We start from the raw sequence: 72089 nt of genomic DNA, 5'->3' as shown, positions 1-72089 counted from the left end.
CAAGTATGACATAAATATATTGAGAGATGCCAATAGAAGTCTATAGGTCACAACAAAGTTGATCTGTCTTACAAAATAGTTTAACACTTTATTTTTTTTCCTTATGCATAATCCTAAGCATGTTGTTACCAACCAAGTCAAAAAAAATCTATATTTTTTTTGCCCCAGTTTATGTGACTAGGATTTTTAGATTTTTTCCTCGGTTGGACCGAACCTCACAATAAGGTTGCCTACGTATTTTGTTAAAACAAGAATCAGGTCTAACGTAGTTCTAAAATATAAGTAAAAATATATTTTCTTAAGGACAAATTGCCTTTTGATATATACACATATTATTTTAATTTTTAATTTTTAAATAATAATTAAGATATTTTTCAAATTTCTTAATTTTTAAATAAGGATAACCGAACCCAAGGAAGTTTGCCTATATATCTCATCAAGGTGAGAATCAGGTGTGCGTAGTTCGTTCAAATTGAACACTTAAATAATTTTTGTTATAAATTTGTTGACAAATGCAACTCTTTTCTTCGTTAAAGTGATATAAGAAAACTTTTAAAATTTCTTTTTGTGAACTTTGAATTGTAAAAGAAAAAACTTTTTTCTATTGTTATGATTTTAATTTTAAAATGGTAAATTGAGTTAGCTATCCTAGATAGATCCGATCATATGTAGAGTCTTTCATGTAAATGATTCATATAATGAAGTCTACTAGAAATAACCATATTTGGTTTCAGTTACCAAACTTAAACTCGTGGAAAAAGGTATCCAGACTGGCTTTAACACGAGCAGACAACTCGAGTTAGGGAGTAGCAACGTACCGGTAGCAGCGCTTTCCGGCTTTGTGCATGGGTGCTCCTTATCCTAAATATGTGTGACTAAAAATCTTTCACCATGGACCGAGGATCCACTAGCTATCTTGATAGAAGCGGGGTGCGCAGTCGCAATTCCCATATTATTATTATAGAAGACTCAGAATGGTTCGTGAGAGAAGACAGTTATAATTCAATTCAAATATTATCAAAACATTAAATAAATAAAATATTAGCATATTAAGTTAAATAAATATAATATCCAAAAGCGTAAATATATAAATCATAGTCATACATAAATCAATATTTAAAGCTCAAATTCTAGTTAATCACAGCGGAGTCGCCATCTGTCACGCCCCTTTTTTTTCTCTCAATATTTTTGATTTTATTTTTTTCAAAAGAAAAGTGTTTTTTCAATTAAAGTGACATTTTGAAAAGAGAAAATTATTATTCAGAGTCGCCACTTGGAATTGAGTTTTGGTGTTCTAAGTCACCTTATCTAAATCAATAATCAAAAGAAAATTTGACTCTATTTTTTATTGGTCTGCGAACTAGAAATTTAGGAAGGAATTCTGTTGACCGAGGGGAAGGTGTTAAGCGCCCCTCAAGTCCCGTGGTTCTAGCACGGTCGCTTTATTAACTTTGGTATCACTTGACATAATTTTTGATATTACAATATTTAACTTAATAATAAAAATATTATTTTCTCATTTTTTTGAAAGTTATTTGAAACTGTCTTATTTATTTTATTTTTTTTAAAATTAAATTATCTCATTTTTTGTGTGTGTCCATTATTCTGAAACTTAATTTATATATATGTTTGTATTTTTAGTTATAAATAGAATATATAAATATATTTAATTGTTAGGAATTATAATTTATGCAGGAATGAGAGTGTTAGAATTTTGATAATTTTAGGTTTATATTTTTAGTTAAATTAAAAATAGAATATTACTTTAGCAAAAATTCTAAGTAGATTAGGACTATTTTTAGAAAGATATATTTTTTTTCTATTTTTTTATTTCTCCTTCTTTTCTTTTCTTTTCTTTTTTTGTTTTTTTCTTAATTGTTTTTTTTTTCACGTTTTGATTTTATCAATATTATGTTTTATATTTTTTTCATTTTTTATTTTTCTTCTAATTGTTTTATTTTATTTTATTTTTTTAATACGTTTTTTTACTCTTATTTTTTTTTGTATGTTTTTCTATCTTTCTTTCTTTTTTTCTTTTATTTTTTTTAACTTTCTGTTTTATTAATTTTATATTTTTAGTTTACATTCTACTTGTTCTTCTTATCTTTTTTTTTTTTACGTTTTCCTATTTTTTTCACTATGATTCTTTCTCTTTTTATTTTTTATTTTTTATTTTTACATTCTCTTTTGTTTTCTAATTTTTGGTTATGTTTTTTTTTTCATTCTACTTCTCTCTCTCTCTTTTTTCCCCCCTTTTTTTTTCTTTTTTTTATTATTATTTTCTATTTTTATAAAAAAAAGATTCTGTTTTTTTTGTTGTTTTTTTGTTCTCTTTATACAATTTTCTCAAATTTTACTTTTTTTTAATTATAATTATTAATAGTCATTATCATTATTTTATCATGAATCTCTAGATGAAATTTACGATTCTACTTAGATAAAAAAAAATTACTAATTATTTATATATCCTAATCTAACAAGTTTATAAATTTATTTATTTATTTTTTAGTGAAAAACTAGGCTCCAAAAAACATTAACTATTCAATTAGAAAATCAAATTTAATATAAATTGCATCTATAAGTTTAGACAATAATAATAATAATAATACAAAAATGTATGATACATATTTTATTCATATTATTTTTTAGCAGGACACATTTTTGATTCCGTTTTCCTGAACATTCATAAATTCTAAAGAGCCGCAAGACCGAAATCGCGAACAAAACCTTAGATTATAACTCAATTTTTAAGATAAAACTCACTTTTTTCACTCTTTTCTCTTTGGTATCGTACTTTTTTTTTTGAAATATTCTCTGTGTTTTTTCAATTTCAATCTCTGTGTTCTTTATATCTCTCTCTGTATATTTTTTTTCAACTAAACGTGGGGTTATATAATAGTTTTTGGGTGAGAATCTGGTGCTAATTTAAAGGAACGTAGTGTAGTGGGATTAGGATTAAATATAAAAATTAGTTGAGAAAATTGGGGTTGAGATAAGAATAATAATAATAGCAAATTAAAATAAATAAATAAAATAAAATAAAATGTGTGAAGCTAAAAAAAAAGTCCAAAAGGGGAAAAATAAAAAAAAATAATAAATGGGATGAGATTTTTTTAGGAAAATAAGTTAGGAAGTTGTGAATAATTAGGATAAGGTAAAACAAATTTGAAATCTTTAGTACTCCTCTTTTCTTTTCTTTTTCTATAATTTTTCATAATATTTTCTATATTATTATTATTTGTAGACTAGATAATTAACAAATAACTTAAATTCCCAACTTCTATTTATTAAACTATAATTGATATTATAATTTTAATTCATTTACGATTTATTATTATTATTTTATTTTATTTTAAATAAAATCCTTTTTAAATTGGTGTAAAATATATTATATTTTGGTAAAAAATTAGGTGTTCACATAAAGATTTCGAATTATTCAAGAGGTATGTTCTTTCATCCACTTCAAAATTTTTTTATTTTTTTAACTTAAAAAATTACTGAATCTTTTACTTCCGGTCTCTTTATGGAAGAGAGGTGGAAAAATCTTGTTAATGCACATACTTCATCTTGGAGTGAATTTGAAATGGTTTCAAAAATTTCTAATGGCAGTCTTAATAGACTTCATTCCGTTGATTCGATCTTTTTGTTTTTGGGCTTACTTTCGATGTATATCACTTATTTTGATTCTTAAATTAGTCTTTTTCAGTGTTATCATTGCTAAAATAGTTTTTGTTTTATGAAATGTATCATGTTCATATTAAGGTATTAATACATAACTCTAATGTTGTTGAATCTTTGATTTATTTTTATCATGTTCAATATAAACGTACGTGATACATAAACTTTGTATTATTTATCACTGATAAACCGTGGTTTCACGGTATTATTAATACTTTTTCCTTAAGTTTAGTGTGTCCAAAAGCCTTTTTGTGCTAATTTTTATATAAGTTTCTCTTTGTTTTGCAGGAAATCTGTCTAAAGCTGAATGCGGAGATTTTGAACGAAGAATTGCAGAAGAGACCACCTACGGAGCTTATGACGGTCCGTCGTGCTTGTGATGGTCCGCGGGTGGCAGCGTAGTGCAGCTGCTGAAGGAAGATGGGGAAGTCTGACCAAGTGTGGGATTACGAAGCTTGTGACGGTCCGTCGTGGCTATGACGGTCCGTTCTGCAGGTTCGTCGTGAAGTTCAGAGAAGTGATCCCAGTACCCAGATTCCAAGAGTTAAAGTGTTTTCGAACGAGACCCTCGACGGACCGTTGTGCCTATGACAGTCCGTCATACTTGCCGTTGAGGGGAATGAAGATAGCAGCAGAAGAAATTGCACAAGTATCGGACGACGGAGTCCATGACGGTCCTTCGTGACCACGACGGTCCGTCGCGAGGTCCGTCGACCCAGTCACGTTTTTACAGATTTCCAGCAATTAGAATCCATGTTTAATTAGGTTTTTTTTTATAAATAGTTCGAAAAACCTCGTTTTTGAGGTTAGACTCTATGAGATTAGACATCAGATTTTTAGACTTTGTGTATTAGTGTTGGATTTTGAGATTCTTGCAAGTGATTTTTGGATATTAATCAAGCAAACTTTGGATTTTATTCTTTCTCATTGAAGTAAGTACATGAATTCGTATTTAATATATTTGAATATTGTGTTTATGACTATGAGTAACTAAAATCCATAACTAGGGTTGTGGGACCATAGGCAAATAATGAGATAAACCCAAACTAAAATAACAATTCTAGATTAGTGTCTTGCATGTATTAATAATTCTTTCGCTTAAAAGTCTTTTTAACGGATGGCCAACGTTAGAACTCGCCTTAATGCTACTTGCCGGACCAAGGAGGTAGATAATAGGAAAAGAATTATTAACATAGATTTAGTGTATACTATCTAATAGGCTAGTATTGATTGGTACGCGGTAATAACTTAGTCAAATATCGAATACGATGCTTAATATGAGGTAAGGATAAGGGTTAGGATAGCAACACACGTAGCCGGACCAAGGTACGGAGTGAGATTTTCTAGATGCCGGACCAAGGATTTAGAAATACATAACTTATCACTTTGCATGCAAGATACTAGGAAAGAATTGTTATAGTTGAAATTATCAAGTTATGAACCTGTGGGGAACACGTAAACCCTAGTTACTTTGATTAATTGATTAAAACCCAACATTCAAAAGCTGTTAAGTGTCTCTGTCAAGTTCGTTATTTATTTTCACTCAATTAGAAATAGAAACCCCCCCTTTATTGTTTTTACTTTCCAAGGAAGTCATTGACCAAACAATAGTAATAACAGGTTGAAGTTAAGTCTAGACTATTTTCCTCGTGGGAACGATCCCAACCTCACTAGTTGGGTTATTTACTTGACATGACCGCTTTACTTCTTATTTGAGAAGTAAGTTTGAGCGTATCAAATTTTGGCGCCGCTGCCGGGGATTTTAGCTTTTAGATTAACTTGAACCTATTACTATAGTTTAGTTGATATTTTCTTGATTTTACTTTGTTTTATTGTTTTTGATTTCTTTTAAGAACTATCCTCCTTGTATGCCAAATGCACGTAGAGGAAGAGAACCCTTGTTTCCCTACGATCACGAGCTAGAGCATACACTGCGCAATATGAATCGAAACTTGGGAATAAATGATGAGGATTCGAACAATAACATCCCAGCTCTGGTTGATGTTCATGGTCAGATGTTACCCGATGCTCCGGGTGAACATCAACAGAGGGGACAAAATCCCGTTCCACGGCCCGAAGCATACTACAGAGGGTATGATAATATAGCAGACTCAGATGGGCCACTTGTCTTGCCCCCTCTACCCACAGGCCACACTTTTATGGTAACTAGTAGCCTGATGCAAATGCTCACTGCCAGAGGTTTGTTTTCAGGGCTACCTTCTGAGGATCCACATGCCCATATAGCTAAGGTAAGGGCAGTATGTAAAAGTTGTGTGGGGAGGCCTGATTTGGATCTAGATGTAATAGGACTCAGAGTGTTTCCTCTCTCACTGATGGGAGAGGCTGCTACATGATTCACTGAGCTCCCACACAATTCAATCTGCACTTGGAACCAATTAAGAAATGTCTTCTTAGCACGCTACTATCCGGTGTCCAAGAAACTAAACCACAAAGACAGAGTGAACAACTTTGTGGCACTACCAGGAGAGTCAGTTAGTAGTTCTTGGGATAGATTCACCTCATTCTTGAGAAGTGTTCCAAATCACCGTATAGATGATGAGTCACTGAAGGAGTACTTCTATCGGGGACAAGATGATAACAACAAAGCGGTGTTGGACACTATAGCAGGTGGATCTTGTGGAGAATGCCCTTATGCTGAGATTGCTGAAAAATTAGAGAAAATCTCCCGAAATAACAAAGCTTGGAGTACTAGGAAGTCTGATACAGGGAGAAACACCTTCGCAGTGCAGTCCACTCACAACCCATCCACGGTTGAGATTCGGGAAGAAATGGCTCAGATGAGAACTGAGCTTGGTTTGGTACTAAAACATGTCACAGGGGGTGCAGAAAAGATAAATGCAGTCAACAACTTGGCTAAACCACCACATCCTAATGATGAGTGTTATTATGTGGAGGACACTTATGCAGTAAATGAGTAGACGGGGGGTTTCCAACAAGCGCCCAAGGCTCAAATCATGATGATTGGCGCCAAGGTCAAGGGAACCAAGGTCGGAACTATGGTAACTACAACCATGAGGGTCATTATGTCCGAGATGGAAACTACAACCGTGACAACAACTTTAACAGGGGTAACTATGCTAATAGAAACGACAGGAATGGGCCCTATGTCCCTCCTCAAAATCGTAAAGTTACTCCTAGGGATGGTGGAGATAGTATGGCGCGAGTTGAGGATATGTTGCACAAAAAGATGAGGAGGTTCGACACTAGTGATGTACACATTAAAGAGTTGAGGTGTGACTTAGCTAGTATTGGGAAAAAAGTGGATACACATGCAATTTCGATTAAACGGATCGAATTGCAAGTGGCCCAACTATCTGCGACAGTGAACACACGGCAACCGGGCACTCTTCCTAGCAACACTGTCAAAAATCCAAAGAATGATGCACACTGTATGGAAATCACTACTCGGGGTGGTAGGCAAACCATTGACCCACCTATGCCATCTACTGAGGAAAATGTGAGAAAGGATAATGATAATGTGGTGAAGGATAGTGGTGAAGCAGAGGGAAGTAATGGAAAAGATGTAGAAGTACCTATCAAGGTAATTCCAATGCCTAGGCCACCACCACCTTTCCCTTAGAGATTAGTGAAAAAGACCGAGGATGGTAAATACCGGCGCTTCATAACAATGTTGAAGCAGCTCCCTATCAATGTCCCTTTGGTAGAAGCTCTAGAACAAATGCCCGATTATGCAAAATTTATGAAAGATCTGGTCACCAAGAAAACATCGGTCACTTTTGAGGATGATGATAGACTGCAGCATTGTAGTGCTATTGCTACAAGATCCCTTGTACAAAAGAAAGAAGATCCTGGTGCATTCACTATTTCTTTTACAGTTGGGTCATTACATTTTGCGAAAGCATTATGTGATCTGGGGGCAAGCATAAATCTCATGCCCCTCTCAATCTACAAGAAGTTGGGTTTGGGGGATCCAAAACCCACTGCGATGCGGCTACTGATGGCTGATCGGACAGTGAAACGGCCTATAGGGATACTCCATGATGTGCTAGTAAAAGTGGAGTTATTCATCTTTCCGGCTGATTTTGTTATTCTTGATTGTGAGGTCGATTTTGAAGTGCCTATTATTCTTGGGAGGCCATTCCTTGCTACAGGTAGAGCATTAGTTGATATGGAGAAGGGACAGATGACATTTCGGCTGAATAATGAGGAAGCGACCTTCAACATTTGTAGGACCATGAGGCAGAGTGGTAAGCTCTAATCGGTATTTGTCGTATCCTACAAAGAAAAGATGAAGAAGGAGACTGAACTGAAAAATGCAAAACAAGAGTTTATGGTAGGGGATTTGGTGCTTGTAGACAGTTCTGGGGTGCCTTGTCTTCCGGGCAAGCTCAAGTCTAAATGGATTGGCCCCTACTTGATTACCCAAGTATTCCCTCATGGAGCAGTTGAGTTAAAAGCCAAGGAGGGAGTGCGGTTTAAGAGGAATAGAGATAGAATAAAACTCTATTTTGGGCATAAAGCATCGGGGAATAAAGTGATAGAGGCATACCATCTTGATGAAGTATGAGTAACCAAGGGTCCCCAGTCGCGCCGCGACATTAAATCAGGCGCTTGTTGGGAGGCAACCCAATACTTATAGTCTTTTTAGTAATGGTAGCATTTTTCTACTGATGGGTTTTAAATTTGCAGGCATATCACCAGGAAATTCTGCAGAAAATTACTCTGCAGCAGTCACTGATGGACACATCGACGGACCGTCGCACCTGCGACGGACCGTCATATGCATCCGTCGTACCAGGTACATTTTTTCTGTTATTTTGAAACTAGGGCACACGTGACGGAACAAACGACGGGTCGTCACAACTGCGACGGTCCGTCGTTGGGGAACCATCGCGTGATTAATGAGGTATACCCGACCCGACCCGACCCGGTGGAACCCTTTTTCAAAATCAGAATATTTAAACCCCCAACCCCTCATTTCACTCTCATTACTTCATTATTCCTCTCATCTCCCCTCTCTTTTCAACTTCCACACTCTCTCAACCACCAATCATTGCCCTCTCACAATTATCCAAAGCTCTAAAGTGTTATCTACTAGTGGAAACTGCTGCTGCGAGTGTCTACCTTGCCACCGAGTACGTGTGAATTTGTTTTTCTCCATTTCTAAGGTATGTGTCTCTAAATTTATACTCATTTATCTTGCCTTGTTGTTTACTAGTTAGTATTATGCTTAGTTCCTCATCGTATGTTGTTTACTTTAGACTATTCTCTCTAACCTAGTTCACAAATGTTCGAAATTGCCATGTTTACCACCCTAGACATCAGTGCTTTTGCTTTGCTAGTTTCCTAGGTAGTTGGGTTAGTCACATGTAAGTCCACAACACTACAAGGTTGAAGTGAGTTCATCGGGGATTCTTAGGGTACCCTTAGTTCTGTCACTGTTATTCAGAACGAGACCCCGATGATAGACCGTCGTACCTACGACGGACCGTCATAGGGTCCGTCATGCTAGACAGAGACCCTGTTTCTAAGGGTCTCTCATTTTTTTCCCAAGTGTTCCCCAATGGACACATGTGACGAACTGTCGTCTTCACAACGGTCCGTCCTGCACAACCGTTCTGGTTGTCAGAGACCCTGTTTCTAAGGGTCTCTCATTTTTTTCCAAGTGTCCTTCAACAGACACATGTGACGGACCGTCGTAGGTACGAAGGTCCGTCTTACATGACCGTCATAACGGTCAGAGACCCCTCTCCTAAGGGTCTCCATTTTTTCTCAATTGTCCTACGATGGACCGTCGTACCTGTGATGGTCCGTCCTGCACATACCGTCATGCTAGTCAGAGACTCTCCTTCAGGGTTCTCTATATATACATAGTCTAAGTAAAACACGACAGACCTCACGACGGTCCGTCATAGTCAGGACGAGCCGTCACCTGCACCGTCGTGTGTCACTGCTTCTACAGCAATGACATACTATTTTTAATGTTTTATTTCGTATGGTTTCACTTGTCTTGTTTGCCACTACTCGTACTAATATTGATCCTTTACAGGTACTATCTACTATGGCACCCAAGCAAGACCGAAGCTACATACGCGGGCGATCAAAGTCTGTCGCCCCGTCTGCACGCATGATCATCGGCTCTGATGATGAGCTGGACCCTGAGTATGTGCCCCCAGGCACTTCCACACCTTCCCGTGCTGCACGTGCTCCCAGAGCCACACCCAAAAAGGTGGCGTCCGGTGTAGTCACTGCCTCCCATTCTGATAAGGAGCGCACACTGACCGGCACAACCTCTGGGTCAGCCACAAATGAGGAGGAGCGTTTGGCTCCTTGGGAGTATCCTGGTCCGAGGAAGCCTCTGACTCTGCTGAGGTTCTTGCCCCCGCCACTGCTGCAGCGTCGGCCTCGTCTGATGAGGCTGACAGTTCAGACTCTACATCCATCTCACCAGCTCAGGTCCCCACTCCAGCCACTGACCAGCCCACCCGGTGGTGTGTCGATGGGCAGTTTCAAGTCTACTCCGATGCCAAGTTCCTGACTGATAAAGGAGTGATGACTCGAATACTCACCTTGGAGCGGCGGGTACTTACAGGGAGTCTCCCAACGATGCCAGAGATCCACAACCTCTTCACCAGCCATCGCTTAGAATGGACAGCACGTTCGTTGGGACGATACAGCGAGGAAATGGTCTGAGAGTTCTACGCATCCTACGTAGCGACTCTCCGATCACAGATCGATAGGAGGGCTGCCCCCGCTAAACAGGCCCCACTGAAGCAGGTTCGAGTCCGTGGTGTGCAGGTTGACATTTCCCTGCTAGCCATCCGCCGGTTTCTATACGGCGAGAGTGCAGATGCTACTCGGAACCCCATCACTGCCGAGTTTGGCTACCGCTGACAGATAGTAAAGGATGGACAGTTCTTGCGCGAGCCAGCACTGAGAGAGACCACCAAGAGGTGGATGGCCCTGCACCTGTCAGTAGATGGAGAGGGTGCCGATTGGGTGACTGAGCCGAAGGGGGCCATCAAGAAGGCCAACCTCACATTCACAGCAAAGTTCCTATGGCCGCTTGTCCATCACTGCCTTTCCTCCACAGCTGCTAATAACATAGTTACCTGGGATCGAGCAGTGTTGATGGCGGCGATGATAGCTGGATTCGAGGTGGACTTCACATGGCTTCTCCAGGCAGTCATGCACGAGAGGGCATTCAAGGTCACTACTACCTACCCTTTCCCGTGCATGATCTTTGCCCTTTGCAGGTCCGCGGGTGTGCCCATATGGCACTTAGATCATCTTAAGACCCCACAGGGCACTATAGACGTCGGCCTCATCAGAGACGAGGCCAATGAGATGGCTCCACATAGAGGGCCCTGTCCAGAGCTGCCCCTACTTGCTGATGATCTTGCTGATACGGTAGCCCAGGCCTGCACAACTACACAGGCGTCCACTGACACTACCTCGGTCGAGTCTATCCCGGGTAGTAGCACAGCCCCGAGCTTCTGTCGCACAGCCCCTCTACCGACACTGGTCCCGCTTGCAAGGGTCCAAAAACTAGAGGCATAAATGGACACTCTTCTGCATCATATCCAGTCGTGGATGCAGAGGTCGATTACCGAGTTCGAAGAGCATCTAGAGAGGAAAATTATGCAGTTTACAGAGCGGAAGATCGCTGAGGTTAACCAGCGTCTAGACGCCTTTGAGTTGAGAGTGCTAGCCCGACCAGCCCCTCCGGTGGATGTGTCGACTCTTCAGGCTGCAGTCGACAGTCTTCGTGCAAACATCGACACGATCTTAGAGGCTAGGGTGCCGGAGCCTGAGGCCCCTTCTGTCGAGCCTGCTGAGGACACCGTGTTGGCAGCCCTTTTTGCTACTTCAGAAGTTCCACCACCTCCCCCTCGAGAGAGTGCCAAGAGGCGTAGGGGTCGAGCAGAGGATGAGTCGCGAGAAAGGAAGAAGGAGCACCGAAAGATGGAGGCTGCGCGGAGAGCCTCCCTTGCTGAGGAGGAGGCGAACCGCATGAGAGCATCTGAGTTAGCGGCTGGGGCGTCTAGCTCTCGCACTGTGGAGATAGCAGGAGGCACTACTGATGGTGCGGTTGTTGCTGAAGACACCACTGAGGGTGTCCAGATTGTAGAGGACGTGGGTTCCGGGGAACCGGACCCACCATCTTGCTGATCAATGGCGCTTTGCGCCATAGATTTGCTTCACCTACCACTCTTGTGTTTATATTTTTATGCATTGGGGACAATTGCATGCCTTTTTGTTGGGGGTGGGATAAATGGATAGTAAGTGTTAGGGTAAAGTCTGAGTAGCCCAATTCACTATCCTCTTTTGGGGTTTTCTTGCCTGTGTTCTTTTTCCCCAAAAGACTGATTACTTTTTCTGTTGAACCGGCATGTTTATATCTTTTGTACATAGTTTAAGTCTGAAGCATGATGGCTAAAATGATATCCTGATAAACTGGAAAATAATGCATAACTAGGCATAGTAACTGATAATTGTGTGGCTGTAAGCATGAAACAGAGTTACACCATTACATTACCCTAAGTCTTAAATTCGAACTAGGTGTCTGATAATCTGGTATAGTGATAAGATGTCAAGTGAGTGTGAGGAAATTTGAATAGTCCACTATTGGTACTGAGCTAGAACTTGCCCGGTTAGTCCTGCTAAAAGTAAGTTGTAATAGACAATTAGGAAAGGATCATAGGCCCTTATTCAATATAGCCCATTTCTAGCCTAAAGAAAATAAACCAAATAAAATTTATCCTTCTTTGATCCAAATAATCTGAGCTTAAAATTTGACCTTTCTTTTTCACCCCAACTGATCTTTTCTGGGAACAATGTGTTGGCTTTGGTCCCTCCTTGGACATGTGCACCTCAGCTTATGCCAAAAGCATAAGTTGAGGGTGGGTAATGCATAAACAACCTTCGTTATGGCCCTGACCCGACTTTGGGTATTGTGTACCTTGACTCATGTCTCTACTATGAGGAATGCTCTGGAAAGTGGGGTTGAAAGAACGAAGAGAGAGAAAGAACAAAAGTAAAGTGACTCAAGAATTATATGAAAAGAAAAGTCAAGAAAAAGAAAAATACAAAAGAAATACAAGCAAGAAAAGAAGAGAGTCACTTACACAAATGAAGAAAGAAGAGAAAATAACAAGGTGAAAGAATATGAGAAACTGGGCAAGATGAAATGAGAGACAGTGGAAGGTTTAGCCGATATGTCAAGGAGGGCAAAAAGTCACTAAAGTATACTAAAATATACCTTACCTGACCCCGAGCCTATGTTACTAGCTAAAAAAGTCCTATCGTAATCCTAAGGGTTGTATAGCGAACTTAAGGCAGTGAAAATAAGAGCAAGCTTATGGAAAAAGGTATGAATAAGTGTGACTTTGTTCTGAGAGTGAGTGTTGAAAAGTAATCCTTATACTTAAACTGAAATCATTGTGTGAAAAAGGAGGATTTTGTTTTAAAGTGAGGACACTAGTTACAATACCAGAATTGTTAGCACCTCGGTGAGAAATTGAAAAGGATTTTGTTTTAAAGTGAGGACACTAGTTACAATACCAGAATTGTTAGCACCTCGGTGAGAAATTGAAAAGGATAGGTGTTAGTGTGTGGTGAGTCTGTGTCATGTTCTGATCCCACAAAATTCAAGCCTGACAGTGATAGCATGCATAGATGTGATGAGATTAATCGGAATTGATAGCCAAATGATTGCAAAGGATAAAACATTGATACTAATGTACAAAGATTGTGTAGTGAGTCATAGTGCGTCGCTTGAAGACAAACAACGAATTTAAGTTGAGGGTGTTGATATACCGTGGTATCACGGTATTATTAATACTTTTTCCTTATGTTTAGTGTGTCCAAAAGCCTTTTTGTGCTAATTTTTATATAAGTTTCTCTTTGTTTTGCAGGAAATCTGTCTAAAGCTAAATGCGGAGATTTTGAGCGAAGAATTGCAGAAGATACCACCTACGGAGCTTATGACGGTCCGTCATGCTTGTGATGGTCCGTGGGTGGCAGCGTAGTGCAGCTGCTGAAGGAAGATGGGGAAGACTGACCAAGTGTGGGATTACGAAGCTTGTGACGGTCCGTCGTGGCTATGATAGTCCGTCCTGCAGGTTCGTCGTGAAGTTCAGAGAAGTGATCCCAGTACCCAGATTCCAAGAGTTGAAGTGTTTTGGAACGAGACCCTCGACGGACCGTTGTGCCTATGACGGTCCGTCATACTTTCCGTTGAGGGGAATAAAGATAGCAGAGAAGAAATTGCACAAGTATGGGCGACGGAGTCCATGACGGTCCGTCGTGACTACGACGGTCCATCGCGAGGTCCGTCGACCCAGCCGCGTTTTGGCAGATATCCAGCAATTAGAATCCATGTTTAATTAGGTTTTTGTTTTTTTATAAATAGTTCGAAAAACCTCGTTTTTGAGGTTAGACTCTATGAGATTAGACATCAGATTTTTAGACTTTGTGTATTAGTGTTGGATTTTGAGATTCTTGCAAGTGATTTTTGGATATTAATCAAGCAAACTTTGGATTTTATTCTCTCTCATTGAAGTAAGTACATGAATTCGTATTTAATATATTTGAATATTGTGTTTATGGCTATGAGTAACTAAACTCCATAACTAGGGTTGTGGGAACCATAGGCAAATAATGAGATAAACCCAAACTAAAATAACAATTCTAGATTAGTGTCTTGCATGTATTAATAATTCTTTCGCTTAAAAGTCTTTTTAACGGATGGCCAACGTTAGAACTCGCCTTAATGCTACTTGCCGGACCAAGGAGGTAGATAATAGGAAAAGAATTATTAACATAGATTTAGTGTATACTATCTAATAGGCTAGTATTGATTGGTACACAGTAATAACTTAGTCAAATATCGAATAAGATCCTTAATATGAGGTAAGGATAAGGGTTAGGATAGCAACACACGTAGCCGGACCAAGGTACGGAGTGAGATTTTCTAGATGCCTGACCAAGGATTTAGAAATACATAACTTATCACTTTGCATGCAAGATACTAGGAAAGAATTGTTATAGTTGAAATTATCAAGTTATGAACCTGTGGGAACACGTAAACCCTAGTTACTTTGATTAATTGATTAAAACCCAACATTCAAAAGCTGTTAAGTGTCTCTGTCAAGTTCGTTATTTATTTTCACTCAATTAGAAATAGAAACCCCCCTTTATTGTTTTTACTTTCCAAGGAAGTCATTGACCAAACAATAGTAATAACAGGTTGAAGTTAAGTCTAGACTATTTTCCTCGTGGGAATGATCCGAACCTCACTAGTTGGGTTATTTGCTTGACACGACCGCTTTACTTCTTATTTGAGAAGTAAGTTTGAGCATATCAATCACACATCAAAAAATATGTTATTTGAAACAATTTTATATATATATATATATATATATATATATATATATATATATATATATATATATATATATATATATATATATATTTATTTATTTATTTATTTATTTATTTATTTGAGAAGTAAGTTTGAGCATATCAATCACACATCAAAAAATATGTTATTTGAAACAATTATATATATATATGTATATATATATTTTAAATAAAATATAGTATTTCTCAAACAAAATAAGATACATAGATAATAATATATTATGAACTATTTTTTTAGGCATGAGATGTAAATTCAAATTCATACTAAATATATCCGATACATCACAATTACCAAACATTAATGTATCAATCTCAATAAATACAATTGATACATAATCGTTAATTAATATTCTGTAGCTAAATCACTGTGTATCAAATTAATTGATAGGTGCATGATACATAATATATACCAAGTTCAACATTTTTACAAACTTTTACATATATCACTATATCTACCAATTGATCACTGTTGTTTTATGTATCCTACACAAAAATATTATCTAGAATAATTATATGCATCATGTTTTTTTTAAAAATAAAATAAATATTTCTCAATCAAAATAAGATATATAAATAGTAATATATCATGCACTAATTTTTTAGACTTGATACATCAATTTGAATTTATACTAAATATATATGATACATACAATAACCACACATGCATGTATTCATCAAAATTGTATAGCTCTTCAACCTTTTTATATGTTGTTTCAATGTATAGTGGATACACATGAATAATTTCATAGCACCAACATGGACGGTCCAGGGCTATAACCTGAAGAAAATTTGCAAAAAGAAGATATCATATCTTTTTAACCAAACCAATTGTTCAACAGTAGGTTGAATCAAGTGAGGAGCCCGGATACTATAGCACGAGAAACAATTAACAATGGACAAAAATTAGTTGATTCATCAATTGTTAAATGTAATTGTCCAAATTTGTAGATACACATACTAATAAAATTAGCTATTGTTTTCGATTTTTTTCAGTCTATTACGATTTGGGTGAGAATTGAAAGAAGAAATTTGAATTGTTTAAAACTAGACGGATTTGGAATATAATTAAGAAAAGAAAATTTAAATTCTGAAGTGAATCTGGATTTGGAAGAGAATTGAGAAAAGAAAATTTGAATTTAGATTTGATTTAATCTTTTAAGATTTGTGACAGATAGAAATTAACTAAATTAGCGTGATTTGAGGAATTCATATCAATTTTATATTCTTTTTTCTTTACAAGTGTAACTGATTTTGTTTTAATGTATCAGATTTAAAGTATCTGACTTCTTTGCTATTTATCCGGATAACAATAATTTTGAGAAATTTTTATATAAATTGAAAAAAATATAAAAATAAAATGTAATTTAGATCCTTACATTATGAGATTTATGTAAGTTATACATTAATTTATTGAATGTCATAAATTAGAACACCACTTAACCTACACTTCACTCAACTATAGTACCTAAAAATGTGTTTTACGGTCCTTAATGGCCAAGGGTGCAATAACACAAGGTTAAACCTATAACTTATTTTTAAAAAATATTTTTTTAATAGCTTGATAGAAAAATGATTTAAGAGAAAAAATAATTTGTGTTTAGCTAATTCATTTAAAAAGAGTTTTTGATAAGTAAATTGTGTTTTACTAGTTTTTTTTTTTGGCATACTACAAAAACATGACCCTTAACTTGGCGTTAGTTGGCAACTATGACCCTTAACTTTAGATGTGCACAAGTAGACACTTAAACTTGTATAAAATTGAACAAATTGACACATTCATCCTACATGACACCCTACATGGAAATTTTGTGTCCTATGTGATGTCCTACATGTATTATGACATGTAGCATACATGTCTCTACTTGTTCAATTTTATACAAATTTAAGAGCATACTTGTGTACATCCAAAGTTAAGGATCATAATTGCAAACTGACGCTAAGTTAAGAATTATATTTATATATTATGTCCTTTTTTTTAAAATGCAACTAATTGTCAATTACGAAAAAAGGACAAGTATACCTATACTTTTAATATTAAAATTATTGTACAGAAAGAAACTATTTTAAATATATATTATAAAAATTTAATTTTATTTAATTAAAATAAACATATTAAAAATTTCTATCAACATCATTCCTTTTCTGAGAGTTTTGGCATCTTTAATTTGTTTTTTGTTTTTTTTTCTAAGTATGCAAAATAATATGTAAAATATAAAATAATAACATATAACGTAAAATGAAAAAATTATTACATAAAAATCAAAAATAAAATTCTTAAATGAACATAACCAAAGAAATTTCCATTTTTTTTTTTTGAAAAGGAAGGAATACAGAAAAGAAGTCATTCCTTTCTGCTGGTTCTTGAAAGCTATAAGCCTCCGCTTCAAACTTATAGATATGTCAATTTATTAATAAGGAATGTATTGATAAATATGTATACATAGAAGGGGTATTTTAATCTTGAAAAAATAACTAGATGCTTCAGCTTTTTTAAGAAGCAGAGATTTTTAGCTTCTTCCCAACAACAAAAACCTTGCTTACACTTTCATTGAGTAGCAGATTTACTGATTTTTCAAACGCTTAAGTTTTTCTTTGTTAAAAAATATTTTTTTTCAAAATAAGTACTTTTGACATCCAACAATAATGCCAAAAAGGCTCCGTGGATAGAAGGGTATGACCATAGTTAATTACAAAAAGAAACCTAACAATGTGTACATGTGTAAACTATAGATTTTCTTATAGGGTTTATTGGATTAGAAATAAAGAGTATATGGAACCATTTTTTGAACAAATTCTATGTCAAATTGGTACAAGAAGAACCAGTGAAATGGATAATTGGTGATGGAACTTATGACTTGTTAATACAGGGATGTCAATCTTCTGTTGTGTTTATTTATCCTCTTTCATTTGATTTTTGTTTTTGCTTGATTTATCTTATTGTTCTAGCCTTCTATGTGGAATGTTGATGTTGGTATATATTATCACTCATGTGGTTAACTGTAGCATTTTCTTTAATCGCTTGTAAATTTCTTTCATTTTATTTGATATAATAAAGTTCTTATTTAGTAAATGATTTTTGTGTATGAAGTCATTTAGCTCACACACAGAAGATTAAAATTGTTAGTTACAAATTATATGTTCATAATTAAAGATGAGTTGGAAAAACATCTTGATAATTATAGCTCAGAATTAAATATAATTCGATCTTAATCATGAAAAAGGTAAAATTCTAATGCATTTAGTATGTATTGAATGAATCAAATAGAGATATAAGTTTAGGTTCTGAATTTTAAGAAACAATATCTCTAGCCCATTTGTGTTCTTCTAATCTTAATCTATATAATATTTATGATCCGTATAGTTTGTTTTTATTATTTTAATTTATTAAGATGTGAGATTCCATGATAACTCAAATTCCTAATGGACTAGATAATGATAATTACATTTGTGAAATAATAATTAGTTGATTGAATCATATTTTGATCATGAGAAAGAAGACACCCCTTTATGGTTGCTTATAAATTTTCACGTGAAAATTTTGCAGGTGGATTTTATATCTGTCATGTGAAATAAGTTAAGTTTAGTAATAAAGGATTAAATGTCACGCCTCGAGCCTACACCCTTGACGTGACCGACACTCGCAGACCATTGTTGGTCCTCAAGCGAACCCTTGACCTGACTTACTTAACTCAGCGGAAGACTAAACTCAACTTAAACAAGAAATAAGACAAGGTTAAAGGAAAGTATTTTATGATATCTGGCCATGACGGCAATCGAGTTTCAACAAGCAACAATAAACTCTGAACTGAAATACTAGTGTCTATGAAGCCTTTAAACTGACTGAAGAAGGATGTTGGGACAGTCCCACGACATCATAAAACTAAACTACTAAAAACAAAAGAAATGGATGTCCTCTGAAATGCAAGGAGGCTCACCACTGACTCTGCAGCTCAATCTGGATCAACGAAACGCCGCCTACTGATCCCAATTACCTGCGTCTGCACCATAAAAGGATGAAGGCCAACTATTATCAGTACATTGAATGTACGAGTATGCGAGTTGGAAAGCTAAACAAAACTTAAGCTTAAAGAGAGTAAGAATGAATATTTACCTTGGCTCTGCTCAGTTCATGATGTACTAACTCTTATTCGATATACTCAGTTAAAATAAATGCAATATAAAGAAGTACTGACTAAAAACATGCTTGAACCTCTGAGTATATGTATATATACAAGTACACAATAATGTCTGAGACGTATATAAAATACAATACTGTTGTGTATAAAATACAATAACTGATGTATATAAAAATACATTTACCTTTGAGAAATTCTCTAATCGACAATCATTACTTAAAAGCTGCAGTGATGATACAACGGTCTACCGCACGCTGTCAGCGCATCCTATACCCGGCCAAAAGGTATAAGACTTGAATTGCCTAATTGATCCACTAGTAACTATGAAAAGGAGTCATCTAAAAAGTATGACCCTTTTCTACCCATGATGGTTACATGGTTTATAGGGGCTGTGACTATGAGTTATCTGAACTATCCCCATGTCGGTGTTCAATACTACTCCCAAAAATAAACTAACTCTTATGATTAAAAACATATTGATTCTGTGGTTTGAAATTAGTGCTCAAAACTTAGCTTATAAAAAGCTCTCTTGGAAATCATAGTTTCCTCTTCCTTCTATTAAAAATAGCCATAGGCTCTGTGGAAGTCTAGCTTCCATTCATTCTCAAAATTTTGAAATTTTTTTTGTTTAAACTCTTAAGGACTACTTAGTTCTCTTACAAATCTTGAGAAGTGAACTCAACTTGATACTCTTTACTTACTTGAAACTTAACTCTTAGGGAATACTTAGTTCCCTTATAGCTTTTGAGAAATGAGCTCAACTTTTTACTCTTTCTTGACTTGAACTTTAAGTCTCTAAAACAAAGTGAAGAATGTTTGTGAAAGACTTTAGAAAACTTGATAACTTTACTTTGACTTGTTTCTTAACTTCTAGACTTGGATCTTAACTTCCTTAACTTTGATCTTAACTTTTCTTGAATTGGATTATGGATTTAAGGATCATGATCTCATGTTTATGAATGATTTCATGGTGTTTAGATGTACTCTAAAGTGTTGGAATCAACTAGGAATGAAGGGTACATCACTGAGGAACAATACGAAAAAATAGGGAAAGAACAGGGTCTCCAAGGGGTCCTGGCGCTCTGAGAGGCGCGGAGCGCCTATCTGAAGGATAGAGGCTGTCCTCAGGCTCCATAGCCTAATGGACAGACTCTGTTCGGAGGGGCTTTGGATGTGCGACGCCCTAGCATCTATCCAACGGGTTTTTCGGCTTTCTTCTTCATTTTTTCATCTCTAAACCTTCTCAAACTCTCATGGATTCTACCCCAACTCTTAGGATCCCTAAATAACTCATTACCCAATAGTTTAGACATAAAAACAGTCCGAAAACATGGATTTAAAACTAACAGAGACCAAATCAATTCAACCAACAAGAACTGCAAACTTTTCATCAAGAAATTCAAGATTTTTATTCAATTTAACTCTAAATTGCTGCAATGAATCAAATTGGAGGGCAGGTGAAAGAACCCAATACCGAATGATCTCACATACCTTGTTAGGGATCAACCCAGACGAAATCCACGAACGAATTCTTGGCGTTCTTGCATCTTCTTCTCCCTTCTCCTCTTTTTCTCTTTTCTCTCCAAGTCATAGCTTATTTTCTAAATGTGAAAACTAATTGGGATCAACTTAGACCCCAACTTATTACCCCTAAAACAAAAATATAATAAATTTAGAAGAAAAAAAAAACACCCTTAACAAATCCGAATTTGGAACTTTTCCTGCTCAACAACCCAACTTCCGAAAGTCATATCTTTCTCATACAACCTCAGAATTTGCAAACTTGACGTCGTTGAAAAGATCTTCCGACGATGTTTCCATGCATATAAATAACTCATACAAACTTTTCCTGAGCTTGGAGTTATGACCGTTGAAAATGAACAAAACTCACATTTGAAATCCAGATTTCCTTCCTTATTTCCAAATTTGATTCTTCTTGTTTTTCTTATCTTAAACTTAGTTTATTCTATAATACAAGATGTTATATTAAATTAGTTAATGAATTGAATTTCAAAAATTTTAATTAAATTAATTAGTATCGGTAATGCTAATATGTGGAATTAGATAAGATGTAACGGCAGGTTTCATAATTAAATCCAGAAATGCAATTACAGATTTTTAGGGAGGTATTCTATAATTTATTAGGATAAGGTTAATTTGTTCTTTTGCAAATTAATATCATAATTAGAATCCCCTTTTAATTAATATGTGGTCCCTGCTATACCTAACTAATTAATCATTGTTTGAAAAGGGATTTTTTGTAGAAGAGGTAAAGAATCACTTTTACCGATTTTCTAATTAGAAATTCATTTCGAACTTCAAATGAAAAAAATAAAATAAAATGTCTTTCACTAAAAGGTAAAAATTGTTATAAAATATTATATTGTGGATGTTCACTATATCAAAAAGTTATCTCAATCATTATGTGCATTACTTTCCTCCACTATGAAGATATATAATCATAGAACTTTATAGCCATTGTTCTTGTAACCTTTCACTTTCATATTTTATGACTAACATTTTGTATGTCTCTATGTTACACTATAAATAGAGGCACAAGGATTCATCTTATAGACACTTCAAGACTTGGAAGAATAAGAAAAACTCTCATCTCTTGTCTTCCTATTTCTATTGCTTTCATCTTCTATATTTCTTGTCTTATTTTGCTCTAGTTATATAACACGTTACCATCACAATTGTTCTACTATTGAAGGATTGAAGCAAAGAAAATATAAAGAAGGTAAAAATATGTGGTGTTTATTTTTCTCTTGGAAACAAGGTAAAAATACTATATAATTTACTTTATATTTTACTTTTGATTATGCATCATTAATTTTCTTACCATCTCAAAATCATACGAGTCCAACAAGTTGCTTTTACTTTTAACAAACTTTTAATTTGATCACTAATATATGTAAAAAGTAAAAATTAGTTTTGTAAGTTAGTAATTTGTAAAGAAATCGTTGTTTATGATCTTGTTTTATTGATTTATGTGACACACACACACACACATTCACACACATGCACATGCACACGCGCGCACACACTCACATTATTGATTGCATTATTACTATTAGTTACTTTTGCACATCTTTATTTTTCTTTATCTAAACATTTACTTGTTGAGTTATTAATATATTATGTATACTAACAAAGCTTATTTTATGGTTAATTAAAATGGTTAGTTAATTATGATAATCATCATAACAATAATGCTTACTATTAAAATGTTTTAATTTATTTTACTTGGGACTTTATTCTAATTAATTAGTTCTATTCATTTTTTTCAATTTTAAGTCAAATTCAAAATATGTTTATGGTATTCAATATTTACTTTTTGATAATGCATTTGATTTATTAAGACATTGACTGAGGGTATAAGACGGTGCATTCAAGTTTCACCGCATCAAGTGGGTAAGATACCGAGACAAAGTCTCGGTGCACCATAATAATAAGAAGTTGAGTTCAAGTCCCATTGATTTGTGACCAAAGGCGTCTTAGGTTCTAGTCCTAATACACTATAGTAATGATATGATAATGATTAAAGCAAAATAATATATTTTTAACTAAAATTCATGAAATCTGCCCACCTGATCTGCTCCATTCATTTATGTGAATGTGGTAATAGGGTATGATATGTCTGAAAATGTCAAGTGGTTGAATGTATCAATATGAGTTTGGCAAAATGTTACTGGTCATCATTGCATTAATTAAAGGAAAAATTAGTAAATTAGTCAAAATAAATAACATATTTAATGAAAATATCCATACTTTATAAATATTAGCAATAATGTCAAAATGTCATTATTTTAAAAAATTTATGTGTCCCAGTTTTCTTCCTATTTTATCTCTCTTTTTCAATTAATTCTATATATCTTTTTTTTAGAAAAAAAAAATCATTCTCTTTCATATTTATCTTTTCAAATTGTTAATTCTCTCTTCCATTTAATTTTTTTTCTCTCTCGTGGTTATCTTTTCTGATTTTCCTCCAACATTCAAGTTACAAATATTTTTTTGCCATATATTTTGCTTGTTTTTTTAATCCAAAATTGAATCAACAAGAATCCCTTTGATTAAGTATCTCTAATCTTTATCCTATTTTCAGATTTCTTTTCTAATTTTATTTTTGTTTAAATCTTAAAAAAATATTGTTTGTATTTTTCAATTTCCGTTATGATTTACTCTCCAATGGCTGAATCCAAGAGGCTTACTAGAGGTATTCATCTTAATCAACCAATTTCTGGTGACTTTTCATCCTTTAATTTATTTATTATTTAACAAATAGTGTATAATGTATGATCCGTTGCTAAAATGAGGGAAGAAAGAGGGTAAGAACATTTGCAAGACTCATTGGTGTGCAAAACCTTCCTCAAATTCAGAACGCAAATGTAGAATCTTTGTCTACTCGTGAGGATCTTGAAAAAGACGACGAAGATCGGATAATTGTCGAACAATTTTCTATTAGTTTGTTTTGTATTTATAGTTCTTTTTTAGAATTTGGTATGCTTTCTTTAATTTGTATTCAAATCACTATGTATACTATCAATATTTATATTTTTTAAAAATTTCATGTTGCATGGTTTAAGAATCTTGTATTTGTCCCTAATTTGTATTCATCCAAATGTATGTCAACTAGTTATGTATTTTATTTATAAGAAGAACAACTTTCTATTAGTTTATTTGTATTCGAATGAATACGACTTAGAAAAGGAAACAAGATTTTGAAAAGAAAAATAAATACATAGTGAAAATATATACGAATACAAATGTATTTCTTAAATAGCTACATTTTATTTGACATACATATTGGAATGAATACAAACTAACAAAGGTATGTCAACTGAATTTGATATTTTTTTCTAATTTGTATTTATTCTAAAGGTATGTCAACTAGTTATGTGTTTTATTTAAGAATGAGTACACCAAATATTCAATTATTTCTTTTCAATCTTATATTTCATTCACTTTTTCATCATACTAATTTTTTGTATTTTATATATTATTATACAAAATTCTAAATAAAAACTAGAATAAATAGAAATACAAAAAAAATACATATTGAAATGAATACATACAAGATTTTTGAAGAATTAAATAACTATATAAGGAAAAAATATATGAAAATAAAAATATATTTCTTAAATGACTATATAGATAAAGTCGGCATACCTATTGAAATGAGTACAAACTAATAAAAAACTATATAAATATAAATAGAATATATTGTGGAATGAATATAATTTTAAAAAGGTAAAATTCTGGAGAGAAAAAAATAAAATTTATATTTAATTTGAAAATGTAACTGATGAAAACATTAAGGATGCTTGCCTTTTTTTGAAATATTCCCCCCTTAATTTTCTCCTTTTTGTTATTAAATAATTATATTCTTTAAATAAAAATAAATAATAAAATATACATAACAAACTAAAATGACATTTTTACTAAATATTGAAATTATTGCTAATGAGTCCTCTTAAATGCTAAAATATTGACATTTTAAAAAATTTTCCTTAATTAAAAAGAAGAACATTATATTTTTTAGGATGACCCTTTAAATGTGAAGGTAATTTTATCCACGATAGTGGTATGAAAAGAAATTGGGAATATTTTTGTTGATGCAACCCAAATTTGAAAAGTTTTGTAAATCTCCCATCAATATAAATAAATATAAAGTGGTAGTACATTTGGTACATTTGACCTTTTAAAGTGATGTTGAGGCGGGTCAAATAAATTTGATAATGTCAAAGTAGGACTAATAAAAAAATTGTGGAGCATGTACAAATGATTATGGTTATTTCTTGAAGAAAATATGACTTGTGTTCATATGGATAAGAACATTATATATATATATATATATATATATATATATATATATATTGACATGAATGGTCATTTTGATCATATACTTTGAGTACGACACAATATTGTGATATGTTTTATCATAAACTATTGGAGGACAAGAGAAATAAATAATTTTTTTCTATAAAGATTGTGGTCATGACCAAAATAAATATTTGTAACGATCTGATTCTGGCGCAATGGAAAAGCCAATAAAAAAAAGAATTGGGGCTAGAAAACTCTTTCTTAGTAACTTGAAATTACCCAACCTAGTCCAAATTTGAAAGAAATCAACTTCATTAAGGTGTAGAAAAATCTAGTAATGAATAAGAGATCTAATTGTTAATTTAATTACATTAGTGTATGAATAAGACGATAAGCAACCCGTAACTCTTTATGAAATCAAATTTGGGCGATTAGAACTCCTGAAAATGATCTTTTCGTGAAGGAGTGCATTCTGCCTCAGTCGGGGCCGCTGTAGCAGGTCAGACGCGACTTATAATCGCTTATAAACCCTTAAACGATCATATTTGTTTTTTTTTTTACTTTTAGGTCTAAGGAGGCGACCCAGACGAGTTCTTGACAGTTTTTCACCATTCTTGAGGCTAAAGACAAGGTATTAACACTCTGAATCTGATTTTCAATACGTAAAACCTATTTTCTTGGGTTATTACCAATGAGGGGAGGGTTTTGATCTAAGAATTATGGTGGAAAAATCCATAATTAGGATATTATGATCTTGGATTGGTCTAGGGTTATTGGGTTTGTTATAATCTGATCAATTAGACCTTTGATTATTGATCCTTTGGGTATATTAATAGTTATAGATCTAGAACAAGTTGAAAGAATGTGTAAAAGGAAGATTCACGTGTCTTAGGGGATTCAAGCTTGTATTCGTGGTAGGTGATGATTGTAATTTCATGTTGTTGTGATATATGTTTGTTATTTCTTCATTATAATGCATGTATATATGGGAATGTTGCATTATTGATCACACACTATGTAAATTAGTATGAACGAATTAAGCCATGAATCACCTCTTGTTGTATGATTGATGATGTACTTGTGTATGTGATTGTGGTGTGTTTATGAGATCGGATTGCCACATTCTGACAAGCTAACATGGATCAAATTACCACGTTTCAGCATAAATATTGGATTGGGTATCCAAGTTCCGGCACAACTATGGAGTCAAATTGGCACATTACAACAAGCTAACTGGAATCGGATACCATATCGGTGCACTAACAGTTTGAGTTTGAGTTCCATGAGAGGACCATTGCATTGATTATGTATATGCAGAATATTTATTCAATCCGCATAAAGCTCAACGCAAATGGACTATTTCTTTGTATATGGGGGCACAACAGAATCTTGACATTCAATGAATCAAATCATGTAGAAATAATATTGATCTTAAAAAAAAGTCAAGAGTGTGTTTGGTTGGAATCATGATCTGTCACACAATATTTAAGAAGTAGTGGTATAAGATTATAATGCATCGTCTCTAAGATATCAAGTCATGTTTTTATCAGGATGAAAAAATTACGCATTGTACTCTTTTCCTTAACAACGGTTTTATTCCAATTGGGTCTTCCCGATAAGTTTTTTAATAAGGGAGCATTCAAAGAGTATTAAAAGATATGTGCACTTTTTTTTCTTCAATAGGATTTTTTTTCACAGGATTTTTTCCTAGTAGATTTTAACGAGGAATATTATCTATGAATATCTAAAAAGGAGTGTGATAAAATATTATATCGTGGATGTCCACTACACCAAGAAGTTACTCTCATCCATTATATCCATTACTTTCTTCCATTATGAAGATAACCTCCATAACCTCCAACTTTATAATTATTATTCTTATAACCTTTCACTTCCATAACCTCCTCTATTATATTCATGTTTATGTCATGTTTTATGGTAACCTTTTGTATGCATCTATGTTACACTATAAATAGAGGCATGAGGGTTAATAATATAGACACTTGAAGTCTTGGTATAATAAGAAAAGATCTCATCTCTTCTCTCTCTAATTCTATTGATTTTATCTTTTATATTTCTTGTCTTATTTTACTTTTGCTTTACGACAAAAACAATTTTATTTTATTTTTTTAGTACTCCCTAATTGTCCGTATTAACTACTGCTTTATGGCTAAAAAACATATGTCTCTTCTTCTTGAAGTGAAAAGTAGTTTATAAAAGGGGAAAGTGACAGTAGAGAAAATTGTCCTTTTTTAAAAAAAGCAATCACTTACCAACACAAGTTCCGATAGAAGAATTCAGTGAGGAAAATAATAGAAGGTTACAACTTTGCACTTCTGAATTCCCCAACTTTGAACGAATTTTGTGATAGCTTATTCATATTAAATTCGTTATATTATGTTGTTTATTTATATTGTAAATTCATGATCTTGAATACCACTTCCATTATGCGTATTCCAATAGTTGATTCGATGTTAAATGTGAATCTAATTCCTTCTTTTCATCTTATGATTTGTTCCTAGCAATTTGGTCATTGATTGATTTATGTTGATCTTCTGTTCCTTTGATCTTCTTTCCTTTTGCCTTGTGTACTTGGTGCACTATCTTGTTTCCTACTAGAGTATATATGCCCTTCATTTTAGCGGAAGATTAAATAGTACACGTGACACAATCTAATTCATCGATCCGATTTTAATATGTCATGACTCAGGAGATACCCCTAGATATAACATGGCGTACTTAAGCCCAAAAGGGTCTTATACAAACCCTTAGCATAATCATAAACATAAGTACATAAAAAGATGTGAAATTTAAAACTTTTTACAATAGAAGTCTTTTTCTCAAAAAAACCATCTATAAGATCGAATACAATCCTAGGGATGTAGCCCTTAAAATCATAGTCTTGAAAATGGAAAGTACAAAGGAACTAGAAATGAATAAAATCTTGTCCTTGGACCATGAGGAGTCACCAAGCATGGAGAATAATCAACCCAAGCTTTTCTTGAAAAGAGAAGTATACCACAACGATCGAAAACTACACTTATAAAAAAAATGCAGATAATATGGCTTAACACAAAAATTGTACCAAGTATAGAAGCCATGCATAAAAATTCTTAAAATATGCTCAAAATGGACATTTAACCAAGCTTTTGTCAAGTTCAAAATTCATCATGCATATTTGTGAAGGAACATAGGTCAAACCAACATGTACTTTATCTTACCTTTGCCTCATCCATATCCGGTGTTCATAAGCAAGGAAATATTCATGTTCATAACTTGTAATAAGTTATCTCATTCATGTCAACAAATCATATCATGCATACATAGATTCACATATCATTATAGCATAATTATAGAATAAGGAAACCACACCATAACCCCTTTATAATTTTACTTGTGCAATGTACAAGTGAAGTACCGTACCCTAGTCTCACTAAGCAAAGCTCATTATGAAGTCATATGTATAGCTTATATTCATGTTCATGTTCATATTGATGGTTCATAGTCGTGGTTCATATTCTTGTAAATCATGCATTAACTCATAAAGTATCACGTTATCAAAACACATACCACAATCACTCTCAAAACTTACTTGTGCAAGACATAAGTGAAGTCTCATATCCTCACTCACACTAACTAAAACCCTTTAAGTAATCATCATACAGATCTCATGTTCTTGTTCATAGTTCATATGTTTGTGCTTTTCATATAATGGATCGTGTTCTTGTTATGTAAGGAAATATAGCCTTAACCGACATAGATCCGGTGAGCTACATGAAATCCGGTGTCATGCCTTACACCAAAAAGAGCTTCCCTAAGGTATAACTAACATATTTAGCATTTAGGTGTATCGACTAACTAAATACCTATGGACACATAGTTATGGGATAAGTAGATTGCCAGTAAAAACCAGAACTAACTGAGGTAAAAGGTTTCCATCTCATGAGATAACCATATTGAGAACCCAAACTTACTAACTTATAAGGAACCCATGGGGAAGACGGACTAAATGACGTAAAAGCTTCCATCTCATTTTTATATCCTATTGGTTCTAAGCTTAATTCCCTTTAATATTCATGTTAAGTCTTTTCTTAAGTTCATGATCAAGTAAGAATACACTAGGCACTCAAACTAACAAGGAGTCATAATAACTCAGGGATTCATTAGGTGAAAATGTCCTTTCAACCTTAGAATCATCAATATGTGAGTAAACCTTACAACATGCATTTTATCGTTTTTCGGAAAAATATTTTTATTAGGTTTTGGACCTTTTGAGAGCCTCCACTTTTTTTTGAGAAAAATTAAGAAAAACTTAGTTTTCGAAAAGATTTAAACAGAAAAACCTTAATAAAACTTTAAAAGGGTTCGGAAATTCCTATTTATATTTTAGGAAGGTTCTTACGACACCTAAAATATTCGCTAACTTGCAATTTTCCAACAACTAGCTTTTGGTTGGCTAAATGATCTAACTTAATTTTGAGATACAAGATTATTTAGAGTTTGTTTAAAAGTGAAGTATCAATTACGATCTAAGCGAGATTTGACTTGCAAAATTTACTTTTTAAGTTTATTTATATTTGGTTGATTTAATTAAATTGTTAAAACGAGATGACGTCTCCGAGAGATTTGAAGTTTCCGACCCTAAAGCTAATGATAAATAATAACAAACATATAAGCGATAAAGTAAAAGGGAGAGAGAGAGAGAGTTGGGCCCAAATTCGGTTTCTGTTCGCCTGGACTGGTATTTGGACCCATTTCGTTTCGAGCCTTTGGCCCCTCTCATTTCGAGCCTTTGACCCATCTCAACGGTACCTGTCCTAAATTCTAGCAATACAATAATGATAAAGATACAAGGGCTTAGGCCCAAAAAACAAAATACAAAAAATTAAAATAAAAGATAGGCCTTTGGCCCAACTTTCTCATTTCTCGTCCGTTTCTGCATTTTCCAACTCCAAACACTTGTGCATCGATTTGTGAGGACCTACTCCTTATCTTGCCACTTGACCCGATTAACTCAAAGAATAGAACTAGAGCCTTTATGGCTCACTCGATGTACGGGGAAGGTAACAAGAATACATAATGAATTCGAACGAATTTCACATGCCACAAGAATGATGATAAGGATTAGTATTTAATAATATCATCTTAAAAGAAAACCATAAATCTGACACGATAGCAAAAATTTCTAATTATCCCATAATTTTACCGAAAGGGACACAATTAAAATAAGAGGGAACAATAAGGCATCCCAATTACCGTAGCCACTTTACCTATGGTCCTAAAGGGCAAGGAAATCCACCACAAATATAATAAGACATTTCAAGGATTTTGACGCCTTTATACATTTTTATCATGCTGGAAAATTACGACGCATATGTTATGACATAACGATAATGGTCAGGCGCAAATTCTAGCTAATTGATGAATAATGACACTCTCGGATGTGACATACTTAGCACATGCCCACGGTAGTGTAAAACATATCCTAAACTTAATAGTAACATCAAACTTAAACTATAATTTTCGCCATAGAAATGGGCAGTCCCAAAATTGAAAGACTAATATGATCTAGTCACGACTTTGCCAAAATAAAAAAAAATTGAGATAGACAATAAAAGGGGTGGGAATGAGACCAGAGGGGCTTTTTAACATGTTGGACACAAGTACAAGCAGACCTGAATATACACAAAAATGCAAAGAATACTTTTCTAAACAAAGACACCGTATAATAGCTGAGATAGATAGCAAACAGAAACTAAAACAAGCATTTTTCAAACTTAGACAGAGATAAGCGATAAAGCTACTGCTATCTTAACAACAACAACATGTTAAAAAAAATCAACCAAAAAATCTTAGAACCAAACAATTAACATCTACTTTTTTATTCCAAACTAAAGCTGCGATTTCTATTCTAAAAAAAGCTAGTGAACTTTGCCAATCGATTATTATAAAGTGACCAAACACGCTGGTGGGACAGATCAAATCAAGGCACGCCGATAAGAGACAAACATATTTTAGATAAGATAAAGGGAACAACCGGGGGAGGGGATATCAAGGAAATCAAAGAAAACAAAACAAGAATTGACTTATTCCAAGTTTAAAGGATCAGAACATAGCAGCAAACTCCAAAGCCAAACCATAACATACCAAACAATTACTCTATTAGCATTTAACATCCTACCACTGTCAAAATTCGTCGAAAATAGAAACTAAAGAAAGAGGGGAAAAATAAACTCAGAACAAGATTCGCGAACAACACTAAGCTTGTGACATAAGAGTCTCATCTCGGAGGCGAAAGAAAATCAAAAGACAAGTATCATAAAAATAGAAGGATTTACCTTTCTGAGTGCAGCAGCCTGGAACAAACACGAGCAGGGGAGGAAGTGACTTCACTACGAGACTCGGAATACAAACAAATGGACGAGAACCCAAAAGCCAAATCCTAAGCCTCGAGCCGAACTAGAAAACTTTATATATATGTTCTTGTTTGTATTTTCTTTTAAGATGCTTTTAGTATTTTTCTTGCAAGGGAAATTCTCTTAGACAAAACAAGAATCTCGCTATTAAAAAACAAAAAAAATTCTCCCTGTTTTCTTTCCCAAAAAATTTCGACATCAAAATTTTTTCCTCTTTTTTTTTTTTTTGTGAACTCTACATCTCACTGTAGACTCTTGCCAAGGAAAAGAAGACTTCGACTTAAAAAACATCAATTCTAAATTCCTTTCTGACTTCTCACCCCCATAAAATCCCATACAACAATAAATCAATAACGAATATATATAGCAGGGGCTAGGTTTTCGAAAAGAGGGGGAAAACATAGAAATTCGGATGAGAGGAGGCCTAATTCAAATTTTGGAATCCCACACACTTTCACCAAATTGGTTGGGCGGCTAGGAGTGGGCTAGAGAAAGTGTGGGATGGAAGATTAGAAAAGGGGTGCTGGGTCAATTTAGGAAAACATGAAATTGGGCCTAAAATGGTTGGAAAATAAAGTTGCGTGGAAAATCGCCAAAAAGGTCCAAAATGGTCTTCTAATGGTTTTTAAAATACTCGGTAATTTAGGTGAGATGAATTAATACAAATTAAATAAATAAGCTTCTTAGTCTTAACGAAAATAAATAATCAATTTAGTTATAAGATAAATAAATAAAAAACAGTAAACTATTATACGACTAAATTAATCAGTAAAAATATTTAAACAAAAATAATTTTTTTATTGAGACGACATTCGAATAATCATAAAATATACTAGTCGTAGCATAATTATGTTAAACATGTATCTTATATATATATATAAAGAACAAGATTAACTTAAAAACAATTTTAAAACACTTAAGACTTTATAAAGTTAATTATTTCAAATCGTTTAGAGTTAAGAAGCTCGTAATTAATAAATATCGGGGAGGGTTAAAATTGGGTGTCAACAACTGTCCCTCATTTAACTTGGACTGATGCAAGAAATTTGAGAAAAATGAAATTGACCAATCCAATTTTGACAGACCACAAATTCATCTTTCCGACAAAAAAATAGTACGGACTTTAGGAATTATGGCCGAGCCCCAAAAATGGGTTTCCTACATATATTAGGCTATATGAGAATTCATGCCACTTGTAGTTCGATACGCTTGATTTGGAGCACGATTTGAAAGAATTCAGAAGTCATCTCGATATCGAATTATGAAGGGACCGAAATGTTCGAGACTAGAATTTGAAGGCGAATGTTGGAATACAGCCGAGTTTCAACAGTGAGCCCGCCTACATATCCTTAAATCTTAGGAATAAGGCTGCTTGTAGTTCGACTCGATCAATTGAAAAGGAAATCTATTATGCTAGATAACCGTTGATTCTGGACAAGTGACAAATTAAGTTGAGTATGAAAAGGACGCTTGTAACCTTTTTGCCATGAATGTGGCGCGCTTCACACCCATAATTAAGAGTTTATACGGACATAATTTCCAAAGCTCTTGGCACTTTGTCACTTAGATTAAGAACTTGCTTCCGGCAGACCAAAATTTCGGGATGCGAGACTGAAACCAAGAAACCTAAAGAAAAACCCACATGTCGTCTGATAGGGGTGTGGTTTGATTATGGTGGAAGTCACTCCTCTGCTCGCGTTCTAGGAGTTTGACACTCCTCTTTGGACTATGTCCCAGTTCGCTGATAAGAAAAAAGTTCCACATTGTGTTGCATCCTTTTTGATGTCGTCCGCACCTGTGGTATGTTTTGGAGAATTCATCCTTTCGGATGCTCTCGACAAAGACTGAGATAGAACTCGTCAGCATAAAAATGCAATTTAAATGAGAGATAGTGTCTTTTATCGTGTTGACACTTACTTGCTCTCCTCGGCATTTGACACCAACTCGATTGGGTTTGACATAAAGCAAATAAAGCTTATGTCTTATGTTTGCAATGTATTCTTCATTTTATGTCAAAAATGAATAGAAGTTGATGCAGTGTTAATATTTCTCTTCGTCATTTTCGATGATTCTCTTGGCACTCACTCTTGCCAAATAAAAAGATGCAGTTGATGTTAAGGGGTAAATATTTCTCTTTTTAGATGCACATTTTCTTCCTCAAGAAGTGCATGATTTCTCTCTCGCAATGCATGATTTCTCTCTCGCAATGCATGGATTTTCGGCGATGCATGAATTTTCTCTTGCAATGTATGACTTCTTCTCTGCAATGCATGGTTTGTTTTCCGCATGCATAAATTTTCCGCAATGCATGAATTTCTTCTCGTAACGTAGGAATATTTTCTCGTGATGAATGAATATTTTCTCGCGATGCATGACTTTCTGCGATGCATGAAAATTGACCCGCGATGAATGAATATAAACCCGCAATGCATGAATATTAACTCGCGATACATGACTTTCTGCGATGCATGATTTTATGCGGTGCATGAATATCTTTCCGTGATGCGTGATGCGTGATTTCTTGCGGAGCATGAATATCTTTCTGTGACGCGTGATGCGTGATTTCTTGCGGAGCATGAATATCTTCCCGCGATGCGTGAATATTAACTCGCGATGCATGAATATTAACTCGTGATGCGTGAATATTAACTCGCGATGCATGATTTTCTGCGGGGCATGAATATCTTTTTGCGATGCCTAATTTTCTCCGGGACATGAATATATTCCCGCGATGTGTGAATATATTCCCGCGATGTGTGAATATTAACTCGTGATGCATGAATATTAACTCATGAAGCATGATTCTCTACGAGGCATGAATATCTTCCCGCGATGTCCGATTTTCTGCGAGGCATGAATACCTTCCCTCTATGTGTGATTATTTTCTCTTGATGCCATCCTTTGTACCAAATGAAGATAGTGCTTTATTTGAGCGACATAGTTATCTTCTGGGTGCCTTCTAGATAATCATATCGTCTCAATTGATAATAAACTAAAATGACACCTCTGATAGTATATCATCTCAATCGCTAATCGAAACAAACAAACCCTACAGGTAGTGTATCATATCAAATGACAACATCAATAAAATGACCCTTCTAGTACTGACTCTATCGTATCCGATAATGTGATGTATATGATGTCCTTGACAAAAAACCGTAGACTATCCTTTTCGGGGTTTAATTCGATTTATCTTTGAATCTAGCTAGACGTTCCTTATAAATTTCATGTTGTTGGAAATCCAATAAAATAAATTCATTCATATTCCCAAGTCTTCGATATAAGCAATATAAAATAATTCATGTATCCACAGAAAAATTGTAAATTTTTGGAGAGCTTTTTGCCCCCCCCCCTGTTTTGTCCATATTCGTCGATCGGAGAAATTTTTTTATTTAGAAAAACATATAAACCTGCGTCCACAGAAAAATCGTTAGTTTTAAAAACAATGTGATCTGTGTCGATTTTGTTCAGTTGTTTGCTTCTTCCCTGCTATATCCGATTGATATTATAATCTCCCGACTCTTGATAGATAAGACAAAATATTTTATGCCAAAAAAATGAAACATAAAGAGAAAATTTAAAATAAAATTTTGAAAATTAGTATTTGAAAAAAGGTTACTGGCAAGTGTCATGTCACGTCATGCTTAGCGAACTTCTTTGAATCTGAGTCATTCTAGAAAATCGATAAACCCATGTTAAATTTTGACGCCATCCTCAAAAATTCTGTCCCAGTTAACTATCTTGACTTATCTTTAGTTGTAGGTGAGTAAATCACGGAATAATTTGAGATTCTCTCAAAAAATTTGTCCCAGTTGTAAAGTACAAATCAGTCTTGACTTGTTGAGGAGAAATCTTCTTCTCGAGAATTTTTTAGTCCCTCTCAAAATTCTATTCTAGTTTCTATTTTAAGGCAAAATGGAAATCTTATAAGAAATATGACCGAACCCTTGTGGCACCTACGTATCCCGTTGAGGCAGGAATCAGGTCAAACGTAGCTCCCCTCAAACGGTTAACAACAATAAGGAATTTACAAGGAAAACCAACCGAGGCCGACATAGGCTGCCTACGTATCTCACTCTTGAGAATTCAGATCGAATGTAGTTCAAATACAAAGAAATATTAAAAGAGGCACATGGGGTGATCGATGCCAACATAGGCCGCCTACGTATCTCATTCTTGACAATTTAGGTTAGACGTAGTTCATCACAAAGGGATAAAATTTGAACAAAGAAAATACAAGTAATAGAACAATTACTTGTAAATGACAGAGATGCAAACTAAAGCTTCACACGTAATATCTCTTGACAACGTCCGAGTTGATCGATTCAGCCATGCGGTGCCATCCATCTCCGACAGGACCAAAGCACCTCCAAATAATACCTTACGAACCATGTAAGGTCCTTGCCAATTCGGTGCAAATTTTCCTTTATACTCACCTTGGTGAGGAAAAATGCGCTTAAGGACCAGCTGACCAATTTCAAAAATTCTATCTCTGACTCTGTTGTGGAAGGCACGAATTATTCTCTGTCGATATAGTTGACCATGACAAATAACAATCATTCTCTTCTCATCAATCAATGTCAATTGATAGATCCGCTTGCTGACCCATTCAGCATTACTTAATTCAACTTCTTGGATGATTTTAAAAGACGGTATTTTAACTTCAGAAAGTATGACCACTTTTGTTCTATATACTAGCAAGTATGTAGTAGCTCCAGTCGACATTCTGATGGTCATTCGATAACCCAACAAAGTGTATGGCTAGATTTCATGCCAACCTCGGTGATTGTCAATCATTTTCCTCAAAATCTTCTTGATATTCTTACTTATAGCCTCTACAGCTCCATTCATTTGAGGACGGTAAACAGTTGAGTTTCGGTGAGTAATCTTAAATTGCTCGCATATATCATTCATCAAGTGACTGTTGAGATTTGCGCCATTATCAATAATGATGAATTCTAGTACTCCAAACCTGCATATCAGATTGTTGTGAACAAAATCAGCTACAACTTTTTTGGTCACCTACTTGTACGAAGCTGCTTCCACCCACTTGGTGAAATAATTATAGCAACCAAAAATAAATATGTGTCCATTAGAAGTGGTTGGCTCTATTGGACCGATAACATCCTTACCCCAAGCTATAAACGGCCAAGGCGAACTCATAGTATTAAGTTTGTGAGGCGATAACAATCATGCTCCATAGTCATCCAGAAATAATCGGCTCGAAGGATCTACCTTGCCAAAGTGAACCCATTCATGTGCGTGTATTTGTTCAATAAGCTTCACAACTTCTGCACCATCGACACATCTGAGAAGACCTAAATCTGGAATCTTTCTAAAGGAATTCTCCACTCAGAAAGAAGTTGAGGGCCATACGGCGTATGAACTTTTTTTGGTTGGATGTGACATTTTCAGGATAACCCCCGGTCTCTAAGTACTTCTTTATATCAAAATACAATGGCAAACCATCTGGCTCTGCTTCGACATGTGAACAATGGACTGGATGTTCTTTCAGCTCTATATCCATAGGATCAATATAATCAGTATCCGGATGCTTGATCATTGAGGCGATGGTGGCAAGAGCATCAGATAACTCATTTTGTGTTCTCGAAGTGTGTCTGAACTCAATCTTTCAGAATCTCTTGCACAACTTCTGTATATACTGCACATACGGTTTGATCTTTAGGTTCTTCATGACCTATTAGCCTTGAACCTGATGAATTAATAAATCTGAATCTCCAATAACAAACAACTTGTGAACATTCAGGTCAATACCATATTCAAACCGAGGATACAACCTTCATATTCAGCCATGTTGTTCATGTAATTAAATTGGAGCTTAGCTGCCATAGGATAGTGCTGACCGGATTCTGACACTAAGACCGCTCTGATACCCTTTCCTTGGTGATTTGCCGCTCCATCAAAAAATAAACTCCAGCCAGGATATGCTTCAGAAATATCTTTACCTACAAATGATACTTCTTCATCAGGAAAATAAGTCTTGATCGGTTCATACTCTTCATCGATAGAATTTTCTGTAAGATGGTCAGCTAAGGCCTATGCTTTTATCGCTTTCTGGATCACATACACAATATCAAATTCACTCAAAAGCATCTGCCATTTTGGCAAACTTTCCAGTCGGCATCGCCTTCTGGAAAATATATTTCAGCGGATCCATTATGGAGATGAGATATGTAGTATAAGAAGACAAATAATGTCTCTACTTTCGGGCGATCCAAGTCAAAGCACAATATGTTCTTTCCAAAAGAGTATAACGAGACTCATACAACGTGAACTTCTTGCTTATATAATAAATGGCTCGCTCATTCTTTCCAGTTTCGTCATACTGCCCAACCACGCATCCAAATGCGTTATCTGAGACGGATAAATACAACAACAATGGACTCCCTTCTCGTGACCAATACCGGTGGATTGGACAAATAGTTCTTGATAACATTAAAAGCAGTCTCACTCTTCAGTCCACTTTGTCAAAGCATCTTTCTTCAACAATTTAAAGATAAGCTCACACACCAGAGTTGATTGAGATATGAATCGACTGATGTAGTTCAACCTCCCTAAAAAACTCATCACCTCCTTCTTAGTCTTCGGAGGAGGTAACTCTTTAATTTCCTTAATCTTAGAAGGGTCGATATCAATACCTCTTATGCTGACTATAAATCCCAACAACTTGTCGGCTGACACCCCAAAAGTACATTTAGGATTTAACTTCAAGTTGTAACGCCGCAGACGGTCGAAGAACTTCATTAAATGCGTCAAGTGGTAAGAATTCTTGCGGGACTTGATTATGACATCATCTATATACACCTCGATCTCCTTATGAATCATGTCATAAAATATGGTCGTCATAGCCCTCATATAAGTAGTGGCCACATTTTTTAGACCAAATGACATCTCTCTATAATGATAAACACCCCAAGGCGTAATGAATGTTGTATTTTCTGCATCTTCCTCATCCATCAGAATCTGGTGATAACCTGCATGACAATCCACGAATGACTGCACTTTTTGTTTAGCACAGTTATCGATCAAAATGTGAATGTTTGGCAACAAAAAATTATCCTTTGGGTTGACATCTCTGTAATCGACACAAATTCTAATTTTCTCATCCTTCTTCGCAACCAGAACAACATTGGCCAACCAAGTCGGATATTGTGTCAGTTCCACTAATCGATACTTGATCTGTTTGGTGATATCTTCTTTAATCTTTAAACTTAACTCAGGCTTGAACTTTCGAGCCTTCTGCTTCATTGGACTAAGCCCCGGATTAATTGGTAACTTGTGAGACACAACATTGGTACTCAGCCATAGCATGTCGCTGACTTTCCAAACGAACACATCAATATATTCAGTAAGCAAAAGAATCATATACTTCCTTTGATATTCATTCAAGTTGACGTTGATTTTGACATTTTGGACACACTTTTTGTTTCCCAGATTCACAGTTTCAGTTTCTTCCAAATTTTGCTTATGCTGATTTTCAAACTGCAGAAATTCCTCAGCAACATTTTCCGGTACCTCATTTTCCTCTTCATATTCTTCACCATTGTCATCACCTGCCTCATTTTGTTCGTTCAGCTCGTGGCATGACATGACATTGGCAAGTTTAAAATTAATATTACTGAAACCATAAACAGACAAGTTAGGAAAATAAATTATAGCAAATAATTAAATATGTAAGTTTTCAATAAAAGAGGTTTCATTCAAAATGGAAAACAATGCAAACATTAGCCATAGAAAAGTCCATGTTGCATTTTAAAACATCACAGGGAAATTTTTAAAATTTAAACAATATAAAGAAAAGCAAAATGGTGGGTCTCGGGCCTCTTCCACACCACCACCAATTTAAAAATATGAATAAACAATGTCTTTCTACCAAGATGATCGGGTAATCAGGATTGGGCGTAGAAGTCCAATTTTACAGTTGTTCTCCAGGCTCAGCATCGCGAATACTAGCTAGCTCGACCTCGTCCTCTATGACAACATCGATCTCTTTGAAAATGTCGCAAATTCCTTCCCCGAGGCCATCAAAATCGACATATTCTCGAAGTGGAAATGATTGATACAAATGTGGAATCGTCTTGTCCAATGCTTGATCACTGTTCCTCTTCATCTTTATCTCATCATCTGTGGAGACGTACCGCAAACCATATTTCGCTTCTTTGACGGGGACTCGAATAGGCTTATAATTCCTTGGGAATTCCTTACCAATACGAAATCTGGTTTGAACCTATTCTGCAGCATCACAGTGGCGATCATTTTGTACACATGAGGCATAGAAGGTTGTGGGGCCAAATCCTCATCAGTGATATTTACCAACTCCACTGTGTAGAATTTGGTACCTCGCGAGACTTCATCAATAATGGGTGTTTGCTTGCCAGAGTGACTCCTTTCGCCGTGAATAATAAGTTTTTCATTCTTCCACACGAGCTTCATCAGCTAATGAAGATTAGAAGGCACAGCTCCAACCATATGGATGAAAGACTTTCCCTGAAAAAGGTTATAGCTGGTGTTAATGTCCAAGTCTTGAAACTGTGCGCTGAACTCTGACGGACCCATTTGGATGACCAAATTCACCACTCCCAATGTATCTCTCTATACTCCATTGAAGGCTCTTACATTGACTTAGTTTTATTCTATCTTCCTCAAGTCAAACCTGAATTGCCTTAGAGTCGACAATGGAAAAATATTGAGACCAGACCCATCATCCACCAGGACACGATTTATGACCCTTTCGCGGCATATGACAGTGATATACAATGCCTTGTTGTGCGACCTCCCTTCAAAGGGAAACTCTTAGCCACAGAAGCTAATCCGATGTCCTCGGATGACTTGATTGATGATAGTCGCCACATTATCGCTGCTTGTGCCTAGGGGCACACACATATCATCAAGAGCCTTCATCAAGGCCTGTCTATGCAATTGGGATCTCATCAGTAGGGACCACACAGAAATCTGGGCCAGTGTTTTCTCCAAATGCTTAACAATCGAATAGTCCTTTGGCAGCATCTTTCTCCAGAATTCCTCCGCTTCTTCTTCACTTAACGGCCTTTTCCCTTTATCTTTCTTCTGTCCTCCAAAAGCCAACTCTTCGGGAGTATAACACCTCCCAGATAGAGTCATACCTTGACCGGCAGCGGTTTTTATCACGAACTTTGGCCTAGCAGGACCTTCGAATAGCACCAAGGCAACAACCATTGCGGGTGTTAGGATCACAAACTCTTTTCTCTTCAATGCTCAGCAAAGCCATATTCTTTTCTAACTCATCATGGGCAATCGGAGTTATCACTTTGGTCACACACCAGTCATCATCCGTCTTTATCACATTGATGCCTCCATGATTTGACAAAGGATTGGTGTTGACATTGGGCACGACTGTTTCAAAAGAAACCACTTCTTGGTCGATCAGATCTTGAATCTTGTGTTTGAGGTTGATATAGTCCTGAGTATCATGTCCAACGTTGTTGGAGTGATACGCATACATAATCGGGTCTGTAGAATTTGGAACTAGTATCCATTTGATTGGGCCCCACAGGGTGAATGTATCCAGCTATGGCTTGTCGCTCGTACAACTTTGTTTGACTTTCAGTAAACGCAGTAAAATTTCTGGGGGGCTTCTTATCTAATCATGATTGAGAGGGATCTTAGCTGCCTTGTTGGGGAGAAGGCATCTATTGATAATTTTGGGTATTTGGACGGGAGTTTTGTTTCTTGGATAAGGATTTGTTTGGTAATTTAGTGACGGATCTTGGTAGTTTGTGGGGGCATTTTGGTATACTGGATCTTAGACTTGATATACTGGTGGGGTGCTCTATAGATTGACTGCACATTGGCGCAATTAGGAGCATCATTTTGGTAAATAGAGGATGGAATTTGGTAAAGTGGAGGAGAATTTTTGTAAACGTGAGATGGAGTTTGGTAATTTGGAGAGGGGCATTTTGGTATGTGGAGGTAGCATTTTGGTAGACAGGAGGAGAAGTATTTGGATAACTGGCTTGCTTATAGCAAACCTGGTAAGAATTTTGGGGAGGTCGAGGATGACCTTGGTAGATTGACGATCTTCTAGGGGTCTTCCTCCCCTTGTAAGATACAGTAGAAACGTCTTCTCTTTTCTTCTTCAACAAACCCGACAATCCTGGTGATGCAGCAACACAGGCAAACTTCCCAGTTTTCAACCCATCTTCGATAGTCTCACCAACCTTAAATATTTGAGCAAATTTTGCTCCAACGAGAAATATGATTTTGCTGTAGTATTGGGGCTCTTGCACCTGCACAAACACTTCAACTATTTCTTTTTTGGACATCGGAGGCCGAACCCTAGCTGCTTCTTTTCTCCACTTGTACGCAAACTATATGTAGCTTTCAGTGGACTTTTGCTTCATCTTTTCCAAGGAATAGAGATCGAGAATGATTTCCACGTTATAAGCAAACCAAACGATAAAATCCTTGGCCAAGGCATTCCAATTGGGCTGTTGTCTTGTTTTATGGGAAGTGAACCATTCTAGAGCCTCTCCGCATAGACTTTGGCTAAAGAGCCGCATTAACAAATATTCATCTCTACCAACCCCGACATGCTGGTCACAATAGGCTCTCAGATGGGCTATAGTATTCCCTATTCCTCCAAAAATGTCAAATTTTAGAATCTGGAACCTTTTCGGGAGTCCTAGATTCGTATGAATGCACAAATCCTCATAGTTCAGAACAGCAACGTCGGGAATGCATTGGAACTCCTTCGCTGCTTTCCTGTTCTCTTTCTTTATATCTACCTTCGCCTCTTCATTTTCCCTCCACTCTCTTTCCTGCTTCTCGTAATGGTCTAGCTCAGAACCGTGCACATCGTCCTCAGTCGGGACGGGTATCTGGAAAGTTGTTCTTTTAGGTAAGGTTGTAGATACGAAAGGAATTTGGTCATTCTGGGTAGTTTGGAAGTTTTGTGGATAGGTTTGGGGATTAGTATTTTGGTTTTGGTAGTGGTGAGGAGTTTGGAGGTGGAATGTTCTTTGGTTTTGGTTTTGATTCTGGTTTTATGGTGGTGGAGCGGTTTGATGGTTGGTATTTTAAGGATGAGGTGGTATTTGGGAATGGTTGTTTTGAGGAGGTGGTTGAGACTGGTAGGAGCTGGAGACATACTGAGGATTTTGGGTAGTCAAATCGACGACCGAGGGACTTTGAGCAGGAGAAGGTGACAGATTCTGAACTGGATCCAGGTTTGAAGAAGGGAAGTAGAGAGGAGGTCTCCCATCTGTAGTAGCGTTGACAATAAAGCCTGGTTGAAGTTGATCCTTTCTCTTTTGCATTTCCACTCTCATTTATGCAATCTGTTGCATTAACTGCATAATCAATTCATTCTTATCCGCTATGGTGGGTTGATCCATTACAACGTCCATAAGACCAACCTCGTCATTGTTATCTCCCGTTACCATTTTTCCCTTGTTTGAATTTCGGTCAAGGGAGGAATCTGCAGGACCTTTAGATCTAGTGAAGTATGGATGATCAGCCAGTTTAGTCGACACAGACCAGTTTCAAAGTATCTGAGGAGGAAAACAATTCAAAGGCATATTTTTCAGTTTAAGTTCAGAATACAAAATGCAAGATATCACATAGAGAGCAAGTAAAAACACAAAGTTCCTTTGTTTGAGGACATCTTAACCCATGAGAAAAAGGAAATTATCTTTTGAACAAGCTGGAGTTTGCTTGTTTTAGTTTGACATTTTTTCAGAAAGGTTAGATCACGTTGAGCCAATGTCTTCTTGCTACATCTCTTTGACATCCGTTGATCTGAGCCTCACATTTCCTTGTAGCATGAAAGGAGGAGAATGAAAATTTTGAAGAATAGTGGCCGGGCCTTAAAAGGCTGCCTACGTATCTCACAAGGAGAATTCAGGCCCTACGTAGTTCGGGTAAAGTAAATACTTATTTTTCATTCATTCATTCACAAATACAAAGAAATTGAAAAATAACAACAAAGTTTTTAAGATAAACAGTGGCCCCATCTCAGTCGTTCTTCTTCTCGTTGTAGAATTAGCCACGAGGAACAGACTCAACTTGAATCTTTCCTATGCTGATAAGATATTCCACATTGTAGCGAAAGGAAAGACACTTTTCAATGCTGTGGTCTGTGGCATTATGATAGGGGTAATATTTTTGAACTTCAAACCAAAGGGAATATAACACGCCCACATCCTTGTAGAAAAGGGTGAATACTTCGTTTCGAACCAATTCTGAATAGACCTCCAACATTATTTTCTTGAAAGGCGTAAATGAACAACGATAGAATATATTCCTCTCATTGACTGGTATGTTGAGTCGCGGTTAAAAAAATGCAATGATGATGTCGTCGCCCCAAATATTTGGAGTACTGTCCATATTGAGCAAACAACGGACCACATTCTTAAAATCTATGCACTCCTCTATCGTTTTACCTCTATGGTTGGGATGACACTCACAAGTCTTGTGGAGATATCCTGATCCCACTTATGAAGATGCTCTTTCGATGGGCCTCAACATATGCCTAGCCCGATAATGCTAAAAAATAATGGCGCACGAGATGACTTCCACCGTCTTTTGGCGTTCTTGTGGATTTGCTTCAAGAGTGATTTTATGGTCCCCTTCTGCCAAATGTCCTTTGGGAGAAGGTTTGCGGACAAGCACTTTCTCATAACTTTCTTCAATGTTCTCCACCTCGGGGGTCTCCAAAGGGAACAGTAAGTCATATAGGCGCTTTTTGCGTTGCTTCCGTATGTTGATCATCTCTTCTTTAGTTGGTTCAGTCTGGATACTCTTTCCTTTGTCCATACTTGTGATCTCACCTTTCCTGAGATGGTAGAGTAGTATTTTAAAATTTGGTGATAGGATTTTACTTTTGTTTGGGAAACTCAAGAGTCGGGAAATTTGGTCGGACCTTGTAATAGTAACTTGTATATTTCTGGGAATTTCTGATAGGGAGTGAGTTTGAGATGTTCTCATCCAAAGAAACATATCACATAAGCAATTAAAAACACATATATCGCGTCCTAAACATACATGGGACCCTTTTGTGTCAAGGGTAGGCCTAGCGCATTTGAATGATGTACATGTGGAATTAAACCAGTTAATCACCCCACCCAAACAAATTTCACAAAATGAATGATTAATGTTCACAAGGGGAAATAAAGGAACAAATTACAAAAGGACAGACCTACGCAGGGGCCATTTAAATGTACAAAAATACAATAAAGGTAGGCCCACGTAGAGGCTAAAAATGACAGAAATACATATAGAAAAACCAGCACAGGGCGAAATCCGCTATCCTGTCCCTGATGGCCTTGCTCCTCCGCTGCTCTCTTGAATCTTGTACTGCTGAAATATGCATCATAGTTTTAACAGGTAACCCTCGCTCAGGCGTCCTTTTTCTTCCCAATCCTCGTATTGCATCCCTTCTATCTTCTCTTTGACCCATGAGTCGAAATCATCGAAACTGTGTCTTATCATTTCTAATTCTTGAGTTGCCTTCTCAAGAGCATCTTGATTTTCCATGAACTTGGTGTAAATTTCCTAGGCTTCCCGTCTTACTTCTCTTAATTCCATCAATGCTTTGGCCTCTTTGTCTTCCACGCTGCGACAACTGTTCAGGACTGGAGAGGAGATACTTCCTATGTTCTTTTTCAGCCAATCCTTGTAAGTTTCATCTTACCCAACGTAGAACTGATTAGGAGCAGTGGTATCTTTCTGCATTTGTTGTGCCCCTTTCCATTCCCTCAGCAGTTCTAAAGCATCATCGACTCTGTCATCCCCAATGTCATACACATAGGCTCCATAGTACGCCTCTCAAGGTGTGGTTTGCTTTCTCTCAAACTGTCGTAGGATTCGGAAGGGTGCGTAAGGACGGATTCCCCGAATACCTGGCAGTGGAAGTACGAGTTATTTGTTCCCCCCACGATGACCTCCTTCGAGATGAAGCAATCGAGCATCCATTGGAGATCTTCATCTCTTAGCTTGAAAAAATTTGAGCCCATCTTTCTCTAGTCCTTCGATTCTCAAGATTTTCCCGAAACAACATGTCATTCAAATCTCTAAGAGTGTTCTTATTATCCAGGGTATGCAATTCCTGAGTCTCATGTGCTTTTGCTAGATGACTCAAAATCCACCATTGAAGGAGCAAGTTACATCCTTGAAAGTAACGATATCCCTCTCTACACCTTCTTGGGGCTCGATATATTTTGAATAATAGACCAAAGGTGATGGGATAATATTTCACTTGTCCTTGATTCTTAAACCCTTTGAACAATGTGTGGACAAGCATTATCACTCGAGTTTTGATACTCAAGCTTGATCCGTATGGAAAGACCATTGTTCCCAATAATGCGACGACAAATACCAAGGGTCAGATCTCGTTCCATTCTCGATATGTAATTTTGAACTCTTGGTTGTAATTTGCATAAGAGCTCGTGTGTCCAAATCTGACGTAGAGATCTCCCTTGGTGATCAGGGGCGGCCCATCTGGTCCTTTTGGGTGCTCAAGCACCTATTAATCGTGTATAAATTATATATATTTGCATAGAAATTAAGAGGTAATGTATAAAACTTAAGTGGAACTTTCGCAAATAGCCACTATGATAAATTTAATTATGCTTCATAGCTACAGTTTGCATATTTATGAGTTGTAGTTATAGTTTAAGTTGTCTCGTTTGTATGATTCGTAGTTGTATATAATTCAAGTGTACATATGTATAATTTAGGCTCAAGTCATTATGGCGCCTTAGAGTTGTCTGCATAATTCGCATACACCTTAACTAAAACTTGTACTTATTGAACACTTATACCCCTTAGAATTAATACCTATTTGACATTTTTTAATAATCAGCCAAAGATATGAGATGTGTGCAATACAATTGTTGTGACATGTCATTGACATAACAAATGAATGAATTAAATGATGACATGTAGCATTTTAATCTCAAAATATTATTTTAAAAGTGAAATTCTAAAAAATAAGTAACTATTTTAAACTATTTATCTAACTAAAATAAAATCTAAAAAACTCAGCCACACCCACGACAATCCCTCCTCTTCCTCAAACCGTGTTTCAGTTTCACCAGCGACATAGTAAACCATCGCCTTCACCTCTTTAATTATTCTTCATTGAACCTTACCACTTGAGCCTAGTTAGTATGTCATAGTTACACACTCAAGCTAAAAATTCATTCTCCTTTTAATAGAATATCATCAAAACTTTTCATTCATTATTACTAATCATTTATCATAATTATATGAAAAATAATGACTTTTGCCAGAAAAATTGATTCATACTACTTTTATTAAAAGTAGTGGAGTTATGCCGAAAAATTAGAGACTTAGATATCTATGTAGTAATTTAAAAAGAAAACATGAAAGAATAGAAAAAAGCAGAAAGAATTTGAGAGAATGGGAGAAAGGTGGAGGGGTTAAAGAGATAAATTTTCTATCATTGTATTGGGAAGAAGACCGGCGTTTCTTTTTCTTTTTGTTAATTATTTTTAAAAAATAATAGTTGTACAAGTTGGAGAATTAAAAGAAAAGAAAAAAATATTATTTCAAGCCTAGTTAACACGCTTAAAGAGGGTGAAACACATTTTTTTTGTCATGTCAGCAATTTGTGTTTAATAAGAATGACTTTTGAACAAATAAGGTGTTCAATAGAAATAAATATATTCTAATTGAGGTGTCTAAGTGAAATATGCGGACAACTTTGAGTGCTCGTGGAGGACTTAAGCCTATAATTTAGTTATTTTTGTATAAACTCGAAATAACAAATTTATACAATTACAAACATTAGAAGTGTAAACAGTTATACAAATCTGAATCATAAAAAAGTTATACCAATTGTATTATACAAATTTCGAACTATACAAAACTAAAAAGTTGAGCCGCGTAATTATAGCTAAAAGTAGGTCACAAATTGTAACTATGACAAACTATAACTATGTTAAATAATTAATTAATATATGTTGCTTATACGCCTAATTTTTTCAAAAATTAAAGCCTGAGCACCAGGTACAAATGACTTGGCTGGCGTAGTGGTTACAAGTGGGCGTCAAGGCTGCTAGTTGCTCTTATTCCTCTTAGCACCTCTTTCTACTTATTTATTTCAATTTGATTTTTTAATTTATTTTTCTCTCTATGTTGATTGTACTTTTCACTTATTTATTTCAATTTGATTTTTTGATTTATTTTTCTCTATATGTTGATTGTACTTTTTTTCCTTTATGCCCTTTTGCTGACTTTTTCTAAACAGAATTTTATTAAAAAACTTTTCCTCTTCCTTTTTTTCTTTATTAATAATAATTATTAGATAATACATAAATATACCCTTTAATTTAGTTTTAAATCACATTTATGTCCTTCAATTTTTTGTATGCACAAGTAGATATTTAAATTTGTATAAAGTTGTACAAATAGACACACATGTACTACATGATATCCTACGTGTCATTTTTTTTATCATACGTGGTGTCCTATGTGTATAATGACATGCAATACTCATTTGTTTACTTGTTCAACTTTATACAAGTTTAAGTCTCTACTTGTACATACCCAAAGTTAAAAGACATAAATATAAAATGAGGGCAAGTTAAAGGACACATTTATGTATTATGCCTAAATTTTAGGGAAAATTGTATAAAATAGCAAACTAATAATCTAAATTAAATTGAATAGCTAGGGTTTGATTTAATTGTGCTCCATAGGAAACATTGACAAAAATTTGCCAGACGTCTCTCTCCCAGAAGTCTCGCTCGCCACTCTCTCATTCTCGCCTCTCTCGCTTTATACACAGAAGTGTATAATTTCTGTTTCTATTTTGTATAAAGCGAGAGAAAATTGTATATACACATGCAAAAATGTATATCTTCGTGTTATACACTTAATTATATAATTTACAAACATTTTACTTCAAATATTGCAGAGAAAAAAGCCAAAGAATTATACAATTGTGAATTATCCAATTGCAGTGAAATACAATTTTTCTAGCTTTATACAACAGAAGTGTATATATTGTGTTTCTGTTTTTGTATAAAGCGAGAAAAACATATATCTTCTTGCTATACACTTATAATTATGCAATATACATACATTTTAATTCGATTCAACTGTATGCAAAGCTAATTATACAATTGCAGCGAAATAGGCCAGCGAATTATACAATTTAGGCCAACGAATTATACACTTTTATATGTATAGTGAATTATACAGTTTTTATGTTTGCTATGGAGCGCAATTATGCAAAGTTTGCTATATTATACAAATATGATATTTTTTTTTGCTATATGTGAAAGTTACCCTAAATTTTATTATAGTAGTTTTATAGACCTTTTTCTCTATGATATTTAAATATGATTGTCTTTCTTAACACAAATGTTAAATTTGTGCACTTATATTTTGTAATTGATAGCTAAAGGAACATCCACAATCTTAAAATTCCGAATCTGCCATTGTTGGTGACTCAACTCATAACTTTGGGTTGAAAGTGAGGGGTGCTTACAATTCCCTCTCGTTTACATATTATAATACATTTTAAAGATACGAAATATGTAAGCAAATAATTCAAATGTTTTTTTTTTTTTGTATTTATTATTGTATATTCACCAAGTTACATGTCTTCAGTGTCACCAGAAATCCCCACAAGAACAGCAGCCCTGCTTAAAATGATGAAATCTGTAGTTATCTCTTATTATGATTTCTCGATTTGTAATCTTCGAGATATGCTTCATTGTCGTATGACAGTCCAAACATATCCTAATGTTCTTGAACACACGTATAGTGGTTCCCTTAGGTAAGTTCAATAGGCCAAAGCAAACTGCTAACCGTTCACTGTGAAATAAGCATTTCTCTTTCGTAACCTTACCGAGTTCTCGAGTTGTTTTGTTCTCAATCTTTTGCATCAGATTATCCAATCTCGAATATACTTTTGGCGTATCTATATGTCTTGCATCACCAGAAAAGAATGTATGAATCTTTGCATTCACCTCCAACCAGCTACAACCGGGTTCCTTCTGGACTGACTTAGACTTCATCAGCTCTCTTTGATTGAGTGCATCCCTTACCTTGCCGGCTTCAACATACATGTTCGAGAGAGTGACATATACTGATGCATCACCAGGGTCGTGCTCTAATATTCTACTGGCCGCCATCTCTGCCATTTCAAGGCAACCGTGAAACCTGCAACCTGCTAGAAATGGTCTCCAAATTGGAGCATTAGGTTCAATTGGCAGCTGGTTTATGAATTCGAGAGCATCCTCTAACTGCCCTGATCTACTCAGAAGGTCAACCATGCAGCTATAGTGATTCTCTTCAGGTGGAATTCTGTAATCTCTAGTCATAGACTCGAACAACTCTTTCCCTTGTTGAACTAAACCACAATGGCTACAAGCAGAAATAACCGCAAGGAAAGTGAAACTCGTTGGTAATATCCCTTTCTCTACCATCTTTTCAAACAAGAAAATAGCCTTTATTGGATTACCATACTGTGAATAAGCTTTAACCATTGAATTAAACGTCACGTCATCTGGTTCAAATGTTTGACAGAAAACCTTCTCAGCGTCCTCTAAATTACCACATTGTGCATATGTTTCTATTAATGAACTCGCCACGTGCAAGTTTGCCCCAAACTTCCCCTTAACTACCCAAGAATGCACCTGCCTGCAGATTGCAAGGGATGGAAGTAACGAGCAGGCCCTCAGAGTAAGTGAACATGTATACTCATCACAAGCAATATCATTATTTAGCATCTTACGGAACATCTCCAATCCGGAACCGACCTCACCGTTGTGAACAAGGCTGGTTATTACTGCATTCCATGATGCACAAGATGCTACACGTCCCATTTCCTTGAGCTGTTTTCCAGCATTACCCAGTTCTGCACATTTTGAGTACATCTCTATGATGGCAGTCCCGACAAATACCTTTGAGATCATTCCATTCTTAATTGCCTGGGCATGAAGTGCGCAACCATAATCATGATAGGCTGCAGAAGCTGCACATGAAAGGGCTACAGAGTAGGTGTATTCATTAGGTTCAGTATTGTTCTTTCTCATCAAACAGAATTGTGTCAATGCCTTATCGAAAGCCTTTTGACGGTAAAATCCAGATATATATGCAGTCCAAGATATAAAGTTCTTACTAGCGAGTCCTTCGAACAAATTCTCAGCCTCCTCAATCATTCCAAAGTTGATGTACATCGTCAAAGCTGAATTTCCAACCACTGTAAGCGACATAAATTCCAGTTTTACAATATGAGCATGCAACTGTTGTCCTACTTGAACAGACTCACAAGCAGATAACAATATCGAGTATGTATAATGGTTTGACACGATATCTAGAATATCACCCATCTTGACAAAGAAAGCAAAGGCTTCAGATTCCATTCCATTGCTTACATACCCAGAAATCATGCTATTACACGAAGCCACATCAACGTAAGACAAACTACCAAATATCATCTCAGCACTTGCCATTTCACCACACTTTGCATACATATTAAGAAGGGCTGTAGCTACAAACTTATCGAACCAAATCCCCGTCTTAATTATGAAAGCATGGTATAATTTTCCAAGCTCAAAACATCCTTCACTACTACAATACTTCAACTGCTCAATCACATATTCCTCATCCATGTGATTGCTAGCACGATCAAACCTGGACTCTCCTAAAAACTCATCCGTTACATCGAAATTCCCATTGCTTTCCATAACCATTTCACCTATATCTACACATTCAGTAACACACAAATCTGCAACTGAAATTCTAGTTCTCTTAACAATTTCATCAAGCAGTTGGCGTGCAGCAACTAATTTCAGAACAGACACATTATTTGAAGAATATATGTATTTTCTCCGATGGCCATTCACAGTTAAAGGTAAAGAACAAAACGTTAAGCTACTCATTTGGAGCTTCAAAAATTCACCCAAAAATTTGAGCTCATAGAAATACTAAAATTGGAGCATAGTGGAGATACGATGGGTGTTTTGGTAAATTAACTTAATACATCCATGAATTATGATAGAGATCCATTTTCAGCCGTCCATTTATATTCTTGTAAAAGATAACATAACCAGAAGCGTGCAATCAGCAAAGGCGTATGGATTTTGCATCTGTTCTATCTCAAAAGCCAGTTAACAATTTTCATTTTCCTCAAAACCTAAGAGAGTTAACTTCAAGATTTGTTTGCAGAATTGAGTATGGAAGCTTTGCGATACCTAGACGAATGTGCTTCTCGAATAGTCTAGGTAGCTATTATTGGAAGAAGAGGAAAAAATACAAACATATATTGGTTAAGGCAAGTCGAAAAGAGTCTCCGTATGAAGTTTTAGGGGTATCTTCATCAGCGACCGCCGATGAAATCAAAAAGGCATATCGCAAACTTGCTCTCAAGTATCATCCCGATGTTAACAAAGAGGTAAAGAATTTGAATTTTAGTCATTTCTGTGGCATGATTTGTTATTTTGCTTTAGAGAAAGAAATGTTTCTGAATCGAATTTAGCCATTTCATAGCGTTCAGCGCTTTCTCTGTTTCTGATTAAAACATTCAGAAATCCACATTTCCTCATTTTGGATTGTTGTCAGAGAAAATTTAACCGGAGTAAACTGCTGTTACTATTCTGTATCTGTTGAACATAAATGCAATTGAGGCGTAGACTGGTATATACTTTCGTGTGGTCATTTAGCTTGGTGATTGTTGTCACTGAACTATTCTCTTGATTGATAAAATTGATATTTTGCATAGGCTTAAAGCAATGCTTCTATGTGATCAAATTGCTGCTCATCTATGCTATATATATCACACAAATATTTGCAGAAGTGGTGATAGCTAAAATGTCTAAGGTTGTTTAGATGTGTTAGTATATGACATAACACTGTTTACTGTTTGAAACAAGAAAAGAAGAAAGGTGGAGATGATTAGGGATCGAAGTCTTGAATGTGGATTCCTCTCGACTTCTATACTAGTGGTTTGTCTTTATGTATGTCCTTTACCAGTTTTTGGCAGTTAAGGGTTGCAGAAGTGTAGCAACTTATTCACTGCTTTATTTTGTTCTACAAGTTAACCTTTATCCCTATTGGGTCGAGGCTGAGTTTTGCTGAGCACTTCCTGTTGGTAGTGCTATCTCGGCTCTTAGCCTTGTGAGAATTCATAAAATGAAGAAAGCTAAGACTCTTCAACCTCGGGATAACTATATTGTCGTAGAAAAGACGACATTTGTCATTGTTGCTTATAGCTGTAGTGGTTCAGCAGTATAACCATCCGATGCTTGCTTTGTATCTCACTTCTCCAAGGGCCAGGATTAGCTCTAGAAATAACAAAATATGTTAGTCTAGCGACAGAAATTCCATACAATAGTGCAACACAATTTATTTTACTTTAGGAAATCAAGGCATCATATGTTAAAGGGAAAATGTATAAGTACCCCTAACCTATGCCCGAAATTTCAAAGACACGTATACTATACTAAGATCCTATTACCGTTGAACTTATTTTATAAATAATTTTCTACCCCTTTTCGGCGTACGTTGCACAATCTTCTGGGCTCAGTGCTTGCTAACAATTTTGTCAAGTTATCTGGTTGATAGTGTCACGTAGGCCGAAAAGGATAGAAAATTATCTATAAAATAAGTTCAGGGTTCTGACATTTCCGGCAGGTTGGGGGTACTAATGCGTTTTCCCTATGCTAAATTACCTATTCTTTTTACAATGCATATTCCTTGTTGGCGACAGGAAAGAAACAAGAAAAACAGATTGCCCTCAAGTTAAAACAGGGATAGGAACTAAAACTTCTCTTCCTTTCAAATGAACAAAACCTATTTTTATTGAAGTACTTATCCAGATTCATTTGATGTCTTTCTGTATAGCAAAATGCTCAAGAAAAATTTATGAGGATTAAGCATGCATACAACACACTATTGAACTCCAAAACCAGGAGGCGATATGATTCAAGAAGTGACACCTCAAGTTATTCATATTATAATGGAGCAGAACGAAATAGAAGTGCTGCAGATGAAGAAGACTTTTATAGCTTTGGTAAAACATCTTTGCTAATTGTGATATTTGTTGCTGACTTATTCTTAAGTTTTGTTAGTATGAGTGATTGCTTATGTCCAGACATATAAAAATACAGTTTTCTACAAATAGTCCTTGGCACAGCCTCATAGTATAGCAAAAGTGGTTTTATCTGGCCATCTCAAAGTCAGGAGATGGTTCAAACCTCTGTCTTTCTGTCCTCAAAAAGTACTAGATAACTCTTATAAGAATTATAACACGAATGGTTAAAGCATCTGTCATTCATCAATTAATGAACTAGAGTGTGTAATCTGATATGCCTCCAGTTTCTTGATTGAACTGTAAAGTTTACGAACAAAAGCATTTAGGTTGGACTTCTGGGGGATACATTTGCTGACTTTATAGGCACCAGCTCAAAAAGTAGAAAGAAAATCTTACTTTATGAGGATTGAGGTCTTACTTTTACCATGACGTTTAGCTCTTCAGGCCTCCCCCACTCCCCAGACTTCTACAGACAAACAGCATGGGTGACGGGGGGTGGATGTCAAATCCACCACAGAACCTGAATTATGTAATAGAGTTGGATGTTTGAACCCAATGTTGAATATTGTTTGTGATACCTCAAAATAGTTACATGACACAAATATCTTTGAATGTAGCATTATTTCCATATACAACATCCAAGTATAAGGCCAGTATTAAGTGTTCAAGAGGTTTCACCTACCATATTCATGCTAAGAAACTGTGTGTTAAAAAGAATGCTCAAAACGAAACAAAAAAAAAAGAGCAAGAAAAATAAAACAGAAATATACGTTAAACTATGCAGCAAGGCATTTTTTTTTTTTTTGCTTTACATTCTTATGTTTAACCCCTTCATGCTGCAGGTAGCTTTTTCAAGGATGCCCAAATAAGCATAGGTAGATTATAGCTAAAGATACAGTATCCATTATTGTCAACTGTGCTAGGATATTTATTCATTTATAGTTTGTCTTGCAGTTGAACGAGTCATGTGCTCAAGTCTAATTTCTTTCTGCAGCGGACTTCTTTAAGGATCTCCAAGAAGAATTTCGGAATTGGGAGGCAAATGTTGCTTCCACCGGAAAACCAAAGAGTTTATGGGAAGAATTAGCTGTAAGGATTTAATAAATTCAACCTATGAGAAAGAAAAACACAATTAACAAATCTAGAAATGATAAATTCAACTTACTTTCCACGCGATAAAGAAAGAATCAGAGTTTTCAATTTGATTGTTGACAGGAAATTGGAGAAGAATTCGTTGAGTTTTTAGAGAAGGAGCTGAATATAACTGATGCAGATGTAGAAGACGAAAACAACAACGAGAGACCCCAGAAGGGCAATGCACAATCTGGAACTAGTAACGAAAAACAAATGAGAACAGATAAAGATAACAGTATAGAAGAAAATATTGATGAGATTGAAGCAGCTCTTGCCCAATTGAAAAAGGAATTAGGACTATGATGGCATTGAATCGATACTCGCAAAGAAGAGCAATGAAATATTGAACATCTTTTTGGTTGTGCCTGGCTGCAACAAAAATGGTTCACCTACTTTAAACCTGTACCAGCTGAAAATCAAAAAGGGTTTGCTTTCTTTTCCTTGAACACCTGCTGTGATTGACATTTTCTATAGTAGCCATGGAGAACTGTCTGCTGCATCTTTTGACGTCTAAGAAATAGCTAGTATAATTGATGCTCAGACGAATACAATGATTTTGGTGTTTCACATGTGAAATTTAATAGCAAACAGGAAGATACTTATTAATTCTTGACGATGGGATGATCGGCATAGTACTCCTTAAACTACTACCATATGATGTTCATGGCGCGATCAGGTTTCTGCACAGTTCAGTTTTGTGTTGGTTATTTGGACTATAGTTAACTCAAGCACATGAAAAAATGGTCAATCCTTATTTAAGTGTTCCATATTTTTCTGGCAAAAATTAGTAAGAGTGTTTTTCTTATGAAAACAAAGGGTGAAAAATTAGAACTTATTTATATTAAAATAAGATAAAATTCCGTAACTAGGCAAACATGTGATATTATTTACCTTGCACAATTATAGTTTGGAAGAATTACAATTTATAGTTATAAGTTAGGATTTTATGGCTATTTCCTCTCTCCTCTCTCCCTCGCCTCTCTCCTCTTTTCTTTTCTCTCTAGCTCACCTCTCTCTTCTCTCCTCTCTCTCTCTTTCATATGTACCTCGCCTCTCTCAGCTCCCTAGTCCCTGCCCCTGCGGAAGTTAGTCCTATGAATGCATATGAGCCGGTAGTAGAAGTATCACAGCATTTGTAGCATATTTCCAAACCACCTTCATTTACTCAAAGGCTAAAGAAGAAAGTTGAGGATGGTAAGTTTTTGAATTCAGCTTATGTTTGTTTTCTTGAGTTTATCAGACTTAATTATATCTGTTCTTTAATTTTTGTACAACTGTCTTTATTCTGGTGTATCTCATATCATTTTGTCAATCATCAAAACTACGTAGAATACATTTGAAATAGGAAAAGAAATTACAATAGCAAAAAAAATCGTCACTAATTAATTATTTTTTTAATCATTAACATCATATTGTGAGGATTATTATAATAAAGCCCAACATAATTTCCTGAAAAGAACTAATATCATATCGTGGGGTTTATAGATCCCAACAATACATTACATTAATAATATCATATTTTAGGGGTTACACCAATAATGTCAAAATATCTCCAAAAATTCAAATTTCATTTTGTTAGATGTTTTCTTAGCACATATATTATTTTGAAGTGACAGAGTAACTACTCAATTTGAGATTTGACCCAATACCTACATAGTAGAAGATATATGTCATTTTGAAACAAAAGATATTGTCTATATTCGTGAAAACATATAAACTGTCTGTTGCTTGTCAAAGAATAAAAGTGTGACAATACTTAGTGTTACAACTCACGAGCAACGTATAAACTAAGATTGATATTTTTGTTTTTTTGTTTCACAGTAGGTATTTGGACTGCACGATCCACTTGAGGGTTGCGTTATGATTTTTTTTCATATTCAAGCTCGAACCTGAGACCTCTAATTGCAGGTGGAACAATTTTATTAGTGCACTATAACCCAGTTTGGTAGATTGATTTATAGTTTGTTAACTCTTTTTTAACAGGTTATGTGTTCCTCTTTTCCCTAGCCAAAACATAGTGTGGAATACGTATCCTTTCATCGAGCCACATAAATGGACTATTTGTATTCCTTTCGGTCTTGTTTCGTTTTTTAATGGCTTAACTCATCTACGGCCACTTAAAGTTGTCCACATATTTCACTTAAACACCTCAACATGTCCATTTTCCTATTAGACACTTCAACCTTAAAAAATAAATACCTATCAAACATTTTTCTGACACCTAATTAAAAAATGAAGTGCGTGCAACACACACGCAGTTGATGTGGCAAAATAACAAATTAAACTACCACATGTGACATTTTAGTTTAATTATCTTAAATAAATGAAATTAAAATACCAAAAAATCTAAATCTAAAAAAAAAAATAAAAAAATCCACCTCACCCCACCCACCCCAAACCTCCCCTTCTTCTCTTTCCCTTAAAGGTAACCCTTTCCACCATTGTTGTTGTTCATCTAAAAAAAAAAAGTGGAGATTTTAACATATACTAACTAAGAATTTTTTATTTTTGTTTCTCTTTATCGCGTCTTTTTGTTCCTATTTGAAATTGATGTTGTTATTTTTTTACAAAAAATACGTTCTTATTAATATTAATTCGAATTTTGTTTCTACTTTGTTGTGGAAGAAGAAGGGGTTGTGCGTCTCCATTTTTTTATGGTAAGGAGATGTGGATGATAGCCTTCGTTTTTTCCAGCAAAAAAATATGAATGGTGGTATCCATTTTTTCCGGCAAAAAAGATGTTAACATATAATTTTAAATCTGAAAAATTAGAACAATGACAAGAAGAAATATGATAAAACAACATATTAAGGCTTGGAATATAAGGAATAAAGTGATGTTTGGATTTATTATTGCCTTGGAATTCTTATGTTAATGGTGGATTGTTATGAAGAAATAGGAGCAACAGGGTGGTGCAAATTTTGAAAAGGAGGATTTGAAAAGATTGTTATTTAAAAAAAATAATGAGAAAAAAAGTTTGAAAATTGTTGATTAAATGATTCACGCGCTCATTAAAGCGTGAATCTCACTTTTTTGCCACATATGCACAACGTGTTTAAATGGTTTAAATTCAGAACAGTCCAGGTGTTCAATAGGTATAAGTCCTAGTTAAAGTGTTTAAGTGAAATATGTGGACAACTTTAAGGGCCGTCTATGACTTAAGCCTTTTTAATTTGTTTGTGTCGTTATTTTTCTTTTTTTTATCTGTTATGGAAAGAATGTTTTTTTTAAATTTTTTTTGTGGTAACTCTTTAATACTACCTTTTTACATGACATGTTTAAAAATATAAAATTAAATGACATTTTGATACATTCCGTATATATATTAGTTTAGGACCACACATACAAATATTGTTCTCTTTATTATTTTTTTTGAATTCAGTGTCAAATCAGAATCAAACTGACAAATTGTAACAAAAATAAAGTATTGTCTTAGATGTTTATGTTTCTGATTGAATTCAAAAAAACAGCTTCCAAGGTATTCTCAAGTTACAAGTTAATTCCACCTATAGTTACAATTAAACGTTTGAATGTTATGCCTCGATACCAACAAAGCCAACTATCAGAATCAATTTGGTAATCAGTAAAACGTTGAAGCTTTAAGAAATAGAAATTGATGCAAAGTAAAAAGACTTTTTAAGAACGAGACTCCGTAATACGATAAATAACCTTGAGAGAAGGAAATAAAAATAAAGTATAGTGCTGTGTAACAATAAGCGTATAATGTTTTATGTCCACATATTTTAACTTAAAAGTAAAGGACTCGTATGCTATAGGAGATCTGATGTATTTAATCGAACAAAAATCACGTTTAAGTATTGAGTTTAATTTTATCTGAGTTTTATTTCCTATATTAGTAGATTCACTAAACCTTATCTACTATAATGACAAAATTCATTATCAAGATAAGTTTACAATTATGATGTTAAAGCTGTGTTACTTTTATCATAATAGTGATTAGTGAATACCATTCATTTCGTTTCAAGTGACAATGTGACTTTATCTTTACAGCCATAAAATTAAATTACTTTTGAAATGGATAACGGGTTGTAAGTTGTAAATTGTATTAGTTCAATTACTATAGCTTAACCAAAAATAGTTAATGATTTTATTATCATAGCAGTAATATAGTTGATATTAACTTCAAACTATATAGGGATACATTTCTAAAAATAACTTATTTTAAAAATAGTTTTGTAAGTTTAATATTTTTTTTTAAAAAAAATACTTTAATTGAGAAGTAGCTTGTGTTTGATTAATCATTTTGAAAGTTTTTGAACAAAAATTAATGCTTGATCAAGCTTTTAAAAAGTATTCTTTAAAAAAAAATTCTCAAAAATATTTATTAAATAGCTTGGATATTCCGAATAAAGTACTTATTTTCTCTTTAAAAATTGGCCAAATACCTTATTTATTTATTTTTAGAAAAATACTTTTGCCCTCCTAAACATGTTTTTATATGCATGTATATACACTTATAAGTTAAAATTGGTCCACAAAGACGTGATCCCTCTTATATCATCCATTTTTATTTGTTATGTTGTAATTTTCAAAAGTTAATTTGAATAATTTTCAAAATTAAATTAGATTAAATTAATTTGATATTTAAAAAAAAATTAGATATTCAAAAGTTACACGAAAAATACTATAAATTGCAATATTTTATATATCAATATCATAAAAAAAATATCATAAAATATTAATCAAAGTGTTTATAATTTGACACTAAAAAAAAATTTATAATAATCAAAAGTGACGAGAAATAATATATATTACGTTTAATCTTAAACTTAAGTAATCCTAAATTGAAGAATGGGAAAAAAATTAAGTGAAAACGGAGAGGGGCCTTGATCTCGAATTTAATTGCAATAATTAGGCCGTGCAACTCCTTTCTAGACGCTAGAGGTATTAATTAATTATTTCAATAACTTCCCTTTTTTTTGTTGTTATTAAAAATGTTAAACTATAATTCAACAGCATATAATTAAATACCTACGTAATCTTTTAGGACAGTTAAAGAAATAAAGCAGATGTTAGATAATTGACCCCTTACACATGATTCGTGAGCTTCATTAATTATCTTTATATTATATATATACACAGGTACTTTCCATGTACGGTAGACAGTTAATTTATATTTTATATGAAGTAAAAATAAAAAATGTAATAAGTATTTAAGAACGGAGGAGAGGGAGTTAATAAAATAAATTAATTATGGTCAAAGGGAGCCTTCATGAGATCACTAATCTGGATTTAGAGATATTAACTACTCCTTACCTAATCTGCCATTCAAATCGTTCAATTCATTAACAAATCAATAATAGAATCCTGGTAGACCATGATAATTTGGTTTTCTATACCTAAAACAGCCCTCTAATTTTGACACTAATTATCATGTCATCTTTCAATAATTATCTTAACTAGAACAATATTACAAATCATATTTTATCTTATCTTAAACCAAAAGGAGTACTAGGCGTCAACTACCTTCGAAATAAAAATAAAAGTTTAATTGTGTCTAACTTGAAAAAAGGATATGTAACACTATCTTTATATTATCGGTAAAAACAACTTACAAAAGAAGCTAGCTACCCCAAAAGTAAATCAACCTTTTGTGGACTTTTCATTAGATTTCAATGTAGAATTATCTTTAAAAAAAAAAAAGGGAATCATCTAATACAAAATCTTGACACAATTGTGTACATTTAGTATATTTTGTAGAAGGCATGATACTTATATTGGACCCTAAATTTGACTTTAAATTTTAATTTTGATCTTCAATTTTCATAATGTACAAACAAACACTTTAACTACCCAACTTTTAAATAAATAAACACATGAGCCCTGTATGACAAAATACAAGTAGGAGGAAAAATGATATTTAGGATGACATGCAGGACATGTGTGTCTATTTGTTCAACTTTTTATAAGTTTAAATGTCTACTTGTGCACACTCAAAGTTAAAGGACATAAATGTAATTCGAAACTAAGTTAAAAGGACATATTTATGTATTATGCCTTAGTAGAACAATCATTTAACTGATGCCATCGAGTTTCAGTAGCTAAAGAGTAACCAAAAACATACTTGAGTATACAAATATAATTTTTTTAAAAAAACATGAAATATGATTTAAATTCTATTAAATTCATCAGTTGGTTGAAAGTGAGAATTGGAAAGAAAGCCACGAGGGAAAATGGAGTTTAACATTACTATTAGGGTAAAATTTGAAAAAGAAAAATATAGTGACAGTAAAAATAGGATTATGAACGTTTCCAAATTTCAAAAACAACTTTAAACAATATTTAAAATTTTTATGGTCAATCGATGATTTTCAAGTATTTTTTAAAAAAATTAATAAATATTCTCAGACTCGAATAAAAAAAAGGATGAACCAATCTTTAAATCAAAGCATCACTATCAAAGAACTTTTTCTTTTTCATATTTAATGATGCCACTTTTCAAGTTTTAAGATTACTTTTCGTTGCTATGATGAAACTTCCTAAATAAGGGACCAAATAACAAACGATATTCTATATATGGAAATATAAAATGATATTCTAAATTTTTAATAATCTAAAAATAGAAAGAATTCTCTATTGCGTTTTGAACTTTAGGATATTCTTTCTTTTTTCTTTTTGGATAAACTTGAGTACTTGCTTTCTCATAATGCATATAACTGTATGCCCGTAACTGTTGAGCTAATTGCTTGGTTTGATTAGTTTGATTAGGAGGACAAAACTTTGATCTAATAGCGTCAGAATTTAAAGTTATCATTTAAAATTTTATTTCTATTAAATTATTGGATTTAAAATTAATAATGATTCATATTTAATAAATTTCTTCTAAAAATTCAAAATCTGAACAAAAGTTATTCAATTTTGTTGAATCCATAGTCAACGCGCTAGCTCTGGCCACCAAACCTTGATCACCCTTTTTGTTTTATACCCACTATTTTTTTTAATTATTTTCCCGTCTCAATTTATGTGACACCTATCAGATTTCGATATTCAAATAAGTCTTCGTATTTTTATACATTTTCTAAATATTTTATATTTTTATAATTACTGTGACTTATATAACTTCTTAAATAGTTTCCGAATATATCAATTTTTATAAAATCTTTAAGGATTTCATGCCAGAAATTACAATCAAACTTAGACTATTCGACTAATTAAAAAGTGCCACATAAATGGATAGTGTATTATTTTATACCCACTATAATGAATTCCATATCCTAATTTTAATTTCTTGAAATTATGAATTTTTGATCTAATAAATAATTAATTAGATGGGCAATATAGTAAATTTGGGAAAAGCATGACTTTGAAGTAACTTGACCATATTACTTTAGCTGAACTACCAAGAATGTAGTTCCACTTACTCCATATCCCAAATTGTTTAACATTTAACAAACCTTGAAAGTTCATTCTCACCAAACGCACTAATCCTTAAAAAACAATTAATTTACATACATATATAGCTAGACTCCTCAATCACAATAATATTGAAGAACAAAATTAGTAACATCTCATGGCTAAAAGTCACCAATTACTAGTTTCTGTTCCATCAACAACAAGTTCTCCCATTTGGGATATTAAATGTAGTTTCCATTCCCTTATTGTTCTTTTAATCGTCTCGCTCGTAGCCGGAGTAGTTTACTTGACTGGTGAGAGTGGAAAATTATTGTTTGAAGATAAGAGTAATAGTAATTCAGGTAGGAGAAAGGAAAATGAGGAGTCATTAATGTATTCTTCTTCAAATAATAGTAAGTGTAATTTGTTTTCTGGGAAGTGGATTTTTGATAACAAGTCTTATCCTCTATATAAGGAACAAGATTGTAAGTTCATGTCTGATCAATTAGCTTGTCAAAAGTTTGGAAGAAAGGACTTGAACTACCAACATTGGAGGTGGCAACCTCATCAATGTGATATTCCAAGGTTTTCCCCCCTTTACTTTCGATTCATGATAAAAAAAGACTATTTCTTTTTCATGTTAGTAGTATATAATTCGTCTATGCATAGTATAACATGCATGTCTGAAAGTTAAATAAAGGAGGGTTATGATAGGTTGACAGGTCAAAACAAAGTTATCAATACAGGTTATAGCAGGTAACTTGTCTTATTATCCATGTTACTATTCACGCTGTTTATGGTTATGATAGTTAATGTATAAGACTTGATAGTGTACAAAGTTTTATACATACTTTTAGGGTATATATAAAAGTAATTAAAAAGTAGTTGATAAATAGGGAAACACATGGGAGTGACACTTCTATAAAAGAGTTTGTAAAGTAGAGTTTAGCTATAGTTTTGTTTTTATGTTTAGTTTTGTCTCAATGAAATACATATGCAGTTAGTGACCTTGATATGTTTTTTTTTTTTTGGGGGGGGGGTATTTTTTCACAAAATAGCCAGTCAGATTCATGGTTTACTTTCTTAATGATATACATGAATTATATACTGATTATACATGACTTATACATTTATCGACTATTTTTAGTTTAAATGACTAAGTGAACAATTTTATATAGGTTAATTATTCTTCTTTGTTATTTTTGGATATAGTATATTTGAGCTTTGGGTGGAATGTTTTTGGTGTTAAAAAAGGTTCAATGCAACAAAATTGTTGGAGAAATTGAGGAATAAAAGACTTGTGTTCGTGGGAGATTCACTCAATAGAGGCCAATGGGTTTCAATGGTTTGCTTGATAGATACAGCAATTCATGATTCTTCCCTTAAATCAATGAATTACAGATACAATACTTCCTTGATCATTTTCAAAGTTAAAGTAAGTCTAAACTAATATTTCATTCTTCTATAATTCTTACCAATTATTCTGGTCTTCTCAATTTATATGACTAATTTTCTTTCATAATCAGTTAAAAAAAGAAAGATACTTTTTTATATTTAATAACAATTTAACTTTAAAATGTTCATTTTATATCTTTACCGAATGATTTGTCATCACACAAATATTTATGATTTATTCTAAATCACAAGTTTTAATTTCTTTTTATTCTTAAATTTCATGTTAACTCAATCAATTCATATAAGTTTGTGACAGAGAAAGTACAAAAGAACTGCCCAATTATTTACAAATTTCACTTTGCTGTTTAATTTTGTTAGGTTAATAACTAATATAATTTTTAGTAGATGATCAATAACTTCCTAGTCTACCAAGGGACAAAAGTAGAAATTTATAAGAAATGATACTGCAATTTATTAGCCAATTGCATAAATAATCTCAATGTTTAACCCAAAAAAGAAACAAGATTAAGACTTAATTCATTCGTCCTATAATTTTTACTAGTCATATGTTCAAAATATTAATGGTTTGACCACAACTTCTGTTAGAGCAATATATAATAAACCTTAATTTTTCAAAGTTTAGGATATAAAAAACTTACTCATTAAATTAGGGTGAAAGTCCAATCAAATGATTACAAGTTTCACAAGACAAAGATAGTTTAATAGTCAGATGGTCATAGTTGGCTTTGCTGTAAAGTTAACTTAGAATATTATCTTAATTTAATTAAGGTACAATTATCTAATCAACAACTATTTTATGCGTGGTTATGAATCTAAGTTTTGACCTTTACTTCCACATTAACTTTGTATCTGGTTTCAATATTATTTTTTTTTGGGATAATGCACAAGTAACTCCTGAATCTATGTTCGAAATCTAAAAGACACACTTATACTATACTAAGGTCCTATTATCTCTTGAACTTATTTTATTAATAATTTTCTACCATTTTTCGACCTACGTGACACTATCTTGTGGGCCCAACGCTGGTTGACTTTTTTCTTCAAGCTAGTGTCACGTAGGTCGAAAATGGGTAAAAAATTACTTATTAAATAAGTTCAGAGGGTAATAGGACCTTAGTATAATATAAGTGTGTCTATGAGATTTCGGGCATAGGTTGAATGTGCACTTGTACATTTTCCTTTTTGTTTTTGTCTTATTCAAAAAAGAATAATCCGGTAATATTTTAAAATAACTTTTTATATTATACATATTTAAGATCACAAGATTAAGGATATTTTTATACATTATACATTTTTAGTTTGAAATTGCAAGATTCAATTTTTCTTTAATTTTGTTAAAATTCTTATCTGATCAAAACTAGATAAACAAATTAAAACGCTGAGAAAAATTATGAATATTTATTTAATTTTTTTTTGATGATTAGGATTATAATGCAACCATAGAATTCTACTGGGAGCCATTGTTGGTGGAATCAAACTCAGATGATCCAGTGCACCATCGTCTCCCTGAGAGAATTGTTAGAGCAAATTCAATTGAAAAACATGGTAGTCGTTGGACTAATGCTGATTTTATTGTCTTCAATACTTATCTTTGGTGGAGACGCCCCCATATCAAAGTCTTGTGAGTATCACTCAAAACTTACCAACCATTAATTATATCATTAAACTTCTGTTCCCGGTGGATTTTTACTCACCACTCTTGTTTTGGTGGCAGTCTCTCTCTCTCTCGCTTTTATACAAACACAAATGTATAAAATGCGTTTAAGTTTGTATAAAGCGAGAGAAAATTACATATATACATATATTTTTGTTTCCCTCTTTTAAATCTCGCTCGTCACTCTCCCAGATATCGCTCACCACCCTCGCCACTCTCGCTTATACATACAAAAACAAAATGTATAAATTGTGTTTCTGTTTGTATAAAACAAGAGAAAATTGTATATACACATGCAAATACATATATCTTTATCCTATACACTTATAATTATACAATAAAAGTATTTCTCTGCCCAATTTTCTTTTGTCTTTTTTTTTTCGTTTTATACATACACAGATTATACAATTGATATTTTGTATGCAGTTACTTTCTTTTGTATATGTATAGCGAATTCTTTTTGTTTTGTATGTGTACAGTGAAATATACATATTTATGTTCGTTATAGAGCGCAATTATGCAAACTATAGTTAAAACATATAAATATGAACTTTATATTTGCTATATGTGAAAAGTTACTCTTAATTTTAAGAGGAGTTTATTCGAGGTAGTAATATTATTTTTATCTATATTAAGGGTGCAAACTAATCTCATAATAATTAATTCCTGGATAACTTATTCCCTAGACAAACAAGCCCTAAATGTTATTTTATCTAGGAGACCGAGAAGTATTGAAAACACTTCGAACTTGATACAAATTATTAGTTTCGTCCTTTAACTATTGACAATCTTTAAAACACTTCTAAACTTGGCGATAGTTTAGGGGTATATTCACTCATGTTGCAAAGTCAGGTGTATTTAAATTTAATTAATTAAGTAAATGAGTATTTTTAAGCTATCAATAGTTTAAAAATAAATTTAATAATTAGTACAAAGAATTTAGGAGCGTTTTTAATGCTTCTCTTTATCAAAGTTATGTGTAATAAATATTTACTGGCTTTTCAATTATAATAATCTATCATTATTCATCTTAGATGGGGTTCATTTGAGAAGTCTGATGGAATTTACAAAGAAGTAAAAATGTTACGGAGTTACGAAATGGCTTTAAAGGCTTGGGCTGATTGGTTGGAAATTCATGTCAATCGCACCAAAACCCAATTATTCTTCATGAGCATGTCACCAGTTCATGAAAGGTAATTTATCTCTTAAAACCTAATTAGTTTTACTTTTCCCATCCATAAAGTGGAACACAATTAGTTTTACTTTTTCTATCCATACAAATTAGTTACAAATGTCAAGTATGCAACCACAAGTTTTAGAGTTTTGTATTGGCTTGATTCTTATATGATCACTTAACTAATATTTATTATTTCAAAAGAAATATCTTTTTTGATTTTAATTTTCTGTAACAAAAAAGAAATGATTTTTTAAAATATTAATAACTATTTAATTGAGTGACCATTTAATTGAATCATCTCGTTTGGTATCTAAGAATGTTTAAGTGAGACTTGTCGTCCTCATTTAAAAATTAAGTTTATTTTAGGGAAAATGCACAAGTACCCTCTCAACCTATGCCTGAAATCTCAGAGACACAATTATACTATACTAAAGTCCTATTACCCCCCTAAACTTATTTTATAAATAATTTTCTACCACTTTTCGACCTACGTGACACTAACTTGAATAAAAAATTCAACCATCGTTCGGTCTACAAGTTAATGCCACGTAGGCCCAAAAGGGGTATTATAGAAAGTTATATATAAAATAAGTTTAGGGGGTTAATAGGACCGTAGTATAGTATAAGTATGTCTCTGAGATTTTAAATATAGGTTCAGGGAGTATTTACATATTATCTCTTTATTTTAAAAAACTAACTAAACTATAATTACCAACATTTTGTAACTCTTCATGGAAAAGTGTCTCTACTTTAAAGGGACCACCGCCTTTTAAAATTTTAATTATTTCAAAAGCACTAGTCTCTCATTTTCAGTTTGTTTGTTCTACATTTGTTTACTCATTTATATTTAATAATTTTTAATTTTAATTTTTTACATGATATATTTATGATCATAAGAGTAAAATACATTTTGATGCATTCCACATATTTTAAGTTTAAGACCACAAAGGTTAAACATCTTTGTCTGTACTTTCTTAAACATCAATCTTATATCTGTAAGCTGGTTTGACCGACTTATAAACTTAACTGAAACACCTTGCTCATAAATCAAAGGATCGTTCATTCGCCCCATCGACATTGAATCAACAACATAAGTTTTTTAATATCGTTGTATCAATCAACAGGGCTGAAGAATGGGGCAAAGCAAAAGGGGAAAACTGTTATAGTGAAAAGGAATTAATAGAAGAAGAGGGATACCAAGGAAATGGATCGGATCCAAAGATGATGAAAATAGTTGAATCAACTATGGATGAACTCAAACATAGAGGATTAAATGTTCATTTACTCAACATAACACAACTATCAGAGTATAGAAAAGAAGGCCACCCTTCAATCTATAGAAAACAATGGGATTCTCTTACTGAACAACAAATTGCAAATCCAAGTAGTTATGCTGATTGCATACATTGGTGTCTTCCTGGAGTACCTGATGTTTGGAATGAACTTCTTTATGCATATATTTTTAATAACTACTAAGAGTTAAAAAGAAATTTTGGATTTTGTAAATGTTTTTTTTCTTTATTTAGACTATAGTCCCATATGACATGAATATGGACCAAACCGTTTGCATGTGGGGCTGGCTTTTGTTTTTTTTCTCTTTGTGATTTTTGTTGAAATCCAAAATTGTAAGTGGTATATATGGTAATTGTATATAAGTCATAAACTGACAAAGTGACAATTGCTATAAGATGTAATCTTCATTTATTTAGGTTACAATTTGGATTTTGTGGTCGATTGCTATGTTATACTTCAAATCCCTTTTTCCTGTCTTATTGATTTTCCCCAAAAATTAGTGGATTTAATACATTTAATTGGTAGTAACTTTATTTTACTGCTTTAATTTTGAATAAATCCTAGTTAATTGTTGGTTTGCTTGTTTCATGGTACAATAACTTCCACTAGCTAAGTTTCATGGTACAGACAATGAGGATGTGTTTGAGTTTATTCTGAATTGTTTCGGGAGATTCCATAAGTTGGGTATTGTGCAACGACATGAAGTAGATTTTTTTGTTTTTCAGTTGCATGGTGATCCTAACCAGTGGTGGATATCTCATGTGGCGTGTCATTCGTTAGGTTTGCCTCCAATGACTTGGGCACAGTTTCATGTCATGATTCTAGAAAAATATATACTTTCAGGATAGCACGAATGGTGAGTTTCTAGTCCTTAAGCATGGTAGCATGTCTGTTGAATTTTACGAGGCTAAATTCCATGTATTATCTCGCTATGCTACCTAACTATTGGGCACTGGGAAGGAGAGGATTCATTTGTTTGTTAAAAGCCCGAATACTAATTTACAAGTTCTATCTATTCACATGAAATATGTAGGGAAGAATTTTAATGAGGTGACTGATAAGGTAAAGAAAATGGAGGGGGCCGGGTAGGTTGGGCAAACTAAGGTATTAGCTAAGAAGTTCAAGACTATAGGTAACTTCAGTGGTATTACTCTAGATATCATCAACAAATTTATTTGGCTCTTCCTATTTAGTCAGTCTATCCATCTTCTACAAGTGACCATTCAGGGGTTATTCAGCTTCTAGAGCTCATGAAGCTTCTTATTCTTCCACCAGCAGGCCCTCTTATGACCGATAATGCTTCAATTGTGGTGATCTGGGTCATTTAAAGAGGGATTTCCCTCTCACACAAGCATGTAATCAGATGCAGTAGCAGACTAAGGGTGTAGTTCCAACAAGTGGAGGTGACAATGGTAAGGGATGCCCACATGGTATGCGAGGTAATAATCAGAAGGTAATGATAACATGGGAAGGGTAGCGACACAACCAGCTAGAGGGGTTGCTCGGATTGATATGATAAGGCCCATTGTTACGGCTTCCTGGGAAAGTCTGAGGTCGAGACATCTAATATTGTAATAACATGTACTATTCGTGTTTATGACTAGATGGTTTCTATTTTATTTTATATGGATCCACACATTCTTATGTATCTATTAAATTTAACTTGGGTCTTAGCTTGATTTGCCATGTTCTTAATGCTCGTATTCGTGTTTATACTCCAATTAGGGGAGTCAATGGTCGTGACTCATGTGTATCTTTCACGCTTTGTGGTGTTTATGGGTTTTCATACTTTGATAGATTTAGTCACTTTGGATATGCAGGACTTAGATGTGATTTTAGGTATGACTTAATTGTCTTCTTATCATATTGTGTTATACTGTAATTCTAAGAGAGTAACTCCAGAAATTTCAAGTAGGTATATACAAGATTGGGAATCTGTGTACATGTCCAAGCTAGCAAAGATCACGTCATCTATTCAGGTTGGAAAGCTAATGGAAAAGAGTTGCTTCGCTTTATTGAATCATATTTGGGATATTAATGGATAGTCTTCTTCTATTGAGTCAACCTTAGTAGTTTCAACTTGGAAAAAAACACTAAAATTCTTTCTCAAAAGAAAAAAACTGTTGACAACAATAGAGCCATTAGTGGGCATTTTTGCCACTGCCTATGGCTAGCCAATATGTGAATATGTAACACTTCGGAAATTAGTAGGCTAAACTAGAGTCAAACTGAGGTTAACATCAAGATTAAAGGGCAATGGCCATGGCAAGGGAGAGAAGGCTTCCCAACATGTGCCTAGCCACTTCCCATTATGACCACGAGAGTCTTCACGACCCGTGGTGGGTGAGACGGTGAGCCCACAAAACTACCCCAAGGAAGGCTCCCCTTCACGAGCCACTTCACGGCCCATGGTGAAGAGCACGACCTGTGGGAAGGCTTGTGGGGTTGCCTTCACCTTGTGGGTGCTTGTATCAAGTAGCATATATACTAGTAAAAGGACCACGGGCACCATTACGGGCCGTGGTGCCCTTGGCGGCACGTGAGGGTGGGTCGTGTTACCTGGCAAATCACTTTAAGTGAGGGTTATTTTGCAGTTTTCACATTTAAGTTTAATTGAAGTGAAGTCATTTTGGGTAATTTTAGGGGTATATAAGTTGTTTTCAAGACAAATTCACCAAAGGTAAGTCATAAATTCCAAAATCTAAATAATTTCCCAAAGTTCATGTCCTCTCCCAAAATTTCTCTCTCCAGAATTCTAGGAATAAGAGGAAAGTTGAAGCTAGGGCTTGAAGAATCAAGGATTTTTCACTCAATTTCTTGGAGAATCATAACTAAGGTATGGTAGTTCTTCATCCAAGGAGTACCTCAAAACTCAATTTCAAAAGTAATAACTTCCCAAAAAGTTAAGGTTTTGCTTCAATCTCATGGATCCCCGTTAAATTTGTTTTTAATGATTAAATTATGATTTATTACAGATATATTGATGATTTTATATGGTTTCAGGATGAAACTCCCAGGAATCCATGAATTCCCCTATTTGTTTCCCAAATTGGGTCTAAAAGTGTGGGTATTGATTGATGCAAGTAAAATGTTATAGAATTGTGAATGTAGTGAATTGATTAATTGAATCATGTTATTATCCATGTACAATATAGTAATTCTAGATGTGTTGATTAAATGTGATCAATGGTCCTTGAAGAGAAAAGTATGAGTATTATGCATGTTTATGGGGTTTATGTATGAGAGTAAATTGAAAATATGATTATGATCTAATTGTTGGGTCGTCGAATGATTATCCGCATGTACACCTTTATGTATGAATATGGTATGATGTGAAAGCTTTCCTCACAACCATGATGATTCTAAGGTTGAAAGATTATTCTCACTTATTGACTCTATGAACTATCTTATGAATTAAACTGGATGGAGTGTCAAGACATTCATCCATGAATATGTATTGAAGCCTAGACTTACTATGTACTACATGGAAATTATGCTTAGCACTGAGTAGATATTGAATATGAGATGAAAGCTCCTCTGTCAGCGGGTTTCTAGAAGCAATCTCATGAGATAGAAACTCCTTCATTAGAAAAGGCAGGTTTCTACTAGCAATCTCATTGTTCTATAAACTATATGCCCCCATATGCTTTTAGCTAGTGGATCAACCTAAAATCTAACATGTTATGGTCTTACCTTAGGCGAGTAGGAAAACCCTTTTCGGTATGAGTAACATCAAATTCCATGTTAAAATCACATGGTCTATATCAGTTAAGGCTTATTCCCACTATTATAAGAATATGAACAAGAACATGAACTATGAATTATGGTTACTCAATAAGCTTTACTTATCTTGGGTAGGATTATGTGATCTTATTCATGCATTGTACAAGTATGCTTTGGGTATACAAATGGTATGTGAGTATTTATGTAATGAATATGCTTATGACTTATGCTTCTCTATTATCTTCAAAAATCATGTTTTAAACTTGTAAATGTCGTGCATTTAACAAAAATGTCCTTTTTAGCATGTTTTCATGTATTTTATGAATGACTATCATACTTGGTGCATTTTTGTACTAACCCATATTTTCTAAGAGTTTCCCCAATTGTAAGGTCAATTTTTAAAGTTGTCACGACCGGAATCTAGACCTTAAACGAGACCGGCATCGTTGACCTCTCAGACGTCACAAACAAGCCTACTTACGTCATTCTTACTTTACATAAGTTAATTTTAGCAGAAAATTTGATACTTTTTGTTTCTTAACATACTTATAAAAACATTCTCATTAATACATAATTGTTTACCGTCAACCATCTAAAATTAAGAGATAAACAATTGAAAGAAATAGTTCAATTCTTATTAAGTGTGTAATTGCCAAAATGTCACCAATACATAGTCTGCATAAAAACAGGAAAGAAACACTAGTGGAACATGATCCACTAGCTCAAATCTAAAATTAAGCTAGAATATAAAATAGCAGCATCCTCGAAAGCATGAGGACCTACCAAAGCTGGATGAATGCCGAATGTCTGGATA

The 72089-nt window shown here is 34.3% G+C and overlaps 4 protein-coding genes and 2 long non-coding RNA genes across 7 annotated transcripts; 3 read left to right on the top strand and 3 right to left on the bottom strand.

Moving 5' to 3' along the window:
- Nucleotides 1-18817: 18817 nt before the first annotated feature.
- On the bottom strand, nt 18818-21178 carry LOC104649032 (uncharacterized). The gene is made up of 2 exons (XR_743006.4): nt 20712-21178; nt 18818-19082 (listed from the first exon to the last, which is right to left on the bottom strand). It is a non-coding gene; the product is annotated as an uncharacterized lncRNA (long non-coding RNA).
- Nucleotides 21179-35710: 14532 nt separating this feature from the next.
- On the bottom strand, nt 35711-40600 carry LOC138338350 (uncharacterized). Its single transcript, XM_069289303.1, has 8 exons — nt 40310-40600; nt 39794-39916; nt 39400-39707; nt 38051-39098; nt 37235-37516; nt 36898-37088; nt 36238-36431; nt 35711-36120 (listed from the first exon to the last, which is right to left on the bottom strand). The coding sequence occupies exons 1-8, from the start codon at nt 40598-40600 to the stop codon at nt 35711-35713; spliced, it is 2847 nt and encodes a 948-aa protein (XP_069145404.1).
- Nucleotides 40601-49098: 8498 nt separating this feature from the next.
- LOC104649033 (pentatricopeptide repeat-containing protein At2g03880, mitochondrial-like) lies at nt 49099-51375 on the bottom strand. Its single transcript, XM_010327465.2, has one exon. It carries the CDS (start codon nt 51373-51375, stop codon nt 49099-49101), a length of 2277 nt encoding a protein of 758 aa, XP_010325767.1.
- A 111-nt stretch (nt 51376-51486) lies between these two features.
- On the top strand, nt 51487-55272 carry LOC101264546 (uncharacterized). Of its 2 annotated transcripts, XM_010327466.4 has the most exons (5): nt 51487-51887; nt 53336-53504; nt 54368-54400; nt 54520-54614; nt 54741-55272. In XM_010327466.4, exons 1-5 carry the CDS (start codon nt 51570-51572, stop codon nt 54960-54962), a joined length of 837 nt encoding a protein of 278 aa, XP_010325768.1. In that variant the 5' UTR covers nt 51487-51569; the 3' UTR covers nt 54963-55272. The 2 variants fall into 2 exon arrangements, with proteins under 2 accessions (XP_010325768.1, XP_004246295.1); XM_004246247.5 differs by lacking the exon at nt 54368-54400 and having other exon boundaries at nt 51509-51887.
- Nucleotides 55273-56429: 1157 nt separating this feature from the next.
- LOC138338107 (uncharacterized) lies at nt 56430-56732 on the top strand. Its single transcript, XR_011211432.1, has 2 exons — nt 56430-56567; nt 56643-56732. It is a non-coding gene; the product is annotated as an uncharacterized lncRNA (long non-coding RNA).
- A 5410-nt stretch (nt 56733-62142) lies between these two features.
- On the top strand, nt 62143-67975 carry LOC101264049 (protein trichome birefringence-like 34). The gene is made up of 5 exons (XM_004246245.4): nt 62143-62597; nt 63267-63447; nt 64853-65049; nt 66117-66275; nt 67384-67975. The coding sequence occupies exons 1-5, from the start codon at nt 62191-62193 to the stop codon at nt 67733-67735; spliced, it is 1296 nt and encodes a 431-aa protein (XP_004246293.1). The 5' UTR covers nt 62143-62190; the 3' UTR covers nt 67736-67975.
- The last annotated feature ends 4114 nt before the right edge of the window (nt 67976-72089 follow it).

Source organism: Solanum lycopersicum, chromosome 9 (genome assembly GCF_036512215.1).
Source record: "Solanum lycopersicum chromosome 9, SLM_r2.1".
NCBI lineage: Eukaryota > Viridiplantae > Streptophyta > Magnoliopsida > Solanales > Solanaceae > Solanum > Solanum lycopersicum.
This window is presented reverse-complemented; position numbering and strand designations above follow the sequence as displayed.

What these genes read in the sequence shown, in the direction of transcription:
- LOC138338350 (XM_069289303.1), bottom strand. Translation starts at nt 40,600, where the DNA reads ATGACTCTATCTGGGAGGTGTTATACTCCCGAAGAGTTGGCTTTTGGA. An exon ending in TTGTATTTTGATATAAAGAA is followed by an intron (nt 36,432 to 36,897) that starts GTACTTAGAGAC and finishes TCTGATATGCAG; the next exon opens with GTTTGGAGTACTAGAATTCA. An exon ending in AATGATTGACAATCACCGAG is followed by an intron (nt 36,121 to 36,237) that starts GTTGGCATGAAA and finishes TACTTTCTGAAG; the next exon opens with TTAAAATACCGTCTTTTAAA.
- LOC104649033 (XM_010327465.2), bottom strand. Translation starts at nt 51,375, where the DNA reads ATGAGTAGCTTAACGTTTTGTTCTTTACCTTTAACTGTGAATGGCCAT.
- LOC101264546 (XM_010327466.4), top strand. Translation starts at nt 51,570, where the DNA reads ATGGATTTTGCATCTGTTCTATCTCAAAAGCCAGTTAACAATTTTCAT. An exon ending in ATCCCGATGTTAACAAAGAG is followed by an intron (nt 51,888 to 53,335) that starts GTAAAGAATTTG and finishes CTTTCTGTATAG; the next exon opens with CAAAATGCTCAAGAAAAATT. An exon ending in GGATGCCCAAATAAGCATAG is followed by an intron (nt 54,401 to 54,519) that starts GTAGATTATAGC and finishes TTCTTTCTGCAG; the next exon opens with CGGACTTCTTTAAGGATCTC.
- LOC101264049 (XM_004246245.4), top strand. Translation starts at nt 62,191, where the DNA reads ATGGCTAAAAGTCACCAATTACTAGTTTCTGTTCCATCAACAACAAGT. An exon ending in TGATCATTTTCAAAGTTAAA is followed by an intron (nt 63,448 to 64,852) that starts GTAAGTCTAAAC and finishes TTTGATGATTAG; the next exon opens with GATTATAATGCAACCATAGA. An exon ending in CGCCCCCATATCAAAGTCTT is followed by an intron (nt 65,050 to 66,116) that starts GTGAGTATCACT and finishes TATTCATCTTAG; the next exon opens with ATGGGGTTCATTTGAGAAGT.